The sequence below is a fragment of the Antennarius striatus genome, chromosome 19, assembly GCF_040054535.1.
Source record: "Antennarius striatus isolate MH-2024 chromosome 19, ASM4005453v1, whole genome shotgun sequence".
NCBI classification, from domain to species: domain Eukaryota; kingdom Metazoa; phylum Chordata; class Actinopteri; order Lophiiformes; family Antennariidae; genus Antennarius; species Antennarius striatus.
In genome coordinates, this window is record NC_090794.1 from 18,251,273 (window position 1) to 18,321,571 (window position 70,299).

The 70,299-nt window shown below is 43.0% G+C and overlaps 6 protein-coding genes across 7 annotated transcripts; 3 read left to right on the plus strand and 3 right to left on the minus strand.

Annotated features, from left to right (window-relative positions):
- Positions 1-3,161: 3,161 nt before the first annotated feature.
- LOC137613887 (AN1-type zinc finger protein 3-like) lies at positions 3,162-9,309 on the minus strand. The gene is made up of 6 exons (XM_068343340.1): positions 9,131-9,309; positions 8,390-8,430; positions 4,620-4,811; positions 3,997-4,062; positions 3,736-3,909; positions 3,162-3,316 (listed from the first exon to the last, which is right to left on the minus strand). The coding sequence occupies exons 1-6, from the start codon at positions 9,307-9,309 to the stop codon at positions 3,162-3,164; spliced, it is 807 nt and encodes a 268-aa protein (XP_068199441.1).
- btbd9 (BTB (POZ) domain containing 9) lies at positions 6,988-24,958 on the minus strand. The gene is made up of 12 exons (XM_068341952.1): positions 24,337-24,958; positions 23,698-24,061; positions 22,707-22,974; positions 22,332-22,551; positions 21,161-21,280; positions 20,317-20,426; positions 19,952-20,141; positions 19,460-19,567; positions 18,854-18,932; positions 14,123-17,442; positions 8,390-8,430; positions 6,988-8,104 (listed from the first exon to the last, which is right to left on the minus strand). Exons 1-10 carry the CDS (start codon positions 24,519-24,521, stop codon positions 17,251-17,253), a joined length of 1,836 nt encoding a protein of 611 aa, XP_068198053.1. The 5' UTR covers positions 24,522-24,958; the 3' UTR covers positions 6,988-8,104; positions 8,390-8,430; positions 14,123-17,250.
- A 3,319-nt stretch (positions 24,959-28,277) lies between these two features.
- On the minus strand, positions 28,278-35,164 carry pnrc1 (proline-rich nuclear receptor coactivator 1). Of its 2 annotated transcripts, XM_068342332.1 has the most exons (3): positions 34,415-35,164; positions 31,321-31,779; positions 28,278-28,331 (listed from the first exon to the last, which is right to left on the minus strand). In XM_068342332.1, exons 1-3 carry the CDS (start codon positions 34,739-34,741, stop codon positions 28,293-28,295), a joined length of 825 nt encoding a protein of 274 aa, XP_068198433.1. In that variant the 5' UTR covers positions 34,742-35,164; the 3' UTR covers positions 28,278-28,292. The 2 variants fall into 2 exon arrangements, with proteins under 2 accessions (XP_068198433.1, XP_068198434.1); XM_068342333.1 differs by lacking the exon at positions 28,278-28,331 and having other exon boundaries at positions 29,224-31,779; positions 34,415-35,160.
- A 13,368-nt stretch (positions 35,165-48,532) lies between these two features.
- LOC137613722 (cysteine-rich protein 2-like) lies at positions 48,533-56,737 on the plus strand. The gene is made up of 8 exons (XM_068343132.1): positions 48,533-48,700; positions 51,359-51,453; positions 53,496-53,553; positions 53,644-53,775; positions 54,643-54,711; positions 54,886-54,980; positions 55,052-55,109; positions 56,200-56,737. The coding sequence occupies exons 1-8, from the start codon at positions 48,658-48,660 to the stop codon at positions 56,256-56,258; spliced, it is 609 nt and encodes a 202-aa protein (XP_068199233.1). The 5' UTR covers positions 48,533-48,657; the 3' UTR covers positions 56,259-56,737.
- A 1,638-nt stretch (positions 56,738-58,375) lies between these two features.
- LOC137613727 (fatty acid-binding protein, brain) lies at positions 58,376-60,377 on the plus strand. The gene is made up of 4 exons (XM_068343140.1): positions 58,376-59,020; positions 59,201-59,373; positions 59,633-59,734; positions 60,094-60,377. The coding sequence occupies exons 1-4, from the start codon at positions 58,948-58,950 to the stop codon at positions 60,142-60,144; spliced, it is 399 nt and encodes a 132-aa protein (XP_068199241.1). The 5' UTR covers positions 58,376-58,947; the 3' UTR covers positions 60,145-60,377.
- A 2,566-nt stretch (positions 60,378-62,943) lies between these two features.
- smpdl3a (sphingomyelin phosphodiesterase acid like 3A) lies at positions 62,944-69,617 on the plus strand. The gene is made up of 8 exons (XM_068343141.1): positions 62,944-63,064; positions 65,202-65,415; positions 66,458-66,602; positions 66,782-66,878; positions 67,576-67,739; positions 67,811-67,991; positions 68,305-68,429; positions 69,063-69,617. The coding sequence occupies exons 1-8, from the start codon at positions 62,977-62,979 to the stop codon at positions 69,366-69,368; spliced, it is 1,320 nt and encodes a 439-aa protein (XP_068199242.1). The 5' UTR covers positions 62,944-62,976; the 3' UTR covers positions 69,369-69,617.
- Positions 69,618-70,299: the final 682 nt, after the last annotated feature.

Sequence of the window (70,299 nt, forward strand, 5' to 3'; positions counted from 1 at the left end):
ACTGGTGGGGGTTACGGCTATTTCAACTCTTCTGGAGGTCTGTTAAGGTCTTCTGGGGGCTGACATGTCAGTTGTTCAGGTCACACGTTTGCAGGGGATTCAAACAGCACAAGATGTTGAAGAAAAAAGGTATTTGTCTAGTTGGGAACCATGATGGTGTGACTGGTGGTGAAATTGTCCGAGGAGAGAGGCTACAACTGAAAGCTCAGGGTTTGGATATAGTCTTCAAAATGGAATGACCTTTGACCTCACACACATGGCAGTTTTACCTCTGTCCAGGAAGACCTGTTGACCGTGACCTCTCAATCCCTCTTTGCCTTTAAAAGGCCACTCGACCAAACAATCCTCTTCAACTTATCAGTGAGTTGATGCTGGTTCTCTAGTACCAGGATGATGTACACATATAGGTAATTTAATGTAGAACTATAATTTAACAAATAAATACATTTATATATATATATATATATATATATATATATATATATAATTAATATAAAAAAAATCTAAAGGCTTCCTGTTCAGAGAATACCTGGTATTAAACATCACAATACGAGAAAGGAAACAGATTAACACACCACATCCTCTAATCCAGTTTATTTTCTCAGCAGAAAATGGAACACGATAAAATTAAAGGAGAAAATAGGACAGAATTATGTTCTCGCTTATTTTTTTATACATTTAACTAAATATATGCAACTCTATGCTAGGGTGTAAGTAACTCAAACTGATATAAGGTTAAATAATTTTTTTCTCTAAAAAGGTACAGAAGGAATCGGATTCTTCCATTTCTCATTAGCACTCAAAATAAAGGAACAAGTTTTTCAAAATATCAAAATTAGAACCAGCCAAACTCCCTTTGGCCTTTGCTGTGTTCTAACTGGAAAAGACGAGCCGGGCGGGGGTACGTGACTGACAAACAAACAACAAGTTGTGCATGAGGATTAGCATAGTGAAATGGTGTCTGCTTATAATGGATATCCACCTGAATCAACTTTTCTGCAGTTAATTCCTGATTAAAAGATGTTTTATGTTTCTTAATTCTACAATTCAATTGTAGTACGTTTTGAAGTACAATTCAACATAATTGGATTTTACTTCCTATTTCACAATAGGCACTAAATGCCAAACTTACAACAGAAGTTTAAATATGATGGGGGGAAAAAATCATTTTCTGCAATGTCATGAACAAAAGCTGATTTAGGTGGACCCCCCCACCCCCCAATGCCCCCTTAGGAGCAGGTAGAGGGAAGTGAGTGAACAACATGCAGAGCACAGAGTCCAAGCAGTCAGAATGTGAAGGCTAATGAAGAACTGGGTCAGAGACAATGGCAAAAAAGGGTAAACAGTAAATACGTGATAACGGGGAAACACCTCAGGGTCAGAGTTCACGGGACATTTCTGTCGTCACAGCTGGGCGAGGCATCAAACCATGCAGTTTGAATCTGCGATGTTAAAGATGTACGATCCCAACAGTGTCCAACAAAAAGCAAAACCACACAGAAGGACGAGGAGGAGTCTTTTGGGCACATTTGTCCTCATGTTAGTTAACAAAAACAGAACACGTGGAACTGTGGCTGATCGCTGAGTCGAGGTGTCATGAGTGCGTCGCCAAATCGATGAGCGCCTGTTGTGAGTGAATCAACCCTGTGTCGTGTGCAACACCTCCAGACTAACCAGGTTAGTCGCTCTGGAGACATTTAAACCCATTTTCACTTGCCCTGTGCATCAATGTGACATCACAGATTTCAGGCGGGATAAAACCCAACTCTCTTTAATTTAGTGAAAAGCTCACTGGGAGAAGTGAGTCCAGCCAGAATCAATGAAGGGACAGAAAACAGAAATAACATTGCAAGAATCATGTAGATCTCAGCGAACTGAAAAATTAAGTGACACCTAATCCTACCCAGGAAATAAAAAATAAGAAATAAATTATAGAACAATTATAAGGGTAGGAGGTAATTCATGAATTCACTTTAGCATTCTTTATTGTTCATCTACAACTAGAGATACTCAGTGATGAACTTGGGGGGTCATTGTTTTTTATCATCGATACAAGGCATTTTGCCGAACAACTCTTCATTTGGGAACAAATCTTCAGTTGTATTCCTCTTAATGTAAAACGACAGTACTACTCAGTATATAGAAACAGGGGAGGGAAAGAAGGAGAAGAGGATCTGCTACACAGAGGATTCATCCAAGTGACTTGCTTGTCATTAGTGTGAGTTTTTTTTTAAATTGTTCAATTTTTTTTTTTTCTCGTCAACAATCCGTGTGAGCAGAGGCAGGGATTGGCTGGATTGTCCACCATGAAACTGATAGAGCAGTAAAAACAGAGCTAATCACCATGATGGCCACAAAAAACAAAGCATCAGCATTCTTGGACTGCCTCACCTTACCACACTCCAACCTGTACAAACACACTGTTGCAGGCACCATGTACAAGAAAAACCCTTAATGATGCTGCACATGGACCTAAATGTTGGTGGAAGAAAAAACAGAAGAGGAAGGTGGGGTTACAGGTTTGATCCTCCGACCCCGTGATGACGACCTGAGGAGTGGTCGTGGGATAGACATAGACCTCACCCGTGACCAAGAACTGGAAAAAAGTCAACAAAAACCTTGTTGAATGACGATCCTACCAGGTCAGTTCAGCCAAACACTACGACAGTTTCTCTTCCAGAACTTCCTGTATTGAAAAAAGAAAAAGGAGCGTAGGAGGAGGGAACCGTGGCGAGAAACAGCGGAGCTGTGCGTGATGTACGTTTAGCTGGATTCTTTGTGGTGTCTTTCCTCTGAAGACTGGAGGTTGGGTTAAGGCTGTGTGTGTGAACATGCTGATACTGAACGTGGGCCCCGCAGAACAACTACCAAGCCATCAGCCCCCCCCCCCCCCCCCCCCCGATCAGCCTCGCTCAGAAACGAGTCCTAACAGACGCTCCACGCAGGAAATCAGGACATGAATAGGGCTACGTCACGCTCAGATCCACAACGGTCAGGTCAGATGCAGGATGTCACGATCAAGCTTCCTCTCCTCCTCCTCCTCCTCCTCTACTCCCCCCCTCCCCCCCACCCGTCACCCTCATTTGTCATTCCTCTAGCTCTCCTTCCGCAACCTCCTCCTCTTCGTAAGTGCCTTCATCTCTAACTGGATGGCCGGCCAATCAGGAGCACTCCTCTCCGATGCGCTGGCACGAGCGGCCCACCTTGCGGTCCAGCTTCACCATCTTGAGGACGGCCTCCTCGCGACCGCGGCCCAGATGGTCGAACAGACAGTCGTGTTGCTCGGGTAGACGGTGAAGCATGCAGAATACGTATCCTGGGTGGGAACAGAACAGGATCCGTTGAAGACCTGAGTCCAGTGACCTTTTCTCAGTGATTTTACCTCACCACACACCAGGGAAACACTCACTCACTTCTCAGAACCGTTTGCAATTTATGTTACACTCAACTGAAGGAGTACAGTATTTTCCGCACTATAAGGCGCACCTAAAAGCCTTTAATTTGTTCAAAAACCAACAGTGTGCCTTATATATGAAAAGTTTTTCAAACAGGCCATTCGTTGAAGGAGCGCCTTATAGTCCAGTACGGAAATTACTGTAAGCAAAAAAAAAAAAAGATAAAATGAGGCTGCATTAAACCACTGCTTGTTTCCCATCCACAGACGGAGCAGCGGTGTTGTTGGGGCACTATTTAATGATGACGCAGGACAAAGCCACACGGATGTGTCGTCCTCACCGCAGCGGCAGGAGCCCAGTTCCTGCTGCACCAGCTCCAGCTTGGTTTGGCAGCGGTAGCAGCGCCTGCGGTTCTTCTGCTTGGGCATCCCACGGGCCTCTTCGCTGCCGCCCCCCTCCTTGTCGTCTGTTCGTGGCCGTTTCTCTGGCGTCGCCTCGCTCTCAGATCCCGAAGCTGAAAATAAACAGGAGTTAAAAGTTAGCACTTGAAGTGGGGCAGAACATAAAGCTACTGGCTACTGGAGGATGAGAATGAGTGTACCCGATTCTCGGGGACGTTTTGTGGGTGTGCAGAGTGTGCCTTGGGCTGTTTCTGTGGACGACATGCCTGCAGATGGAGAACAAGGAGATACGAGACCGGATGTGAGAAGAAGAGTCCTGCTGAACACGGAACACGACTTCCTTGTTAAACGTCACAGTGAAAACGGGTTGGCTTCACACACACGAGGAGCCGGACACTTTTACCGTGACTGAACGGGATCAGAGGATCACGTCCTTTATAGCTCTACAAACAACGGAGAACAAGCCAAACAAACAAACTGAGGACCTCATTCAACTGGAACCATTATTAGATGTTTGTTAAACGACTGACTTCCCCTGGACTCTTCAGGCGGTATCTTTTACTTACTTTAACACAAAGCAAAATCTGTTGTATTCAAAAACAGACTCAGTAATGCTTCCAAACCCATTCTCTAATCAACAAACTGGACTCTCATTAGCTGGTTTCTACTGAGGCACAGGTTCCTGGATCCTGTAATGGTTCCCTGGTGGTATAGTTGAAGAGACTGACTCCCGTTGGGGCACCTGGGTCTCCACCCCCGTCTGTATTCCACCACGACGTTTAAAGACAAGGAACATTCAACACTCTTCCCGTTTCTTTCTTACCTTCCCTGGTGTTGGGAAACATGGGCGAGGGCTCTTCGGCTAACGGCTGCTCGGAGCTCGAGGGTGGCGATGACGATATTGATTGGCTACTGCTACTGCTTGTCTCGCTACTGAATACTGGTGATTGGCTACTCCCAGTGCTTTGGATTGGTGTGGAGGTGCAGTCCTCCTCCGGCTGCTTCTTTTGGATGTCTGTGGTCAACGACAACAAATAATGAAGAAGAAATGCATGTTCAGATAGGAATGGAGTGATACAACATGAAAGACACAGATGAACAGAGGTGACACTGAAACCGTCCTTAAAGTACGAACACATGTTAAGCCAAGTTGAATTCTTGTTAACTTTGGTTTGAAAAACCAAGATAAGAGTTTTCCAAACAGAATGTCATGTTCCTGAAGATGTCCATGTTCAGTCCCCTTGGAAACCACACGCAATCCACATCTGATGTGATGAACCCTAAAACTTCCTGTTTGTAGTTTATCCTCATTGCTGTGAACAGAAACCCAAATCTTTGCGCTGGATTGGATTGTCTGCTCGAGTCTCTTGAAATTATGATGACAAGATTTCTTGTCTGTCAAGTCTTTCAGGTAATGAATGCATCAAACTGATGAATTTTCACACGATCCCTGCTCTCAATAACCACGATTACATTAGTTTACATTTAGATTAGCTGGAAAATGATTTGGTAGAAGACCTGAAGGTGTCAGACCAGTGTGCTGCACTGGAGCCTCTCTATAGAATGATAATGCTGGACGGTATTGATCCATGAGTGTACAGTTTTATACCCTCCAGGCGACGTAAAGGAGGGCAACCTAGATTTGAGCTTTTCCTCGACATGCGACTAACCCACTTGTGCTCAGCCTCTATACTCATGTGTATTGAGTCTATTCTGAGCAGTAAAGCCGTCTGTGAGGCTGGGCCCTTCGGTCCTCACGGTCTGCCATACTCAGTGGTTGCCATGCTCACCGACAGGGCCGCGGTGCCCCCTCAACGCATCCTTCTAGACTAGACGGAAACATTTTCTGTCTGAAATTAAACAGTTTTATTTGTTAGACATGTTACGGCCCGTTGCAGGGGAAAACGATAAAGGACAAATAGGGAAAAGAAGCACACGAGTGAGACATGTTCGCTTTCCTTCCGTGTTTTCTCTTCACTTTGCCATTGAAAACAGGTATCTACTGTGCAGGACATCCACCACAGAATCAACAAAAAAAGAAATACAATTGAGGTTTTAAACATAATTTATGCATTTTCATAACAGGTCATTAAAAAGAGGCAAACAAACTTAAAGCTAAAATTAAAATCTAACTACTGTCACTGTTTCCATACCTGCAAAGCAAAAGCAGTCAAACACAGAACTAATGATCGATCACCAGTTTTAACTCTGCAGTTAATTATCCCTTTTTAAAATCAATGTTCCAACACATCAAAAAACATGAACTCTTTTTAATCAAGTCTTTCTATCAATTCTTATTTTAAGCCGTAAGATCGTTGGACTTTATTTTATCAGGGTCAACATTCTAACTGACAGATACACGACACATCGCTTTTTTTTGTTGCCTCTAATCTATAAATGGGAGATTTCATATATATGATTCTAAATCAGTACTACCATCATTCCAAACTAACAACTTTAATTTTATAGTCCTGCATATTTCTGGTAATCAGAGCTTGTAATTTATGTACCATCTCCAGACTTAAAGTAGAGACTAAAGATGGAGCTCTGACTGATGCACATGGATGAGATCAGTGGTGCTGATTTTGCAAAGAGAAGATTTGATCTTTAGAATAGTACACAAGGAAAACTGTTGGGGTTTCTCTGAATAGAACTGTAATGTCACTCAGGTGTGAAACCTTCCAGGACTGAAAGAACCACCATTACATTTCCTTTCTTCTAGTCCCGTTAGGCGCCTCCATAGCAGGTCGTCGTTCTTCCATTTTAGTTTAACGCTCATATTTGTTGAGTCAAGTTTTTACGCTGGATTTCCTTCCTGCCTCAACCCTCTCCATTTACCCAGGCTTGGGGCCGGCCTACAGTTGACACTAATTTGGCCCCCGTAGGGCTGCAGATGCTGGGGATTGAACCCAGAGCAGCAGACATCAGAAACATGGACTCTAGCACTGACTTACACCCCCAGTGTTAATCTGTCGGTCCACAGCTGGTTGTGGTCACATTCCTTTAGTTTACTGAACACTCGGCCTCTACCCTGACAGTATGGTGCACCTCTACCCATGGGCCTTTGGGTGAGACCAATCCAGACCTGACAACAATTGCAAAATATACACGACGACCCATTAACCATGTTATAACCTATATTATCAATATATCTGATATGTTTGGGCTTGAAATAAAACAGTACAATCACATATTATTGAGAATAGCATTTTTAATAAAAAGACATGTCTTTGACACTTGGGAGTAAACAGCCATCTGTGGTCCTGATTGAACCATCTGACGTCAGGTGGATGGAGGCGGAACACTTTGGTCCTGCACTGGGCTCCATTACAAGAGATGGGAGGTCAAACTATTAAAGTCATTAAAGGTAAATATTTTCCGACGCCGGTCAGGTCTGAATTGACTTAGCTGAACTTCATTCACGATCGCAAACTGAACTTTCCCATCTGGGGATGTTCACCTTTGTGAAGAAGTCAAAAGCAGAGCGCTCCCTGGAGGATCAGTCCAACTAGAAGCGAGGAGACGTCACAAGAGGAGATTCAATGTGTCGTTTTCATCGCTTGAAATAATAACTTTAACCTCGATTTCTGCTCAACCGCCCAGCACTAGTCTTATACAAAATAATACCGACTACAGTAGATCAACGTTCAGTCGCCTGTTTTTCCAATTAGAAAATGAATCCTAAAATACTCGAATGCAGCAAAATTCAACAGAATCACACAAGCAATTACTGTTTAACTCAATGTTCTCTTCTCAATGGTGCAAATATTATTCCGAAATGAGAGTCTTCTGCTTGTCCTTCCACTTCCTAGAATTACCTCCTAGCATTGTTAGCATTCCTGACCAGAATCAGCTGGCAAACCGAACAGTTTGGGCGAGAATGGCTCTACACGCCAAGCAGGAGCTTACAAGAAAACATGTGGAACTGTTTCCCATATTTCTGTGTGATCAGTAACTGAAAGTAACCCTCAAAGATCAGGATCAGTGATGCAATGTATGACATCATCAGCACGCACAAATGTGGGCCTTTATGTCAACCAGCACACACGTGTACCTATTACTGGTCACCCATTTAAGGCAGTGAACACGTGTTCCACTAACTAGCTGCCAGTATGCTCCCATCTTCTTAAGGGGTAGTTGCTATGGTAGGAAGCTAAGGCTAACAGTTATTTTCATGATTAATTAATTGATCACTTAGACCATAAAATGTCTGAAATTGTTAAAAAAAAAAAAAGTTTGTCTAAGCCCAACGTGATATCTTCAGTTTGCTCCTTGTGTCCAGTCAACAGTCCAAAGTTTCTTCATTTACTATCATAAATGACAAGAAGAATAACAAATCCTTGCATTAAGAGAAAAAACAGGAAATATTTGGCATTTATGCTTGAAACACGACTGAAATAAGAATTGTTTGACTTATTACTGTACTGGCCCTTTTTGTTACAGAAAGAGAATTTAAAAAACACCTTCTTCCTTCTCATGATAATTATGGTCATTTAAAGAAAACCAGATTGGGGTGTAAACGTGTCAGAGGTGAGGGGTGCTGCCAACCCCTTACATTTGGACAGACTGGTGGGTGAGGATATAAAGACTTACCCGCAAAACATTTGGAGCAGAGGTTCATGGTTTTACTGGACCTGATGAGACACAAGAGAAAACCAACGTCATTCATCTCACATGTCAAAAGGCTTTTACTTTTTACAACTGCTAACAATAAGTAAACTAATTTTAAAAAACACAATTTAATGTATGGTGTATGGTAATGTCAATGGTGTGAAATATTCAACCTGCATCACACACTGTCAGTAATGAAACAATGAACACCGCATTTGTAAAACTGAACAAAAAAATGTTTCGTTTCTGGTGAAAACCTCCCACGTGAAATAAAACTCTAGCTTCAGAACAATCCCAGCACCTGGATGAGCATCAGCTTCTGTAACTCTAGCAGGACCTTTGTGTGCCACCCCGGGTGTCGGGCAGAACGTCTGTCGTAATGGTTCCTAATGGTTCCTCCCAGTGAAGCTTTTTGTTTGTCCATCCAGTAACTGGGCCTTTGTGTCAATAATTTCAGGGAGGGGGTGACAGGAACTCGTAGTACGGGGAGGTAAATGGCCATTAGAGGGACACTTTAAAGTCACTCACAAAGGGTAATTAATAAGGCTGTAATAAATCTGACCATTTTACTGTTTTACTATTAGTATTGATTATTGTCCTGTCGGGGGGGAATTGTTTCGGCACTGCCAAGCACAGCTACTAAAATGTCAAGTCCATCTATTACGACCATTAACGGCCCATTCAAGGACAAGACCTGAACAAGCAGATAACGGTCATGTGTACCTGTTCAACTCAACATTAAGCAAACCGTATCTGCCTTTCAGTCTGACGACTGCTACACAGTCAAGTCTGACAACGAGAGCAAACAGGAACAAGCAGAGCCTGAATGTCCTAAAATGGCCACTGTGCATTGGAGATATCCTCAGAAGGGCTCCGGGCTGGGACGCCCTCTCTCTGTTCATTGTGTCACCGGCTTCAGTCGCAGCTGCACACAAACCCACCCTGATAAATGTATTTTCAACAGCAATGCAATTATTTCAACTTTTTTGACTAAGAATGGCAAAACCAGAGGACACTGGGACATCAGCAGACGGGAGAGTGACTAAGGCATCCAGATTACCGTTCATACAGTGAGACTAATCCTGCAGGACTAAACTTGCACAGACATGACACCATGAGATATCTTCACCTAGAAATGTTTGAATTCCCTGTCACAAATACAAGGCAGAGAGAAGGATCCACACAAAAATAGAAGTCATCAGTTGTCTCTCATGCAGCCACAAGCATCTAACGCCCCTAAAGCAACGTTAGCGCTCCAACTCACCAATAAGCTGCATTCAAACGCAACGACTAGTGAGCGTCTTTTCACCACACCTAACCATCAACCAGCAGTGGTTGAGATCCCCCAGGGTTCCCTGTCACAAAGAATCACCAGATCTGTGGAAGAACCAAACTGCATGACGCCATCAAAAATGGAAACATGCCTTTTGTCCAGGACATCCAGACTTAAAATACAAATCACAGACAACAAATTCATTAAAAGATAAAGACAAAAACCCTCAGAGTTATAACACGTAACCTGAAGAAGGCTGGCAATTATTCTCTGTAAAACACACTAAAAATGCACACACACACACACACACACACACACACACACACACACACACACACACACACACACACACACACACACAACTAAACAAGAGCTGTTTTGTCATTATCTGTATGTCAGTATTCGTTCCCACAATTTCACCCAAAGACAAAACCCTTCTGGTGTAATTTGACCAGAGGAATGAAGACAAAGTGCAGCACAGACAGGAGAGACAAGAGGAATGAGACTATGATAGAAACAGTGGACACCTATCCAGATATTCTGGTCATGGGACACATGTTCAGCGCTTTGCTTCCTGTTCCAGGACTGGGCCTGGTTTGACAGATCTGTAGCCGATTCCCTCTGGACAGGGGGGGGGCCACAATCCTTACATTTTTACCTGGTAAAAAGAATGATTACAGGTCTTAAAGCTAAAACAATCTGACCTTTTCAGTTCTAACACAACTTTCTGTCTTAGAACTGTGTGTTCCATAACAATACTCAAATACGATCATGTTCCATGTCTGCTGTGTCCTCAGAATGACATCATAGACCAGACACTTTCAGCAAAGCTGTTGTCTTGATTATTCAACCTGTTTTTCATCAGATGGTGATTGGATCAATCCGGTGCACAACAAGAAGAAAGAGACAAGCCCTGTGGGCTTTAATCAACTAGATTGAATTAAAAGTTTTTAAAAACCCCTCATGATTTAAAAAAGGCTAAAATATCAACATTTTTTATTGGCTAAAATTAAACCTAATGTTATAGTTTTCAGGTGAAGATCTAAATTAAACATTCTTATGGTCAAATAAAGATGGACTGAAAATGTCGACTAAATAAGGACATTTAACACAGCAGAAAGACCGCATTTAAAAAAGCTGACAAAGTAAAGTTACACTAGGAGACAACATTAGAATATCAGATCAGGCTTGGCAGGGAGGTATTATAATCTACAGCAGGTTGTGTGATCAAATACTGCTTCAAATAATGCTCTATTGTACAGCTAGGAATGTGAAGAACAAGTCTGTCTGACTTTGTATATACGTACAACACTCGGCCTGTGAGTCACTGTCGGCGTAAGGAAGTGTGGAATTCAGCACAACATGCACCTAACGTGGAACAATGAGACAAACGGCTGTCTGTGGACACGTGGAGGGGCTCTGGTGATCAAGTGCAACGTGAACTCACCTACGTCCACGGCCAGTTTAAAAAAAAAAGACCATTCTAAGCAGGCATGTTCCTCTGGTAGAAATGTAAAAAAGAATCTACATGTAACTGAAGAAAGCTAGTGTGGGATGCACACATTGAATAATGTGAAGTAGCTTTTGAGTGGATGTGGGCAGTCCTTACCAGTTACATACACTATGAACGTGACTCAAGGGGACAATGGTAACCCTCTACACTCCCTTAGGCAAAGCTAAAAATGTTCCTCTTTTATTACTACGACAAAACGTGCTGAAAAACATCCCAGGTATGCAAAAAAACATCTGAACAATTTATAGTCCCTGACCACATGCCAACATATTTGTGATGATTCTTCAGCAAAACTTTCATCAATATTCATGTTTTGATAACTTAATGTGATCATTTTAAACATACGGTATCAAAACTAACGTTTTTGATGACCTTAACCTATCAAATGATTTACTGAGTTCCAAATCACACTCTTTTGGATCAATACTGTGTTTTTCCACACAGCACGAATGCAGGCAGGGGATCCGCATGAGGACCACACAAATAAACATGGAGGAGTCAACTGAACACATACCAAGGTGATTTCTAACAGGACAAGGACTCCGGGCAGCCAAGACCAGTCAAGAGCTCTTCCTTCAGGAGCTACTTGTGTCATATGGATGTGGCTTCAGTTTGACCTGAGCTGTGGTGCCACGCATTCATTTCACCGCAGTAAAACAGAAACTTCAGGATGCAGCTCAGTGGTTAACTTCATCATACCGCAAATCAGTCCCCTCAACAGAATCAACTCGGCACATTTACCACCTATGGAAAAAAAATCATGGAAAACAGTACAGACAACCTGCCAATAACTAAAACAGAAGCATCAAGTGTTGGAAACAAGCTGCAGTCTCACACCTTTGGATATTTTCCATGCAAATAGAGAATAAAGGAATAACAAAAGCGCTGAATAAAATTAGAAATGAGGATGGACTAGGATGAGTCACTTTTAGTTTGTCAATCAATTCCAAACAACAAGCACAACCTTTGTACGCAGTCATTTTATATAATGTAAAACATCCTATATTCTGGTATCATTCCTATCTGGATTTGAAATGACCCTGATCATATCATGTAGTTCTGGTCGTAGTGCATCGCCCAGGAAACGGGCACCACAGTCAAATCAGACGTATTACAGTACTTAGAATCCACCTGGTTAATCATAGCAGCATGCAAAGCAGAAAACACTCAGATAAGACAACAAGAACCCTTGAACCCTGGATGAGACAAGCCTTGAATATTTCTCTATTTCATACTTTCATACATGTGCTAACGCATCACAGGAACTTCAAATATTTTTCTCACAAAAAGTTAAAACAGCATCATCATTCATATTGTTTGGACCAGTGTCCCGACAAAATGTATTTTACAATGATAAGCATGAACTGCTGAACCCGTTGCTTTTGGTTTCCTTTTAAAAATAAATATGTGCTTCATAGAAGACTTTTAACATTGTAAAATAAATGTTTTCAGTGCTCGGGTCCAAACAGCACGACTGATTTCTCTGGTAAAAAGAAATGTGAAGTGTGTCATTTTAGACATTTTCATTCAACAAAACCATCAAGTATCAGACTACAGACCAAACCCACCTTAAACAAATGTCTGTAATACAGCACTGACCAACAACCAGTCCAGTGATTCATTGACAAACACCAACTCACCCAGGAAGAACAGACAGTCAGCGGTATTCTAACACCTTCTGTACACCTTGTAAAAACAGAGAAGATCTTTGTGGGACAGTTAAATATTTGTAACAAGTCTGGATTAACGGTTAACAACGGGCCCTAGGGGCTCCAGGTGTGGGGGCTACGCCCCAGCTGCTCAGTGGGTGCTACACCCCAGCTGCTCAGTGGGTGCTACACCCCAGCTGCTCAGGGTGAACACGCCGGCCCAGGACGAGCTCCAGGACCGGACTCAGTCCTACCAAAGGTTCCACGCGGCTACAGATTCAGGATGTTGGTGGGGGGCCTTGACATTCAGCGACATGTGTGAGAAGGCTGTGAGGGACAGGACCATCAGCAGGGGGGGGGCCCTGTTATTATGAGCCCAAACACACATTCGTGGTGCCATTTGTGTCACCTGACATTGACAGGTGGGTCACTGGTTGCAGTTTAGCTTACTGGACACTTCAAAATGAAGGCAACTGTGGGATGGGGCTGGGGGGGGGGTCAGTGACAAAATGACAAGTCATATGACAGCGTTCATAATGATAATACCTCTGAACAGACAGAACATGCCTGGGTGGTTCGGTTCACACCAAAGCAGAGCCACAGACACTGCCCCCCCCAGCCGGTGTCCCTGGACCTGATGACACCGGATCACCTCCTGCGGTCCTGGAGCAGCTCAGACCGCTTTGAGAGGCGCAAAGGGACATTTTAACGTCGACTAACATGTTCGGTGTGCCGTTTCTCCTGCGGGGGGGGCAGACCAGTGGATCACATCCGGTATGCAACACACATCCATCACTTGACAGGACCGACAGAAAGAAGGTCCAAACCGGGTCAAAACGGGCTAACCGGAGCTGGGGGGTTGGAGGTCGGGCTAAAGTAACGCAGTCAGTCTTATGGGTGATTATCTTCAGGGGGGGGTCACAAACAATTCAGGTTTTAAAAGGAACCTGCTGGCGATAAACCGTGTCCCAGCTCGGGGACTCGGGGACCCACCTCCCGGGTTACACATGTCCCCCAAACACGACGCAGCCCGACCACCAGCCGACCCCCGCCTCCAGGTCGACCGGCGGGGCTTCAGAACCGTGAAAAACAGCAGAAACGGAGGTGGTTTTCTGCCAGGAGGTGCATCCATCAGCCACCTCCCCACCCCCCACCCTCGGCCTGCCCGACTGAACAACAACAATGGCCCCGGACCCGGCCGGGCTCCTCCGGGCTCCTCCGGGCTCCTCCGGTCACAACGAGACAACGGGCTCCGTGTGGTGCGTGTGTTCGGCTCTTACCCCCAGAATCCACAGGGACACCGCGGGGGGAGGCTCGGAGGCTTGCTGCGCTCACTCGTGTCTCCCATGACTTCCGACACAAAAACAGCCGAGATGGAAACGCGAGGCCGGGGATGAGTCCGGGGCCTGCTGGTTCAGGAGCACCGCGGTCCCTCCCGGACAGATGGGCTCCAAGCTCGCCTCCTCCCGGGGGGAAACGTCCGGATTAGGTCAGTACGTGCTCCAACCGAGCCGTCTGGTCCACAAAACCCCCCCAAAAAACAAAATAAAAGCCCAGTTTGAGCGGAGACGGTCGGGCAGCCCTCAGAGCGATCAGCTGGACGTTCGGACGTAACGACCGACGAACAAAAAGAGGGCCGTCCGGTGGTCCCGGTGGTCCTCCGCCCCCCGGGCTCACAAACACCCCGGCTGTCGACGAGCGGCGAGCAGGAACAATTCTACCGAGGTTTGGTGCGTGAGGAGCGGCGAGGAGAGAGGAACTGAGGCAGAGGAGGCCTGGCCTTCTCCCCGGATAACGACCACCCCCACCCCCACCCCACCCCCACCTCGCTGCTCAGACGCACGTCGGGCCGGAAACGCGTCCATCAGCGAGACCTGTCAGGAGCCGGGGGGGGGGACACGGACACGGTCTCATTTACCTGAAACCAGTCAAGACTGTTGGCTGGACCGGTGTCGGTCACCGGCTCCAGCCTCTGGGATCCGGTTCACCCGGAGACCGACTACCAGAACCTGGACCGGGGTCAGCGCCTTGAACCCTCGTCTCTGCCGTCGGTCCTGAGACAGTCTTCACTAAGATGATGGTAGGATCAGAAGCTGAGGACAGCAGCGTCTCTACCAGAGGATCCAGTCTGTGGGGATGGACTCGTTACTGCAGCTGTTAATCAAACCACTGGCTTTAATAAACAGGAGAAAACATGACATTAATGTCAAGTTTTACTCAAGTTAGTCCTTTAGATCTAAACACAAGTACAGTAGTGACTTCCTTCACAGAAGCGTTTCAGGCCAATATTTAAATGTTTTATTTTAAGTTGTTTCCATCACCTTCTATCAGAGGTGATGATTCTGGTGATGCTTCAGCATGTCTCCCTTCTCCTGTTTGTTTGGTGTTTTTATGGTGAATCATTAGAGCAAAACACAATAATAAATAATCAAACTCACCACAAGGTGAGGGTGGAATCATTCTGATCAGTGACCATCAGTAAAACCTGAAACAAAATTCATTCACTACAACAATTGATTTAAACTGAGTATTTCCACACAGTTTGTTTCCATCACCTCTTCCAAATCTGTCTTTATTACTCTTCTGGTTGAAAACTGTTGGATCGTGTTCCTTCGAGTTGGGATCAAACAAATATATTTGTAATACATAAACAAGACAAAAAGCTATGTGAGGTTCAAAATTACATGTTTTTAAGTGTTTCACAACAATAAAACAGCTCTTTAGGCAGCATTTACTCATCAGTGTTTTACAAAGAGCTACCAGAGCAACGCATGTTGATCGATCAACCACCACCGCTGGTATGCAGACTGGAGCTTAAAGACAAGAAGAGATCCATGTATTGCTCGTATCAATGAACTCCACTGTTTGCAACAGCGATTAAAGCAAGATGATGGATGTGACCCTCATAGCAATGAACACATTAATAGACAATGTCAGTTGTAATCACATTTTCAAGGGTTGATGTTTTGAACAATAGGCAGTGAAATGCAGTCACTCAACAAAGGTCAAAACCCATATATTGTATTTACGGTATATATTAACTAAAACTATAGCCATCAGTTAAGGTAGATTGGGTGGGGAGTGTGTTCTCTATCACAGAACCTGAACAAAGCCCTGTCTCAGCTGTGTGATGATTTTCCAAGGAAGACTTAATCCAACTACAAGTAATCTAAAATCTACATAGGGATGACACAAAGAATGTTTCCAGCATCATCAGTGGGTCACCTGGATAGTTAGGTATTTCAGGTTATTTAACATCAAATAAAAGGTCAGAACACAGGAGTTTTTCAAGACAACTCAAAAGTGCAACATCAGGACACAAAAGAAACCAACAGGAACAAAAGTACTGGTAGCTTAATTCTGAAACAAACTTCCAAAAACACGCAAAATACAGATAAAATCTGACAGGTATAAGAGTGAGGAAGCATTCAATCAATTTAACACACGGAAAGTTGCCAAACCCAGCACTGTACTTCAGTAAGAATACCTAAGCTGCAAACTTTAATTCTATTTACTTGAATAAAATAAAGTGCCAACAGCAGCTGCTCATTGATCTACTGGATATAAACTTTCTTCCCTGCGACACAAGCGCATGTATAATTTGGTCCAAGCCCCTCAGCATCAATCCGTACTCTCTAATCGATGACTCAAATCATTTGTGCTAAGATATTGAAAGTGCTTAAAATATTAAGACACTAAGTTTGATCAAAATGCATTTATAGTGATCTTTTTCTTAAGGTATGAATTTTAACTATTAAAAACTCACACCGGATAAAAACCACAGAGATGGTTTTTGGGTGTGCACGCCTGTTACCAAATGCTCAACAGCTATCACAGAATACGCAAGTGCATAAATAGATTAAATGGAAATTGCATACAAATGCTACAGAATTTGTCATCTCCCAGCTCTCGTTGTTTCAAGAAGTGAATTCCAAACTGTGAAAACTGTTTGACCCTTACTCTAGTTGCTTGATGGTATGAAAAGTGATCAGAGAAACATTTTCTTAAAAAATAGCTTGTTTTAGGAGAAAATCGACCTTTTGGTAAATACTGACTTTAAAGTTTTGATAGTTATCAGTGTCCGCCTCGTCTGTGGAGAAGGAAAGATTCCACTCTGATGTCTTGGAACAAAAAAACTTGATTCTTAGTTGATATAAAATACTTTCACAAAATGAGCCAGGGGATGTTATACCCAACTTTCAGTTTCAAACCTGGGAAGACTGGAGCCCTAAATACTGCTGCTACAGATAAACCAGTCTCTAATGTTGCACTTATGACCGACTGTGGGTTATGACAATGAGACGATAACTTAAAGCAGTGTTGAAGTCTGCATTTCGAAGACTGTGCAAAATGGCATTCTGAGGTCTACCTTCCTCACAACATCTTCCAAATAAGGGAGAGAGGACTATTAATGATGAGACTGTGAGGAAGATGAAGATGAGGAGGGCTGGGAGGGCAGCAGGCTGTGTGTGCGTGAAGGTCGCTGGGGTCGTGGTTGCTGGGTGGCGGACCCAGAATCCGACGAGTCGAGGCCCGGGGTGCCTTCATTAACCTCTGTGTCCAGCTGGGCCGGACACTCAAAGTGAACGCAGTGGAACACCTGAGAAGAAACGGCCAATCACAAAGCTTGAACAGGAATATACAAACATACATGTTCATGAGTATACGATGTATTTTATAAAGTTCCTTCCCATCAGTCCATTCTCATTACATTGCTGCTGTCTCTTTAGTTGTGCAGCTTTCAGTGCTGCTCATAAAAATCCCCTCAGGTTTGCCACCTGTGCTGCCACTCAAATCTGCCCTGAGGCTTTCAGAACTGCCCCTCTGTCGCTGAATGAAACATGGACAACGGTGCTGACTGTCATCATTTTTAACTAAGCAGACTGAGATTACTGTGATGAGTGACGAACCTTTCGCTTGTCCGTTCTAGATGATCATTTTCCCCATTTTTTTTTTATTATGGAATGATGGAAGTGTGGGTCATTTAGCCACCTGAGCTAAACTAAGCTAGCAAACAGTGTACAATGGCGAGACGAGAACAGAGGATCTGTGGCTGGAACTGAAATGCACGGATGTTTATTATAACCATGACACTGAACACTTAATGAAGATTAAAAAAAGGGGAATGAGCTCTTTCTTCAAATGATCAGCAGCTCTCATAAGTTCGAGGGTTTTCTGAGCACCTTTCCAATCACGCTCACGCCATGAGGGGGTCTTGTCATGTTTTTGTATTTCAATACATTTTTCTGCTGTATTAAAGCATAATTCTGAGTTGTGATTTATTCTAGGATGGTGAAACAAGTTGGTGATGGAGCGGAGGCTGATGGCAACCGTTAGCAATTTGTTTGGGTAGCATCATTTTTAGCCAAATTGTGATTGCGGAGGTTAGCGTTGGGCGCAGGGCTAACATGTGGCAGGCCAATAGCTAGATGTTATTACTGCTTGCTTTACATTGTGGCTGACTGTGAAGAACGTTCAGATTGAACAGCCTGGCTCTGTGTTGAAGAGTGTTCAGCGTCTAGGGGAGTCTGAGGGGCAGCATGTTGTATCCTGACTGCATCACTACTCGCTGGTTGGGCAAGCAAAGGGGAAGTTGGCTCTTGTTTCTTTGCTAATGACATTGATTTGTGCTTTGCAATATTTGTAACGCAGCACCCTGTCATACTGTACGGATACGACATTCCAGTGCAGTTTAATTATGGGAGAAGAGCACTAAGGCCTGGGTATAAAATGCATAACCTACCACTGTTATACATTTATCACAGGTAAAAGAGCAAAACTCTGAGCTTTCTTCCTGCAGGTCAACGGACCGGATCCAACCTTTTGATGCTCTACCACAGAGCTTTCTGGATTCAACAGCTGGTTCTGAGGCGTCTCTCAAGTCAGCCCTTCCCACCAAGCGATCTGTGCTGTTTGCCTTTTAAATCACTTTTACTGTACTCTTGTGTTACATATGGCATTAAAAAGAAAACCCACAGAGGCCTAACAGTCCTAACAAACAGTGTTTTCACCTCATTAGCAGTGTTGTGAGTTCCAACAATACGGATGAAAGAGGCAGGCTGCTTATCAAAAACCAACGTCTGCCATGATCTGGAAGAGAAAACCATAAATAGCATCACAAATATGACTTGATTCTATTAGATTTCTATTTATTATGGTCGTGCTGATCTGGGAAGGCCGTGGTTCTTGTTCATTGGCTAATAAAGTTTATTCTCAGTTTGACATTAAACCTAGCATGTTCTTTTCTCACAGGAGATTATTTCAGTTATTCTTTGGTGTGAAACATGTGTCTCAATGTTCCTTTACACATAGACATGCTTTCAACATTGTGCACTGAAGCTCCTGTCGGTAACGTAAGTGTTGTAATATGATCTACCGGTGACATTATTAACTGTTGACATGTTACTGTTGTTCCAGACACGCTTTCTTTCTAAATGATGTACTTTGGGGAGATGTCTTCATGTTATTTATATAAACAAATACATTACCAATATAAATTCATCATGGTATCAGTGTGTTGTTCAGGATGTCCCAGTTTTGTTATCAATCTGACCACCATTACAAGCATTCAGATATACGTGGAAATAGTCCTATTTCTTGAGAAACGGACGCCTCACCGACATGCCACTCTGGTGCGATCAACCACCTTGGTCCATTGCTGCTGGTTGGTGGAAACTTCAATGTAGTAACTGTAGGAGCGCTCGTCGCAGTCCCACAGCAGCAGCCTGAACAGGAAGGACAACAATCAACACATTATTCTGGATTTCACTGGATATATTGACAGAATGGAACATTCATGAATACATTTTGTATCACCTTAAATTAGAATCAGTGCCTTTTTTTGACTGGTATGAGCATTACATATCAAAAGTGTGACATTGTTCTCTTTACGGAGTTAGTCATGTGCACTTTGTTGCTACGGTGGCCCAAAATGGTCACCAAATGCTGACTCTAGAAATGTGAATTAGAGGCATTCAGTTCTTTAGACAGTTGATATTAGTTTCATTAACTGTGGGAAAATGTAATTTGTTCATTCATGCGCTGACTAAATGGTTATTTCAGCAGATGTAGATGCGTGGCAGTTGTGTTCCTGTTGTCTCCACATGTACCTCAAGGAGCTGATGGAGTAAGGCTGAGCCAACTGGATCACAATGGCTCCGGAGCCGAGCTGATGGCAGGTGTAGCCAGAGTCCCAGTCATAGTTCCGCGTGTCACCGTTAAGCAAGGCGTTCCTGCTACGGCTCACCCCCTCAATGACACTGGCACACGACGCTACGGTCGCAACATTCTCAGCAGGAACTGATAACATAAGATGAAGGGTTAATGAGTTGTTCAGCTATGATCTGCACTCGTCTGCATGGGGGGCTCTGACCGCATCTAACTTAAATATACAAGGTGATTCATCAGAAAGGTTTCAGATACATGTGAAGTGGCACAGTACTGGTGTTGTCTAGAGTTTCTTTCTGCAACTTACCCAGCAGTCCATTCTCCAAGGTGAAGGAGCGGTTGGTGAACATACATTCAAAAGCCACGAGGTGGAAAACCTTGTTGACGGTGTTGTGCGTACCCACAATGCGAACATACCTGAGATATGAGCGAATGGGGCAAATCAAACATCCGTACTGGAGAAGAGTGAAGACTAACATTCACTCTCGTGCAAAGCATTAACAAAAGGCTGCATGATAAACAAAGGTGGATTCCTGTTCTATAGCTTCAAGATATGAATGAATTAAATTATGAATAAGTAAAGAGACATGGTTGTGTGCCACAACCTAAAGCAAGCTAAACAAATGTTAACCTCACCTTTTGTCTACAGGAATGACTTTGTTACAAAAGAAAGCTATTTTAGAGAGTGATGTCCTGCTATTTGGTCCGTACAAAGCACACTCTAAAAAATCAGTTCTTAATGTCGTAACTCCAGTGTCTGCAACTCAGAAGGAACCAGAAAACTGTTCCAAAAGGATTTTTTCTGTCCCAAAGCAAAGCAAACGTCAGCATGAGTGAGAGATTAGGCCAAAACAACTAAAACACCAATTGAAAACCACAATGCAATGTGTTTCTAAGTTGAAGCAAAAAAAGTCAAAGGGCACAGACAAGCTCTCGTGCTTGGAAAAAGAACAATAGAGAAAGGTTTTTTTCCCTTTAAAAAAAACCCGATTTGCTTTGGTCCAGTCTGCTGAGATGATGAAACGCTTGGCAAAACAGGCGAGTCCTAAATACAAGCACCGTCTAACAGCGTGAACATGCACAAAATGCTTCAAAGTCACCTCATTGACAAAAACTTGAGCCAAATGGGAACAAAATCCAGTGTACCTTACCTGCAAACTCGCGGTATGAAGTACAGATTCTGCCAAGAGCGGCACAGATACTTGGAATGATCCACAACACGTACCCAGTCCAGTTCATCCATAGATACCTCAATATAGTAGGAATAGGACCTAAAAGAATGAAAGACATGGATGATCATTACATTAACTCTACATTAGTCAGTATAATGAGCTTCATTAAAAAGCAAAAAAATTAAGAAAATTTAAAAATAAAGAAAAAGTCACATTAAAAAAAATCTTAAAAGACGGGATTTCTGTCCAACCAAGGCAGCTGTCATCTTTATACCCCGTTTCCATGTCATTTAAGGAGCAAATGTTCCAGCGCCATCCAGGTGCTCACAGGGTATTATCAAAGAAAAACAGCATTGTTCATTGACAAAAAAAACAGGTCTCAAGTCAATGGTAGAATACTTTCCCTCATTTTTGAAAAGCATGTAAATTAGAAAGGAAATAAAATTTGTGGTGACTCCAAGATCTCAATCTGCGTTTTACATTTTCATCCAGCCACACCGACCTGATCAAGTTATTTAGTCCAATTCAAAGACTAAAATCAACATGAACATTTCTCTTCACCTCTGCTGGTGAAGCTGGGCTGTGTGGGACACCTTTTGGACGTGCACAGAAACACACTACATTAGTCCACATTAGATCACATTGGTGTGTTGTGAACGAGTTAATGGAATTAAGCTGCTGTCCCTTGTGCTTAAATGGCAGAGGGTGGAGATAGACTTATTGTTTCTGCTGCGAGGGATCACTGCAGGTATTGTATGAATAGAATCTCCATTTCAGATGGGTTATTTCCATCACAATAAATCTAAATAAATGCCCATTACATTCTGCAGACTCAGACACCATGTGTAGTACATTCAGTGTTCCTATTCATGACTACAATAATATAATACAGTATATAAATATAACATAATTACAATATTATATAAATAAAAATAATATCATATAGATTTTTTAAACAATAATATTATATAAATATAATAACTAAATTTTCCTTCAGGGATCATAATAAGTATAAAAAAAATGGAAATGCCATGTGCATATGTATTACAGTTTAAGGAAATTGAGACATGCTCCAATAAGTTTAAAACCTGTGATGCATTGTGAATTTGTCTACAGTGTTTTGGAACTGGATGAGATGAACCCGTCTTACCGGCTGTCTCTATCCCACAGCAGCAGGCGGATGTGGTTGATGATGGACGCCTGGCCGAGTTTAACCTGAATCCCGGCTCGGCCATCCTCCTCAATAGGATGTCTGGAGAAGCCGTGGTCCAGGTCATAGTTCTGCGTGTCTCCATCCAGCAGCGCAGATTTAAGCTCGCCTTTCACCACCTGAGCGCCGTACTTCATGGTGGCAATGTTTTCCTCTGGGACTGAAAGACAAGAAGTAATATACGCACAACTGAGAGTGAAATGTACAGATAATATACAGAAAACAGAAACTAAACTGTCATACTTCAGAATTTATGTTTGATGCATGTGAATAGCTTTGACAGCAGTGAGCAGACAAGAGAGAAAGACAACTGACTGAGCATGCCCCGGTAGTTAAGGTCCATGTTGCGGCTCTCGGAGCGGGTCTTGATGGCGTCCAGCAGGTCGTCTGGGCTCAGTAATCCAGATGGTCGCACCACGTTCAGCATCTCCGTCAGAGTCATGAGAGGCAGCCGCACTGCCGACATCACCTCGTGGGTGTCGGTCCCGTCCACATGCTGCCGGCACCATCGACACAAGGCCTGGAAAATTTCCTTCTCGCTGGCGGCGAACGAGTCCCGTCTGACGACAGTCAGCAGAGCAGTCTGCAAAAACAAATATTGGATTCAACAGAAAATACTAATTTTGTCACATTTAAAGTCTCTTAGATATTAGGATAGACCTGTTTTCATACTACTGTTTAGCAAATATGTTTTATCAAAGTTTTTGTTAAAGATTTATCGAAGTTTGTCCAGGAGTTTATGAAGAAATACATTGAATCCTTGTCATTATTGCTGCTGTTATTGTTAAGGCTTTTATTGTTCCAGGTGTGACCAGGAAGTGGTATGATATATGTGATGTGATTTATTACAGTAGCTCTATACATTGTAATATTTGTTTAGATTTATTGCTACATGTAAAACATATCTCAATATCACATACTGTACGTGGTATAACTGCTGTGTGACATGCTGATTTGGCTTCACAATTGTTTTTTTCTTTTTTCTACATGGAATCTCATCAAGAAGAATTTATATTCAACTGGAGTTTTACAATTTTAAAGTCATGAGCACTCAGTGAACCTCAGTTATTTTTGCACATTAACCGAGAGGCTGGGAGTTCAGTCAAAACTCTGTTATTCTCTGAAATAATCTATCTGTGTCTAAAGGCCACTGTATCTGTATCTTTTGTGTTACACCAAAGTCACAAAATCAATATCAGGGTGTAGCGTATCAAAAATGATGCATATGTGAAGTCAAGTATAAGAAAGAACTGCAATCGTGATGACAAGCCTGCATACATCACTGTGTAACCATGTAAACATTTACCTTGGAAAGCATGAGAAAGCCGTCAGAGTTTAACACTTCAGGGCCGTGTCGATCCATAAAGGCACAGCAGGCTGCACTGAGTGCACTCAGACAGTACAGACTGGCCACATCAAAAACCAGGCAAACGTTGTTGGTGTGCAGGATGGTGCGGAGGAAGTCAGAAGTAGAGTCCTCGAGTGGCTGCAGGCCGTAGCGGTGAGCCAGTCCCAGAAAGTCTAGCAGCACCTCTTCGCGGGCTGAGCTGAGGCTGGCCCGGCCCGTGTACAGGTAGTGTAGCAGCATGGAGAAGGCCTCAGCCCTCGTCTCCTCCAGGCACACCTCCGCCTGGGGAAGAGACTCTTTCATTCCACCATATAGCAGCGCCCTGAGGAGCAAAGGAAGAAACACTGATTTTAGTTGTCTTAACTTCTCTAACTTCCTCCACATCAATCCAATAATTCCCGCTCTTTGTTTGTTAGTGTTGACCTAAACACTACAACATGTGAGTCACTGGATGGAGGAGAAACAACAGGAGTAGCCAAACCAAACCATGGACTCCAAGGGGTCAGAAGGTTCTGTCCACAGATGGGTTTACAACATGAATTTTGGGGTGAACACTGACTGATGGGGTGTCTGGCTGAACCATTGAGGTGTTTTCACCTGAAGTAGTGACAGCGAGCCGCCAGGATGACCCGGTGGGCCGGGAAACGCTTCCCCTCCACGATGAAGGTGACATCGCTGTACTCCTCGCCGAGCACCAAGGCTCCCAGCTGCTCCGACAGCAGGTGGATGTGGTCGATCTCCGACACGGACGCCAGCGGACGCAGCGGGTGGCTGTTACTCATGATCGCCGGCAGCCAGAGTCACATCTGCCGCAAGAGCAGCGCCTAGAGACCGGGCAGCTAGCTTAACGCCAGCAGCTAGCTGGTGTGCAGTACAGACTTCAGCAAGCTGACGGGGCTTTTATTAAAGCCGGTAAAAGCTCCGCTCCGTGTGCCTCAGCAGCAGACATTCACCAGGTTAGCGGCAGCAGGAGGGAGCCGCCGGGAGCGGAAGCTGGCGGAGCTGGTTGTTCAGAGCCGCTGCAGCGGACATCTGACCCCCGAACGACTGGCGGCTAGCCGCTCGCTAACGGTCGCCTTACGTCTTCATTCTGCATTCTAAACGTACCGAACGGCTCGCATTCGCTTATATGTTTAAATAAAGACGACTTCACGAAATACAGCAGTTCTTATTTCCACTGTGAGGAACGTTCAGCACCACATTCCGAATTCTTCCAACATCTCAGCACCGGAAACAGATTCTGGGTCAAGGGAAAGGCACTTCCGGTTGGAGTTTTAAAAAATTATTATTATTATTATTATTATTATTATTATTATTATTATTTTCAATTTAAAAGCGTTAAAAAACCATGACGAGCACATTTTAAAAGAGATATTCTTCCTTCAGCTAGGTGGATGTTTTCCCGATGTCACGTCACGGAATGACTGAAAATAGTCTCAATGAGAATCTTGACTTCGCTTCTGTCTGTCAGCAGGAAGGTGTCACTGTCCTCACCTGACTGGAATCACTGAAGCTTCTAGTTCACAATGAACTGATTGGAGGTATTTTGGATGTCCACGATGTTTACTCAGTTTACTTAATCCAGCTACCTTTGATGGTTTCATATTTTTTTTTACACTGTAATGATCCCCTAGGGGAAATTAATAGCACACTCTAGTGTTAGTTGGCATGCATATATATATATATATGTGTGTGTGTGTGTGTATATATATATATATATATATATTTATATTTATATATTTATATATACACACACACACACACACACACACGCAACTTGTAATGGGGACCGCGCCTTGCTCAAGGGCGCTTCGGCAGTGCTGCAAAGGTGAGCAGACTCCTCCCACTGACAGCTCACACTGCGGGTGTTTTTCTGGGCGGGAGCGGGAACCGAACCGCCGATCTCAGAACAATGGACGACCTGCTCGACTGCCCATTCTACCACTGAGCCACTGCCGCCCCCAGGAAATTCACATGACAGTAGGAAGAATTGCACAATCAAGTTATTGCACATCAAGCAAAAACAGAAATAACAATGGAAAAAGTATAAAATGAGAAAAATCAAAACTTATGAAATCAGTTTAAAAAAAGAAAGAATAGTTTACATTCAATTAACGTATCCATCACTGAAAATATGACTTCCCCTTTTTTACTTTTTTCTGCTTGTTAAATTATTACACCTCAACTAAAAGGAGTTCTTTACAATAATAACTTCTGAAAAAGAACATGTCAGCATAGAGGTTGTTGGCGTCATTGGAGGACACCTTCACTACCAAGTAGATCACCGCATTATATTCAGCATTTTTACTCTGAACCTGTCAGGAAACAGCACAACATGAGCAAAAAGGACACGACACAGATGAAACCCTATGAGTATATGAAAGAAAATGGTGCAAAGAACCACTGATAAGACCCAACAGTAAAACACAAGTAAATATGACATGAAGCAACACAAAAATACAAAAACAAAAATAACAAAAATAAAAATGATATTATATAACTTGTTAGTGTGAGAGAAACAATTATTTTGTTTTTATTTCCTGGAATTAATTGTTGTTTTTCATATTGCTGAGGCGTAGAAAATATAATCTTCTGGAACAACCTTAACAGTAATGGCGTCATGGCTGATGTCTCGTGCTGAGAACTTCATGTTCCTCGTCTCTCAAAAATGTTTTAAAATACTCGACCGTAGTTTAATTGCGGTCGCTGACCTCTGACTGTATTCCAGATTCATCATCTAATTTTTCTTTTTATTGCACATTCCCCTACCCTTAGGACAAGTTGTAAAGAACATCAAACATAAAGTAGTTTCTGAAGAACAGTGACTGGACAATCAGTCCCTTGACAAATACAGAAGGTTGCATTTGTCTGCAAATGCAACCTTCTTAAAATGTTTGCTTTTCTTTCTCTGGGAACTCTTCCAAACAGTGCTGTACTGTGTCAGTGCTTCACTTTAACTTTAAGGCATAATTTAGGGTCATTATTCATGTCAGTCTGAGATAAGAGCTCAACATATTTTTCTCAGCTGATGGCTGCAGATTGAAGGGAAACGGCTCGACTTGGTTCGCTGCACGCTTCAGAAACAAAAACCTTGACTGGTGGATTTTATCAGAAGTCAGAAAGTGCAGAGAGGCAGAGCACGACTTATCATTACGTCCTGTGAGTGTGTGTGTTGTCCAGATGGTGACACGGAACGGTTTCATTTGACCTCATTAGTATCCACATCTTCAGCCACTGGAGAAGATGGAAACTTTGAGAGTTAATTTCACAAATGTCGTCAGAACTAATACAGTGATGTGCTGAGGAACCATCTGACCTGAAAACTGACGTGAACAATCACTGGTAATGACAATCACATGAGCATCTTGACCTTGTCTGTGGTCAGATCTGTCCTGCTGACAGATGTAATGACCAGCATCCTTAGCTCTGACCTTCTTTAGAACCAGAGAACAGTCTGCTGGATTTGTCTTTGACATTTTCAGTCTGTGTGAGTGTAATCAGCTCCATCAAGTTGTTTCCTGACGCACTGAACACCCATGCTGTACTGTCAGTTATTCAGACCATCAATCGCATTTCTACAAGGCAATCTGTCTGCATCTCTATGTCTGATAAGTAAAAAGTCTGGTAGCTGCTGCAGAGAAGATGAGAGAGAAACTGAGAGTGAAATGAAAGTGCAATGAAAATGACCACTGGTGTCAGCGTGAGCACAAGAGAAAGGATTCAGAGTGCATTGCTTCCCTACTCTGTTTGGAATCGTGTTCATCATCAGTCCTTCATCGGTATTCAGTAACTATCTGATTAAAATGGCAAAGCATGGTCAGTTTACCAGTTAGATTTAACTTCTTACAGAAACATGAACTAGGGTCCCTTCTTTCTACATTAAAGAGAGTGAAAAATCCGGTCTGCTTCCATAACTGGGTCCGCCTGAGAATTTTATCATCTTCCATCAAACTCACACAAATGCCATCTTGACTTCTTGTTGAGATTTCTTGTAGAAAAACCCCTCCATGGTAATAGAAGGTAATGGAAGTCTGCATGACCGCCTCACAAGGACGAAGTTAGGTCATAAAATGAAATTAACATATTAATGACATCACGTTTGTAATGTTTCTGTTGATCAAGCACATTATGTTTCCTTCTCCACAAACTAAGTCAAATGAGACGCCAGCATCACAATGAAAGCCCACTTCTAAATCCATCTTAATTCAACCATCGCGTCTCTTCTCTCCTCTTCCTGCTTGTTCCTGATTAAGTGCTGCATGTCCTTCCTTTACGAAGAAGCCACTTCCTGATTCTCACTCTTGAGCTGTAGACAGATCACATCGGGTTTCATCATCTTTCATCAAGATAATAATCATAGATATAGGTGTTAAAATGACAACTAAATCTTTTTTTTCATCCACATTTTAAAGCAAATGTGGATGAAAATATTTGATGCATTAACTTATATACATTTTTGATTGCAGAGTGTGATATTAACCCCTCTACTTAACTCGTTTGAATACGTCCTCCTTCAATGATGATGATTACTTCTTTCTACATCGTCCCACTATTTAAACTCTGGCATCCCGTTCTGGACAAAAATGATGAATCTTTAAAAAAGTAAACACACAAAACAACAGCATAAATCATCTATTAATACTACATCTATCAATACTTATTAGCTGTATTAACAACAACTGATAGCTGTGGGTTCTCTGGTCGGTTTGGTGGGATGTATGTTGCAACAACAGAGACAAATTGATGTTAACATTATTCTCATCTCCACTAAGAGCTTGGAACACAGCTAAAACAGCCTGACACACAAATGACACATTAAAAAAAGGAACGCATAATATCCTGCACCCCCTAAACACAACATAACTTTGACAGGTGAGATAACGTCAGAAAGAGCACCACAACTCCCTCATTACCGGAGCTGACGCTGAGAAAATGCTCCAGACACATTTACTCCTGGACATTTATCAGGTGTGAATGTGTGACGATGATTTGGGATAGAAGTTAAGAAGTGGCTTAACGCAATTAATTTATCTGTTCCATCACATTGGAAACGACAGCAGAGTCCAGTTTTCACGTCCATCTCCATCAAGATGTAGCTATTCTGTCCAGTAAAAATGAAGAGGAATTAATAACAATACAAGCTAAAATATTTCTCATTTAAAACCGAAAAGATCTCCACCTGACATGCGGACAAGTCCCAGTGCCTCATAAAGGTGTTTATATAAATCAATGATTGAACGGTTGATACACGAGAACTCTGGGAGAAGACTACATAACTTCACATTAAAATGTTCTGTAATTATATCCATGTATAAATATCAGGCCAAATATATTCTTCAGTTAGTTTTGTAAACTCTTTTCCTCACTTGGGAGAGAAAACTGACCACTTATCTCTGTATGATACTCAACTGTTTTGTTTCAACACCTTTAATAACAGACATAAACCAACTTGTCTTCTCATGTAATGAACAAAGAAGCAGAATGTAATAGGGGTCACCAATACTTTAATATCAATTTTAATTTAGATATGAAACGCTTCATAAAATAAACATCGTGCTTCAAATTGTGACATGGGGATGTCATTTCTAAACACTTCCTAACAGGTGGAATGACATATTTGGAGAACACTACAATAAAACGGGCAGTTTTTGCTACAGTGGTACAATTTCCTTTTCGTGTGACGTCACAGAAGTCAAGCAGCTGCCTGCATCCCAACAAACCATTCTGATAAAATGAAACCAAACATCCATACTGTAATCACAAGGTTGTCTGTGCCAAACTCTGCACATATATTCTTTGTGAACATGAACATGCAATAAAGTATCCTGGATAAATGACAACGTAAAGAGGAAGTACTCTGAAATGAAGCTGTGTGAAAACGAGTCGTATTTAAAACACATGACACACAGTGAGACTACAGCCACATGAAGCCATCCAACATTAAAACACGTGTTCTGTGTAAAACCAGAGTGCGTCTACACCAACACGTTCACACTGTTTTGGTCATGATGCCCACCCTCACTGGGACCCCTGAATGCTTCATCTCTCTTCAGTCTAGAAGCTCAGCTCCTCAAACAGGAGCTCGATGGTAAAAAAACCCCACAGCGTTGGTCTGAGCTGCTTTAACACCTCACTACTGCCTGATAACGGAGTCATCACATCAGGACTAATAAATACGACATAATTATATGCGCTGGTACTGATTTATCTGATAAGGAATAAAGCTACAAAAGAAAGTGAAATCTTTAAATGACATTCTGATCAACTTTCAGCTTTACAAAACATGAACTTACATTTAAAATCACTGATCACAAAAAAAGTTAGAAGCGAAAGAAGATTGTCTTCTTAATTTTACTACACCATGTGCTGCCGAACCGAGGCTGGGCAGGATTCTGGCAACGTTCTGGGCAAGATTCTCCTGGTCGATAATAAAACACGAAGCATGATCTCAGATTTACCCACTGTAGGTGCCGTTCTGGACAAGTGTGCTTCGTGACACCTGGTTAGCTTGTACAGACGACCAAAACAGAGATGAAGATGCCGTTATAAAATGAACTGGCTTCATGTGAATGTGCTCCATATCAGTGCAATACAGTCAAAACAGAAAATGCACTCAGTCTCGATACAATACACTGGCTTTCTGCAGCAGCTGCTTGTGAGACCTTTCACATTGTCATCTTCAGTTTGCTGAGACTTCAACGACCTCACAGTCCCTGATTCAACCCTCGGTTCTCCACCGGCTTTGTTCCCGGAAGGGAAAGGAAAGCACTTTGGTCGCCAGCTGGTGAGATCTGACCTCGGCTCGACTCTTGTCTGCTATACAAGCCATTTTGAAGGGAAACCAACCAGGATCCGTAAGTTCTCTCCTGAGCTTTAAGCTGGCTGGTGAATTCATCAAAGTGGCTGGTCAAGCTTTGGAACAAAGTTAGTTAGTCTCCCCTTCCTGATTTTGACTTTTCAGTGCAGATCAGTGAGGAAAGTCTTTCATTTGTCCTCGGTGCCTCACACTGAAGGGGCTGGAACAAAGTGCTTCAGTTAGCAGTGGACTTAAAAAACCTCAGTAACAAAACTAGAATCTCAGTTAAAACAACGCGGAAAAATATACACAAATATATGTTCACAATATACTATGTACATTTACACAAACTCTTTAAAAAGTCATTTAACACAAGACTGCCTTTTCAAAAGTGAAAAAAGTACCATAATAACTGACACACTGAACACCAGACTCTGATTGTGCTGCTGCTGGAGTTCGGAGCTGAGCTCATCCTCCCACTAAAACCGTTTCTCACAATCACAAAAGGTAGAATTTCCTCTGCCGACAAAAGGCAGAACATCTGAGCACACAGTCTTCCAGCAACAACACAACACCTCAAAATGTTCACAAAGGCAAGCAGCACATTGGATTATGGGAAATTATACAACAGATAATAAAAATGCCCTAAATTGTATTGCAGTGTGGAAGGCCAAATTCTGTTCAAATTTATAGTAATTTAACAACTGCTGGCATTGGTTGTTAGTGACACGTGGGCCAGATGAGCCCCCACTGAAACTCCAGACTGGTCAGGAGTTTTCCTGCACCTTCAGCAGCAACTTCAAGTGGCAGGTCATTTCCTCTCGGCTTTGGTGGCTGGGCTGAGGCTCGTTCTCTCCCATCCAGTGGCTGGGCGGTTTAGGTAAGACACTGGGTGACGGCGGCTCACTGAATTTAGCGCCAGCATACACTTTGTCACCATCGTTGAGGTATTCAGTCGCAGCGTCAGTGGGCAGGGGGCTGGCCGTCTTCACACTGTTGGAGGCATGGAGTGGTTTCTTCTTCCTTCGCAGTGGTGGTTGGTGCTGGGACGTGCCGTTGTTTGGGTTGGCGTTGCCCTTCTTCTTTGTGGAGTGAGTGGCACCCGGGGTCTGGACCTGCTTGACCTTGCGGCCCGGCGAGTTTGTGTTGTGGGCCATCTGGTTGTGTTTGAGCAAGTTGCGAGTAGATTGGCCGCCTGTCTGCATGGTCCCTCTATCCAATCTGCCACTTTTAGATGTCAGCAGCTAAGAAACAGAAACATACTGTCATCAGTCCATTTAGCATCATCTGGAATCTATTTATCCATAAGTTTATTTGTCAGGGACAATGCAGAACATTATAACACTTGTAATTATTTTTTTACTGGACAAGTCAATTTTTGTTATTAAAAAACATTCATTTAAAAAATATTAATTATTTTTCTTAAATAATAATTACTATAATTTTTTATTATTATTATTATTATTGAATAGTTTTAAATAATAATAAGTAATTTTTTAAAAATAATTATAATACACATAATTATTTTTTCACTGGACAAGTCACCGTCTTCATGCTGATCAAACAAGCTCATGACTTTTCAAAGAGTCACACAAACTGTTAACCCAAACCTTTATCACCAGATGAAAACTGATGAGACTTCATCCACTGATGAAGACCATGAGGTGTGTTGGAAAGCTCCAGAGATTATTTAATGAGGTAAGAATTTTTGCAACACCCCCATGATTTTCAATAAGACTGACCAACCAATCGGACTTTCAAATGGATGGTGAAATGTTCTTAGTTCTACCAGACAGGAATAAGCAGCAATTACCAGGCACGAATCACTCTAGACATGCTTTTCTTAGAGTACTTCTACACAACAGACTACACATCCAACAACAGTTGTCAAAGGTCACTGATCAATGATTAGGACATTGAAATAAAAACAATTCCTGCAAAATAAAGTATGTTTCAGAGTAATGAAAGCTACACTGGTTACATCAGCTTCCTTGTTTGCCCTGATTACTTTTGATTCTTCATAACAAGGATTAGTAAATGCGTCAGTTCTAAAGCCTCCGGTACAAGAGGAAATGTAAATAAACTTTGTCACGAACACACATATGCAAACAAATAAGACATAACATTATAAATACCCGTCACCATCACTTTAATTTTCCGTCAGCGGTGCTGCAGTAGTACTTCTGTAGTATCTGACAGAGGTTAACCTTTATTTCATTTTTCATCAAAGAGCCCTGTGAAACTAGGTTCTGTCCAGTTGTCCTGCTCAGACCACGTCTGATGGGAGCGAACTACTGCAGACCAGGAACACCTACAGGAGATCTGACCCAGATGACAAAAGTCCACTACTCACTCCTGCCTACAGCTGTCAAGGTAACAAGATAATCAATGAATCACATCACCCATCAATGGTGACATGGTTATAGCAAACACACAATGGCACAATGCCTGTTAGAAAGGATTTCCATTGGACTTTCACAGAGACGACGTTGATGCTGAAAAATAAAACCAGCAAACATATGAGAGGTGCAGCAAAATGGTTTACTATAAAAAAAAAAAAAAAGTTATATACTGATTTGATCCCCGAAGGGAAATTAAGAAAGCACACCCTAGATAGTGTGCTTTCTTAGGGCTTTCTTAGTTAGTGCTTTAGCTATAATAGTAATAATATCCCACCAAAAACACACGCCTTTAGCGTTGGATTGTTGTTGATACTTTAGTTTCCTACCAGTCTAATAACATCAGATACTGAATGATAACTTGTGGGAAGCAATTTGTTGATATCCTAGCAAAACGCTTAAAACCAGAAGACTAGTAAATATGTTTGTGCCTCATCACCCACTGCACCGAGCTAATAACCTGCCTCAGTCCATACAGCTGGATGGTCTAAACACAAATACATGGTATAGTAATGTACACGGCTATCATTCTTTATTATATTAGTACAAATAAACGGTGATTATATTTTAGCTGATAAAAACCAAAGAGAGGACAGATAGTAATTACCTGTATGGCAGTTATCTGCAAACACAGATAATTGCCATACACACACACACATATATATATATATATATATATATATATATATATATATACATACATACACACATTATATGTAAATATATATATAAACTGTTTTATTGGTTTTGATCATTTAAAATGATTTAAGTTTTAAACAGCCATTTTGTCTCAATATTACTACCACCTGCAGTACCTTTAATATTTTATACATATTTCCATTTTTGTGTTTTGGCTTCATATCTGATGGTATTAAGACATCAATGGTGAAGACAACATTATATCAATTTTTAAAAATTGTTCGTCAGAACAAAAACTTTTTTGTTCACCTAATGAGAAGTAATCAAAACCAGTGCGTGAAGCAGCCATAGCTCTCTAAAGGTGAAGACGCGCTGAGACAATCTCACATCCATTAATAATGAAGTTGGTTGGATTGTTAAACTTTAAGGTATGTGAATTCGTTTTAAAAAGTCTCTTTATGTCACCAGACGTCACTACCTGGTCAATTAAAAACCTTTTACCTGGTTAATTAAAAACCTTTTACCTGGTTAATTAAAAACCTTTTACCTGGTCAATTAAAAACCTTTTACCTGGTTAATTAAAAACCTTTTACCTGGTTGATTAAAAACCTTTTACCTGTTTAATTAAAAACCTTTTACCTGGTTGATTAAAAACCTTTTACCTGTTTAATTAAAAACCTTTTACCTGGTTAATAAAAACCCTTTTACCTGGTTGATTAAAACCCTTTTACCTGGTTAATTAAAACCCTTTTACCTGGTTAATTAAAACCCTTTTACCTGGTTGATTAAAACCCTTTTCCCAAGCGGATCGCGGTACACGTTGCCCCGGAAGTGAACGCACCTCTATCTTGGCCCCTGGCCTGGGGCGGAGGGTCAGCGGGGCCTGCGTCCCGGGATGGCGGTCAGCCCCGGCCTGAGCTGCGGGTCTGTTCGCAGGAGGAGCCGCTGTGTTGTTGTTGTGGTCGAGCGGCCGGCCGGTGGGGGTGTTCCGGGGGTGTTTCTGCTGATGCAGCGCCGCCGCCGGCCGCAGCTTCTTCCCTCCCTTCTTGAGCGGTTGCTGCCCCGCGGCGTTCACCCCATCACGGCTAATTACTGACGAGGTGAGGCTGTCGTTCACCGCCTTACCGGGGCCGGTGTCATCGGTCTGAGGCACCGGTCCGTGCAGCATCGCTCTGGGCCGTTAACGACATGAACGAACCCCCGGTCCTCTCGATGACGTGAGGCTAACAGCTAGCTGAGCTTCTCCTGCAGCTCCAGCGCTAACAGCAGACGTTTCCCCGTGTTCTGGACTCACACTCCGGAGGAAACGTGCGGTATCTCATCCACGGCTAGCAGTAGCTGCTAACAGCGGATGTCCCAATTATGGCGTCGGCTGTTGTAAAACACAAGAATTGTACTTGTGACAAAGAAAGAGGCCACTTCCGGTATTTCAAAATAAAACTCCTGAGCGTCGATGACCGATCCGGTCTGTAGAATAATCGGTTCATTTAAAATATTTAGTCCAAGGAAAGGAATAAAAAAAAGTTATTTTCTTTATATTCCAGTTTTACAAATGCAAATACTGTCATTCAAAAATCAAGGATGAAATGGGTCATGGAAATGATAATAAATGTCTTCATCCTGCAAAAATATAAACTTCAGGTGAGTTGTCCTGTCACAAATTGCCCACAGGTGTGAGTGTGTGTGCTCTTTTGTCTGTTTGTGGCTCCACGTGCACTGGCGTCCAGTGAGGTGCGGTGAGGTTCATGGCTGGGGGGGGGGCACTGACTTCATCATAATCAGATTTACAAACACATGAACCTACAGTGTATCTTATTCACCATTTAATTAGCAACAGTGAGTGGGTTATTTTAAGGTCTCATGGCAGAATTATTTACACATACAAAGTAACACAAATTAGCACATTTGATTAAAAAGACATTATGTTGTACCTACATCTTTGTTTAAATGAAGTCCATGTGCAGCTTCTGAACAAAAGCACCAAAAAAAAATTGAGTTTAGATATGTAATCCTCCATTTTTATAGTAAGACAAGGCGAGCGGAAAACAAATGAATGGCTGCACTTAACTGGCTGACTGTAGATTGGAGCTTGCTGTCACTTATTTTGCGGGTGAGGAGACCCAAGAAGAATCCCTGGGATTACCAGCGCCCCCTACCATGAGGCAGGAGAACTGCGTGTCTCACTTAGTGCCTTTTGTGATTGAACATTTTATTAGCGACATATAGAGAGTTAGCATAATGGTCTCACTGTATCGCTACCAGCACAGCTAGTTGAGTCATTGATCAATCCATGGTGAAGCACGGCAGGCTGGTGTCTCACCACAGGTCTCTGACCAGGATTTGAAAATTTGACGATTTTGGTTAAAAATAATCTCAAATTGGTGACGTTAAACGGAAAATATCTTTATAATACACTTCACTGGATAAATATAACCATTTATTTCTTTCATTATTTCTTTCATTATTTCTTTCTGCTGGCGTTGCGCCTAGAGTATACCCTGCGTCATGCCTCCGGTCGGCTGGAATAGGCTACAGCGACCCCATTACCCGCAACAGTTGAAGAGGGTATAGAAAAAGAATAAATTTAACTTGAATGAATGAATGTAACTTGATAACTAGAATTAGGATTGAAATGGTGAAGCTTGTGCCGTGAGGTAATACAATGACATTATTCTCATTTAATAACTGATCAAATATTTATAATGTATGAATAAACAAAGAAACGATAATGAGGGTATATTTTTGTTCACACTGATCGTGAACGTTATTAATCTCAATCATTAGATTTAAAGTGCACTGAAGCTGTTCGAGGCTGAACTGTTGACTGTTATTTTGTAGATTAGTTTAGAATCTTTCGACTGTATTGCGTTTGCCTTGACTAAGTCCAGCCTCCAGAAGCTTCGTTTCCCGTAAAGGGAAACGAGGGAGTGTCTGTGGGGGTGGCGAGCTTGTCCTCTCAGTGACACCTTACAGTTTTATATGATTGCAAATAAAACAGGACACAAAACACATTAGATATGTCAAATATGTAAAAAGAAAAAGTCGTACTGGACTTTCTGGTTTATTCACTTTCTCAGGATGACCTCTGTTCTTACTGCAATGACAACTCCTTCTCCAAAAGGTCCAAAAGTTAAAACATTAAATTATCGCATATGATAATCTACAATATCGACTAATGACCAGATAAACAGAAAGACAAAAACACACCTTGTCACACCCGTAGAGAGAGGGGGTATCTCTACCCAGCTCACACAGCTTCATCCAGATCTACTTTACAATTCAAATCTTAATTTTTTTTAGCACCGACTCCACTTTTCCACATTTTTTCATCCATCAATACATCAAGAAGTAATTTTTGCATAATTGATTAGAATAGTAGAGAATGAGACTAGAGATGAACAGGCAGCCAGAATATCAGTGTAGCACGTTGATGTGTTCTGTGTGTTGGACAAGAATGGAGTTCTGGAGTTCAGAAGAACAACATGTATCAGCCTTAAATTCAGAAAAACTCGTTTGTTGCTGGCTGATAACCCCGATGACTTCTGGATTCAGTGTTCATGACAATATGCTGACAGAGAAAGGCAGAAAAGTCTCTGAGGTAAATGTAGGGCAGAAGCTGTTTGGGAGGAGACCCTAGACCTCCAGTCGTGGTTGATGTCTGAGCCAAAAACTTCACTGAGACGCAGTCTGGATGTGTTTATTTTAAAGTTAGTACATTTCTTGTCCCTCCCCTAAAAAATGGCACAAGTCCACTTACTGTGGAAAAATACCGCTGTTTCCATTTTTGCTGAAGCTGTTTATGTGTGTTTATCACGTTAGAAATACAGCGTGCACTTATTGGCCTAGAGAGGCTTAACAGACAGGAGAGTCTTACTGGCACAAAGACGCCGCTCAGCAGCTCCTTCGCACGCATATCCATCATGAAGTCCTCTGCTGTCTGGTCCTTCTTCTTAGTGGCAGAGTGGGAGAAAACAGTGACCTGGAACATGATAACTATCATGGTGTGAAGCGACACTACCAAACACTTTATCTGAAGAGTTGGGGCCTTTTTTACAGGAAAACCACTTCAATTACTTCAACTTGAATGCATGTTTATAAAGAATAGAGCCGGGTCCTCCAACAGAAGCTCTGAGAATATTTCACTCACTCTCTTTTATTCAGAAATGACCAAAAAAATCAGGTAGGTTGGTATTGAAGGCAGCATTCATTACAAATACATCACCATACATTGAACGTATACATTTCTTTAAACCTGTGGAAACATGCCCCACATTACTTCATCAAAAGTTACACAAAAAGTCCTTTTGGAGTCATTACCAGAGGGAGGAGAATCTCTTATATTGTGCATGCACAATAAAAGCAAAACATGAAGTTTAAAAATGTTACAGTAGATTTGATTTTGACAAAGAATTCATGTACGAGCGTGGCTGCTTTGACCCACGGGCAACGAGAGCTGCTGGACAGAGCATGGAGAGTCCAGACCTGTGTCCCTCCTGTCCTCACAGCCCTCTGTCCCCCCCACGGACAGTCACTGCACACGGGGTGACTTCTACTTTCTGGAGAATCATCCATTCATTCATTGTCTACCGCTTCATCCGCTGTCGCGGGGAGCTGGAGCCTGTGCCCGCTGACTGAGGGCGTGAGGCGGGGGACACTCCGGACACGACGCCAGTGCACCGCGGTCTGGAGAATCATTTCACAACTAAATGTCTGAATTCTGCCTGGCAGGTCTGGGTTTGGACTGGGTTCATTTTAGTGTTTCAGTTGCTGCTGAATCACAGCCTTTGACTGAGGTGTCTGGTTTATGTCCTCTTTTTCTAAACCTTCACAATATTGTCAATGCTCTTAATTTTTAATTCGGGATTCGGCATAGCATCCACTTTTTAAAACATGTATTTTGATTGACATCCCACCTCCCTTCATGGAGCTTTTTCTGCTTTTCAAACTAGGGCTTTACGGTCCAGTATTTATTATTTCTACAACCACATCTCCAAATATTGTCTGTTAGCTTCTCATTCATCTAGCCCATACTTATCCAAAGTTGTTTAAATCAAAGCACTGGACTTTTAGAAAGTTCTTTGGAGATGATTCACCTCTCATCAAAATGTATGTGACACAATTTATTTAGTTCACCAGAGCTGAACTAAAGAACCCTCTTCCATGAGTGGTGAATCATCTCCAAGTAACTTTCTAAAAGTCCAGGGGATTTTTTTTAAACAACTTTGGATCCACATCTCCAAACACTAAACAGAGCTGTGCAGCACATTTATGGAAAAAAAAGTAATTTATTTAATGCATCTAGTACGTTCCATTTTTGAATTCATCATCTTCGTTATCCTGTGTAATGATTTTAATGTCAGCAGTGTAACCGACCCTGACCGGCCAGTTATATTTATAATGATGGTGAACACTTTATGACTGTGGATGGCCGAAGAATTGAAGGAGACGTGGAGCAGATCCGTTGTGTTTTTATTTTTCTGAAGCACAAAAGGTGGGGCACGTCATGTGAGAGCTGGGGTAACACTGACATGCCCCTCTCTCCAGACCTCCAGCATGAGGATGCCTGGGCGTGTGCACCCCCAATAATTGCCCCACCGAAACACAACCAAATCATGGAACCAAAAACAAAGTAAATGTAAAATTTGGGGAAGTTCATTGAAAAAATATGTATATAAAAATTTATTTATAACACTGGTACATACTCCTCTCTGAACTTCACCAAATCAGCATAGCAGGTGAACCATTTAAAAAAAAACTGACACAGTACAACACTATGGGACAAAGTATACTCAAAAGCATACTGCAACGCACCTGTCACCCAAATAAAGGGAAAGCGACCATAGAGGGCTGCGCAAGCCCCCTACAATCCACTCTCTACAGGAGTGCCTTATACACTACCCGTATAGGTCCGGAATAATACTGTCACAGAGAAGAAAGGAAACGTCATCACTAAATGACTCACCAATGTAACATGGGTGCGTGTGGGGCGTTCATGACATCAACGCTCTAATGAAACGACGAACCGAACTGTCCGTGTGGTGAACATAGTGTTGTGTCATGTTCTGAATCAGTCTGTTCACTGGCTTAACCACTCTGCCCACACGCGTGGTAACAACACCGACCCTACTACTCGAGAAACCAGTAGTGCTACAGGGCTGCACAGAGGCCACAGACCTCTGATCGACACTTGAACAACCAGACATCCTGGGTTCAGATTGTACCTTGCTAACTTCACCAGTCGCTCCGGAGGTCAACTGCCCAACCAAACTAGTGTCCTGTGTGCGTGAGCCCTCAAGTGAGTCAGTGGAGGCAGAAGCCTCAGCCACCCAACTGGCAGTCCAAACTGACCTATCAATTTCTGACTCTGCAAAGTGTGACTCATCCAAAGGTAAGCCGTCCTGGTCATCCACGGACTGGCATGACTCGCTCAAAGTAGATTCGTCAACTTCATTGACTACCTCGACTGACAGAAAATTAGCCAGCAGAAGCAAGTTGCAGTGAACAACCTTCTCCTGTTCGGTGGAGGTGTTCCTGACTCTGTAAGTGCGGCACCTGGGGTCGGCAGAGACAATGACATGTGGCGTGGAGCCCCACTTGTCCGCAATTTTCCTGTGACCTCGCTCGCCCTTATTCGCCAACAAGACACGGTCACCCTCAACAATGGTGTTGCCTTTCGTCTTGCTGTTGTACATGTCAGCTTGATGTTCTTGACTTCTTCTGTGCTGTAGCAACAGCCTCCTGAAGATCCTGCCTCGTCTTGGAAAACAAACTGATCATAGTCCACAATGTCACTGTCCCTGGTCGCACTCTGAAACATGACATCAATGGGCAGACGCGGTACCCTGCCGAACATCAAATAGAAGGGCGCATACCCAGTTGACTCATGCACCGTGCAGTTGTACGCGAACGTCAAAGTTTGCAACATCTGAGGCCAATTTAGTTTTGCTCTTGGCGGAAAGGTTCTGATCATACTGCCCAAAGTTCTGTTGAACCTCTAAGGGTTCCCGTTACCCATAGGGTGATAAGCCGTGATCCTGGATTTCTTCACTCCAGCAACTTGCAACAGCTCCTGGATCAATTCACTCTCGAAGTTCGCCCCTTGATCCGAGTGGATTCTTTCGGGGAACCCGTACACACAAAAGTACTTGTCCCAGAGCTGTCGTGCAACCTGCTTCGCTGATTGGTCGCAACAGGGATAAGCATGGGCCATTTTAGTAAAATGGTCTGTGACCACTAAAACGTCCATGCTCTTGCCCTTACAGTCTTCAGCGGACCAGAAATCCATACAAACCAGTTCGAGTGGGCTTGAGGTTCTAATGCTCTCAAGAGGGGCCCTGGCCTCTGGTTCAGGAGTCTTGCTGACCACACAGCGCTTACAAGTTTTCACATACTCCCTGACATCCTGTTCCATATCAGTCCAAAAGAACCTCTGCCTGGCAAGATACAAAGTTCTGTACTGCCCCTGATGGCCGGCATCATCATGTATGCCTTGCAGCACCTGCTTGACCAACGAGGCTGCAACAACATACTGAAACCTTTTCTTCTTAGTCAGAAGATTTTTGGTCACTCTTTGTAAAGAAGCCCATCAAACAATTTGAGTTTATCCCACTGCTTCAACATTTTCAAAACTCTGCCTGCCTCAAGAGCTTGTTCTCTTCTCGATGGACGTCTGCTGCGAGTCACATAAAACAGAACCCTGGACAGTGTACTGTCTTGTTGCTGTTTTCTCGCAGAAACTTAATAGAAAATGCGGGTAAGGGACACTGACCAGCGGGAATCAACTGCTGCACAACCTGGGGAAGGTAAGAAATGGCTCTCCCTTCCGGACCCATCTCCCACTCGACATGACCCTCCAGCAAGGCTTTCACCTCATGGGTGTCCAAGGAGTGATGTCCCAGTGTGGTGGTGTAAGTGCGGCAACCAACCCCCTGCTGATTAGCACTCAATCTGAATACCTCCTGAATGGTATTCTCTTGTATGCTTGGCCTCTTCAAGCAAAACTCCATAAGGCTCAGGCACCAGTCTCCTGCTAACATGAGTCTGAACAAAAGGCTGTCTGCTGAGTGCGTCCACGACAATGTTTTTGCTGCCAGGAATGTACTTAATGCTCAAGTTGTACGGAGCCAACTTTGCAACCCCCCTTTGCTCACACGCATCCAACTTCGGTTTGGTAAGTATGTACGTGAGTGGATTATTATCAGTCCAGACAGTAAATTCATGGCCTTTCAGCCAATGACTGAACTTCTCGCAGACCGCCCATTTAAGAGCCGAGAACACGAGCCTATGTGTAGGGTACTTTGTTTGAGCACAGGAAAGAGACTTGCTCACAAAGGCAATTGGACGGGCCTTGCTTTCCCCTTTCGGCACTTGAGAGATTACTGCACCCAGTCCATCAAGTGACGCATCAGTGGAAAGGACGAAGGGTTGGGAGAAATCTGGATGAGCTAAAACCACTGAATTGAGCAAGGCCGATTTCAGTTGTTGGAACGACCTCTGATGTGCCCTCGTCCAGTCACTTGGCTTGAGCTTCCTAAAGATGGCAACATTCTTTGACTGGCCCCTGTTCTTCCTAGGTGTAGCAGTCAAAGCAAAGAGATGCTTAGCAATCCCAGAACAGTTCGGAATGAAGCACTGGTAGTACATCACCATCCCTAAGAAAGACTTTAACTTCTTTGGAGAAGGTGTGACACCACCATCTGCCATCAAAGCTTTTTCAGTCACAGCAGCAATTGTCTGCACCTTGTCAGGGTCTGTGGAGACTCCTCTCTCATCCACAATATGACCCAGAAATTTTACACTCCGACGAAGTAAATAGCACTTTTCAGGCGCAAGCTTCAACCCATGAGCCCTCAGTCTGCTGAACACCATCTCAAGCCGCCTCAGAGCCTCTCCTTCATCGGGTGCAAAAACCAAGAGATCGTCCAAGTTGCAGAAAAGAGTTAAGAAATTCTGATCACCAAAGATGTTGGTCATAAGGCGCATAAAACAGGCTGGCGCATTACACAAACCCTGAGGCATACGATTAAACTCGTGGAGCCCCATGGGCATGGTAAAGGCAGTCAATTTCTTGTCCTGTTCATGCGTAGGAATGTTGTAATACCCAGACATTAAGTCCATAGTGCTGAAGAAGGCATTGCCCCCCAGAGCAGAGGACAATCAGCCTGGTGAGGTAACGGGTGAGCATCTTTGACCGTTCTGGAATTTAACCAACGGTAGTCGACACACACTCTCAAATCACCGTTCTTCTTCCACACAAGCACCAGGGGCGACGCCCACTCACTGGAATACTTCCTAATGATTTCCTTTTCCTCCATCTCTGACAGCACTTGCCTCAACTTTTGGTAATGCCCTGGCGGAACCCACCGGTATGGGAGTCTGATCGGACGTGTGTCCGTGAGGTGGATTCGATGAACAAACCCAATGTCTTCACCACATTCTAACTTGCCTCTAGAAAACACACCTTCATACTTCTGCAGCAAGTTGCATAACTGATCTTTCTAGTATTGCAATACTTCACAAGAATCAATGTCAATATCACCCAATTTCCAATTTCCCATTGCTGAACAGAGAGGTAGATGGGGGTGTGAACCGACTACCGGTGTCAATCACACTTTGGCTTTGCACCTGAATTGGTGAAGGGGTATCTGTCACGTGAGGCGGAATATGGACCCAAGTGCAGGACACCAAAAGCAAATCTTCCCTCCATGATTTATTAACAAAATTTTAAAATTCTCCAGACAGACAAGAAACTAATAATCAGGACAGACTACCAGGAACCAAACATGAGCAATGAACCAGCTCTGAGCTCTCATTGAGCCAGGCTTAAAAAGCCTTAGAGTCATTAGCTCAAAACAAGTTCAGGTGAGATTATCACCATGGTGTGTGGATGAGTCTCAGGTGTGGAGCCGTGGCTCCACCCACCAGCTTGGCCTCTCCCTGCCACACAGCAGCACTGCCACGCCGAACCGTGACAGTATCGGCCTCACATAAATCATAATCTTCCAAAGCGACGCATGGAAAAACATCAGCCACTTTGGCATTATGTCTCAAAGTAACGTGTTTGTCACTCGGATTGATAATTTTGACTGGCACCCATCTATCACCTGACATAGTTGCCACAGCTCTCCCCACCATGATATTCTTCTTGTGAGACCGAGAACGTGGAGCATCAACAAGAACTGCACTACCCCAGAAACAGGAGCGCTCGATGGCAACCTAGCCCACACAAGATGTTCATGGCGTGGCGTGGCAGCAATGTCACAGCTTGAGACAATTTGGCTGTACCAATGGCATCAGGAATCACGTTCCCCTTCCATCGGTTAACTCCTGATAACATATTCAAAAAATGTTCAATCGCAGGGTCATCTGTGGATTCAGGTTTGTTCATCACACGCCAATAACTCGGATTCCGTCTGAATTGGCTAATGAGATGTTTTATCACATTTGAGCCCAAAATCAGTTGATCGTGTTGGCCTGAAACAATCAGAGTACGTACACTAACCTCCTGTCCATAGACATTCATCTCCAATTGAAAGACACATTTTGGTGTTACTTGCACTCCACCACATCCTACAAGTACAATGTCAGTGGGCACTTCGCTGCTTTGTGAAAACAAGCTAGCGCTTCGTAATTTCTGTTCGGCCTCCTCATTCATGGTACAGGCCATGGATCCAGTGTCTATCAATGCTCGAAACGAAACTTTACTTTTCACAACAACATCAGTATAGAAGAGACTGTCAGATTTCACTAGCTTGTGTACATTCTGACATACAATCACCCTACGACTAGGGAACGACTTACAACTTTCTTCATATACTGATGACATATCATCTTCAACGTTGAGGGACTGACTAAATGAACCCGCATTGTTCCCTCCCACATGTGGGTGATTCAGTTTTCCTGAACAGATGCAGTATTGGACCTAATGGCCCCATTCGGCATGCATTCACGCTTCTGATGTCCAACAGCAAAGCATGCAAAGCACCTCCTCTCCCTCATACAGTGCGATCGTGTAGAGTGAGCTTTGTCCCCGCAGACGCGGCAAGTAGCATTATGTACCCTAAGACCAGGTGGCATAGCTGCAGGTGAATTGACCTGATTGGTTTTCTCCAACACTCTTTCTAACATACACAAAACACGCTCAAGTGCACCACCCTCTGCAGCTGAGGACTCACTAGGCCTGATTGGGCCACTGGAACTGGTTACGTTTCTACTGGGCATGTTTGAACTAACCTCCTCCTTAGCATCTGCCATAGTGTGGGCAGCAGCCACAGCCACTTGGACTGGCTTAACTCTCCCTGCCTTTCTCACGAACACATGCTCTCTTTGGTACTCGTCAATTGCTTCCTGGACTTCCATGATAGTCCATCTACCTAAAGGCTTGCCTTTTAAGACACTAGCTAGTTCAGGATCATTGCAGTTCCTAATGAACATCATAGAAATCTCAGCATCCATGTTTTCCAGTTTTCTGCCCTGCATTTTCAGGTGACGGTCTGCCTGCTCTGCAGCTGTATTCAACGGTACCCAATCCCTCACCCAAACCGGGTTGGGTGGCATAAAAATCAGCTAACGGCAAGCTTGATACAGGTTTCTCACTGAAGTACCGCCTGAGAATTTCATAAATCATTTCTGGATCTGCAGTATTAGGTGTTGAGCAACTCTTTAACCCCACCTGTATGATTTTCTTGGCCTTGGCCATTAAATGACTCAAAATCTCCTCAGGTTGATCTGAAAGAAGACACTTCTTTTTCTTCATATACACCTCCATCAGCTCTATCCAGTCCTGCACTGTACACTTATCAGATGCTCCTCCCCTGAATACAGCAGGTTCACGGACGTCAGACTTGATGACCACATTCACTTTGGAGAGATCCAGAGTGGTAGTGCTATGGTTGTCACTAGTCACTGGTGAGACTGGGATGGGCGATGGATTAGGAGCAAATATCCGGCTGGCTATTGAATCGCCTATTTGATTCCCTAATGTAGTGATCAAGTCACGAAGCTCAGCTCTAGCTTCATTGTTACCAACAGACACAATAGGCGGGGATGATTCAGGGCCTGCAGGGGATGTAACTACATTGCCTGCATCAACCTGTGCATGATCTTCACTATCGCTGACATGGGGGGGTGGAACTTCTGAGGGTGGAGTGAATTCTACAGGTCGTGTAGCACTGAGCCCACCTACCCGAGTGTCGTCTGTGAAGGTTAATTTCCTACCCTCCCCCACTGAGCATCCCATAAGGCCCCTGCCCCTACCTCTTACAACATAAGGGGTCACATGGTCAGAAAATAAAATCCACGTCCACTGGCCATAATGGAAATTGAAAATTCTTAATGCAAAATCAAAATCACAGGGAGATTTTCCCTCATTAAACCCTTTTTAAAAAAAAACAAAACTTGACACGGTCAATTTAAAGTTCACCAGATAATTTTCAACCAAAATAGTGAAACACGGGTACTGATGATGAGGATTCGCTGGTCTTCCACCACAATACCTCCACGTGGGAAGCTTGACCCCGGTGGTCGGCGACAGAGGCTGATCAGTTGAATCTTTGAAAGGTCACGGCACCAGGTTATGTAACCGACCCTAACCGGCCAGTTATATTTATAATGATGGTGAACACTTTATGACTGTGGATGGTCGAAGAATTGAAGGAGACGTGGAGCAGATCCGTTGTGTTTTTATTTTTCTGAAACACAAAAGGTGGGGCATGTCATGTGAGAGCTGGGGTAACACTGACATGCCCCTCTCTCCAGACCTCCAGCACGAAGATGCCTGGGCGTGTGCACCCCCAATAATTGCCCCACCGAAACACAACCAAATCATGGAACCAAAAACAAAGTAAATGTAAAATTTGGGGAAGTTCATTAAAAAATATATATATATAAAAAATAAATTTATTTATAACACTGGTACAGCAGCACATTCCAGACATTTTGCAGGTAAACAGGCTCACTGGTAACAGGTGAGTGTGTCAAGGCAGGTAACCTTTAAAAGCTCACACGTCACGCGTGTATGGGACACATGTTTTAATGCAGCTTTCATGTATTCAGTCATTACCATTTATATAACTGCTTTCCAAAGTGTTCTGGTTTATTCACATGTTAAAATTTCTTACTCTGGTTGCAAGTGTATCTATATTTTGTGAGATGTGGAGCATGTCAAGAAATACATACTCAATATTTTTTTTGGAAACACATGACCTACAGTTTACTATTACATTTACAGTGGATGAGTAGTAGCTGATTCTGTGCTGGTGTCGGTGGAATGGTTTTGGTAGCTTTATGTTTTAAATTGCAGTAAATCTACTTTGCATATGTTATAGTTGGTGAATTAATAAATTGTCCTCAAAAATAAAAAAAATATCATCATGTTAAAATTTTAATGCGTGTTTGGTCTGCATGTCTACACAAAAGGCCCCCGTATGTCAGCTCCTCCTGTATCTCAGTACCAGGAATGTACAGCGTCTTCCTGGGAGCTGCAGAGCATCACTTAACATTCCCTGTGAAGAGCCATGCTGTCAGGCTGAGTAACCTAACAACCATCAGGGGAAACAAACACAGCCAGGGCTGCAGAGGGGTGACGGCATTTTAAAATGAGTCCTTCTCCAAAAAAAGAGGCAGCCACACGTGTCGGAGGATGGGAGGAAACTCACGCACATGAATGTGTGCAGGCCTACTGTTCTACAGGAAGTGTCTGTGATTGATGAAGTAACTCTGTGGACTAGAAGCTTGAAGGGAACGCCCTTTTAATAACTGCATTGTTTGTTTCTAGACCTCACCATCTGGACACCAGGTCTAGTTTTTATTTTTCATCCATCACCTGATTATCCAATACATACAGATTATGTGACTGTCCAGATTTTTTTTTCTTATCTCATTAAGCTGTCAACAGATGGTGATGAATGTTGTGCAGGAATGGATCTCAGACAAGGGCTGAGCTGATTGGATTCTGAGGCCTGTCCAGATTTAGATCCAGTTTTTGGGTCGCTTTTCCACTTTCTTCATTTTAACATTTGAAATTTTTTTTTTCAATCTGGAAAAATAACAAAAGCTCTTTCAATTTAAAATTCAGTGTTGACCAATATCTCGCCACAATGTGCAACTGAATCCAGATGTGAATTACAATCCATTAAAAGATGTATTTGGTCAGAGAGGTGAGGCTTGGCTCTGCCAACACTGAATTACTGAGATCATGAAGATTCACTTTCATTCAAAGGGATTTCATGTCAGCTGTATAGAAGGAGGTAAAGCTGCCTCCACCTTTATAGAAAGCGTTTTTTGTCACTGAAGGTGAGGAAGATCTGAACGGAAGTGACGATAGTCATGACGTCACCGTTGTGCAGGTGATTTTCTAAAATAAGGTGTGAAACTCGTCACGTACAGTCAGGAGCCTAGGAGCCTACCAAGTTGTTGTTTGCATTTATTGAACAAGAAATTTTGGGTTCAGTACGTCGAACAAAGATCCTTCAGTTAGAGTCGATCATAAAACAACTAGCAGAGGATGGTTTCGATCCATCGACCTCTGGGTTATGGGCCCAGCACGCTTCCGCTGCGCCACTCTGCTGCACGGCGTCACCGATGACAATAGGACTATATGATATGTATATCAGATATGATAATAATAATAATAATAATAATAATAATAATAATAATAATAATAATAATAATAATTAATAATAATAAAAATAATTATTAATAATAATACAAATAATAATGACAATAATAATAATAATAAATGTAGTTAGGCTGGACTCTATTTCCCGTCTGTTGGTGTTCTATTGTCTTCAGAGATAGGACTTGTGTCTCCAGCCGTACCTGTCTCCTATCATCACGTCGTCTTTCCACCATCTTTACCTTTTACAGTCTTCGCGCCACCGACAGCGGGTCAGGGTAAGAGTGTGACGTAGGGACGAGGGGGCGGAAATTATGCAAATGAGGCAGAGGACGAGCCTGGAGATGATGTGAGGGTCGTTCTCTCCATCTCCACCGCCACCATCCTCCAAGGTGTGTCTCTCAGCTGCCGCTGGACGCAGACCGACCGAGCCCCCCCCGGATCGACCGAACGCCCGTCTCTTCGTTCTCATGGCGTCAAAATGTCCTAAATGCGATAAGACGGTGTATTTCGGTAAGTGAGTGTGTCTGGGCGTGGGGATTGTCCACTCCGGGGATTCTTCATGGATGAACTGCGTGTTTTTACAGCAGGTTTGTTTCACAGCTCATATCTGATCCCGACTCGGTGCATCCGTTGACAAAACAACCACAAAAATAAGATTTATCAATGGAAAATAACTCATATGTATTTTTTTTCCATTAATAAAACTCCTTAAAAATTTAAACGTGGTGGAATGTTGCACAGAATCTTCTCTGAACGTGGTTCTTAATTCATTACTGTCATCTAATTTCTATAAAAAGCAATATTTTTGACATGAAGGTCTTCAATAGTTAACCTGATCATGAGAGATCATTCATCAATAGTACGTGACTGATCGAGCAGAGAGTTCAAAGTGAGCTGGTGAGACGTTAAACCTTCACCCCATGGGTCTGATCTACAACAATATTCAGGAAAATCCTACTGTGATTTAAAGGACTTGGATTTTATTGAATTTAAAGGTGGATGTAACATTTAGAAATGAATTAAATGTTTGGTGCATCACTGTCACCTCATAGCGAGAAGGTTGTGGGTTTGAATCCAGACCTGCAGCCTTTTTATGTGAAGGTTGTGTGTTCTCCTTGTATGTCTGTGTCCTCATGGGAACAAAAAGAGAATCCCTTCATCGATTCTCTTCAGTCCAGATATTCAAACAGCTCATTTTGTCCGTCAGTCAAAAATCCAAAATAATATTATTTGGTTCAGTTTAGAATTTAAAGATAGGAACCAGGTGAGTTTCTGAATTTAAGAAAATGATTTCCACAATTATTTGTTCATTTGAAAATGATTTCCACTGAACTTTGTGTTTGTCATCTGATTGATTCATCATAGACAAAAACAACAATGTTGTCATCCAACACCAGGAGATGAAGGCTTTGTGGATTCACGCTAATATAAAATGTAATTAATTAACATAATTGTGGCCACAGTAAACTGATATTCACGAATCTTTCCTATGATAATTCTGTAAATATAAATTGTGCTGTAAACTGCTGTTTGGTGTTATCGACTAGACTTATCGATGCTCTCTGTGACTGATTGAGGTGATTCAGTTGGACGTGAACGTAGCAACCCCAGGCACGTTTGACAGAACAGCAACTTGTTTATTTTAAAGGAGGGTCTGTTGAGGATCGTAGGCTTACAGTAGGACCCTGAATACCATCTTGATTGAATTACCGTCCGACTAAAAGCTGAAGTGTGCTCTGTGCTGCATCAGCCGCTCATCTTGGCACCAGATAAACTTCACCAGTTTGTTTGGGAAATGGCTGCTTTTAGGAAGATGTCAGTGAGCACCTGAGACGGTGAGTCCCACATCCAAACTGGTGACCGTAGGCCAAACTGGGCTATTGTTGGTTTGCTATCCATGGATAAGATTACAGAGACCTACTGACAGGCCTGCCTGCTGGGGGGCGTCAGCCTGAACTTATCTGACAGCCAATGGCTGAGCACCATCTTCACCTTTGGGTCACCCTGTGCATTCAGGAGGGCCGTGTGTTGGTCCCTGGTCTCCGGACACGTGTGCTGTTCTTCAGTACGCTCTGAATGCAGCCTTTCATCGTCTGTGTTCGCTCACCTTCATTTGCTGACAGAAAAGCAGCAGAACTCCAACCGATGGTTCCGTTCCCGGTGCTCCACAAATGATCATTTTCTGAGAAAATACCAATGAGTTTTTGTTTTGTAGCTGCACAGATGACTGACTGTGAAAGAAACGCGTTGAAATGTTTATTTTTTATGAAGATATAACAAGTGGATCCAACAAATATCAGCCAATGAAATAAGAACAGAAACCTGCAGAGATGTACCTACGGTAGATTCCAAGCTAAAGGGTTATTATACCACTAGACTACTGTACACACACACACACACACACACACACACACACACACACACACACACACACACACACACACACACACACACACACACACACACACACACACACACACACACACACACACACACACACACACACACACACACACACACTTGCTTTCACCTATCAGATATCTCAGTGACAGGCTGGCCTGTGAGGCCGAACAGGAAGTGCTTCATCGTATCTGCTGGGATATTCTGGGGCAGAACAATCTCCCCCTGTGCCGTCGCGTCCGCTAATGTGTTCCAACCGAAGCTATTGAGTATCCTGGACAAAGGAGCCTGTATGGAGATCCTGTTCACGAAAAGGAGTATAACTTTAGCAGGATGGCGAGGGGGGATCTTATGGTCCTACTACTTTAGACTGGTATTTTATGGTGAATAGATCCTTGGTTACAGTAAAAATGTAGCTTTGCACGCACCACTGGTTCAACACATACAGTACTCCGAGCTTAATGTGAAGTAGTTATGACACAGTTCATGTGTTCATTTTGTAGGTGTAAGGATTTTTTTCCTCTGTTTTTACTGAAGGCATCACAATTATGCTGATTGAAATGTCACGAGACATTGGATTACATATTGTATTCACGTATATTAGACTACTGGATTGTAATCATTGAAGACCTCAGTACAACACGTTAGTCAGGAATCAGTGCCTGGTCCATCCGTCGGCGGATGGGTTAGGGTTCTCCACACACCATCCTTTAACGCTGAGGTTTTCCTGTGCCGGCTGTTCTAATCCCGCTTTGTGTCCTCCTGCAGCGGAGAAGGTGTCGTCTCTGGGGAAAGACTGGCACAAATTCTGTCTGAAATGCGAGCGCTGCAACAAGACACTGAATCCTGGAGGCCACGCCGAGGTAGGATCGTCTCACCTACATCCTAACAGTTCAAAGTATTTGAAGTCCACACATTAATGTCACGTCTGATAAAAGATGTGAAGACGGGTGAGTGTGAAACGATTTGCAGCCACAGCAGATCTGAAGTCTGATTGTCCTGGAACAAGTAGAGAATCAATACTTCTGTTGTCCTCTGGTTGAAGAGACCACACCTCAAATGGGTTCCTCTTGGACACGACCTAACAGACAGTCACGCCAATTAATGCAGCGGTTTAATTATCCACACGGTCACTGCGTGTACTTCCTGTCAGGTCACATTCTGCTCTGCCAAACACAGAAAATATATTTTTAATCTGCCTGAATTTTTAAAGAATATTTGAAGCACATTATCATTAATTAATTCTTTCCGATGAGACGATGTTCCAGCATTCATCAGCCCATGAGAGATGAGAAAACATTAAGTTCTGAAACAAACTACTTGTAGGTTATTGTGTTACTGCTGTTCTCTGAGAGCGGAGCCTCGCTCTCCACTTCAGACTGTAAGAAACATGGAACTTGGTGGAGAAAGTCTGGAGATGATCCAGAATAAATGGTTCAGAGCTGTTCATCTGTCAGAAGAACTCTGAACACGTAACTTCTCACAAGTTTCACAATCCTTGTTGATCAAAACTGCATGTTAGCAGAGCAGACCCAGCCTCCATCGCGTTCTCTGTGAGATGTGTTCAGGGTCAGCCTGGAGTCCGGGTGCTTCATCAGCATGGAGACGAACGGACTCGCTGGTTTGGCTCTACAGTAGAAATAATGAGGGCAGAAGATAGACGTTGGGTCGTGGCCCAGCCAGTGTACAGGGTTAGAGCTGAAACGACAGAAACATGAACCCTAATCACGTCCTTCAGGTTAAATTACGATGTAGCTGAAACATTGGAGGTCATGTGACGTGTGTACACCTCTGTTCTACAGTACTGACTGCTTTAACCTAGACAGAAAAATAATCTATAAGCTGTGCAAATGAGTTTAACCCAAAAGAAGATGACGAAGACCTCTTCTGTCAGTGGACACGTGGGTCACGACCGTCGTCACCATGTCTTTACATTTGCAGTGTAGTCAGAGTTCAGACTGAGTGTGTTGTAGCCTGGATCTGAACTGTCTCTGACTGTCAGTTGGGTTTTTTTACAAAGACATGGAACAAGGATATATCTGTCTTTTGTCCTTTTCATCTGAAAAGCACAAAATATTAAGTAGAAAGAAGAAAAAACACAACACTCCTCTCTGTGCTTTTCTTTTGAATGGTATTGTCATGGAAGGCATTACCATCAAGGGTACTTCAGTTTGTTCTGAAAGAAATGAATCCATCACTATTGATGAGACATTCAGCACTGATTCTGTCTTTGAACCTTCAGTCTATTTCTTATCTAAGATGTCACGTTTGATTCAGAAGAACAATAATACGTTTTAACATGGTTATACAAGTTTCAATCAGCTTGAATAGAAATATATCATGCCAGGACTTATCAGATTGCTGTGCCTCTGAGAGTATCACCAGAGGACTCACTGGACTGTCAGTCAATAGTGAGCTGATCGATCAGCATAATTGGTCCAGTCTTCAGATAAGTTGTTGGAAATGCATCCATGTTGCCCCAGACTGTTATCCAGCCTGTGTGTCTGCAGGCAGCTGGGCTGATGGAAACAGAAGCTGAGTGTTCAGTCATAAATGAACACGATGGAAGACTAACGCCTCCGCTGTGAATACGCTGTGAGGGTGCAGACATTCAGAATAACACATTATGAAACATGCACATAAAAGGACCCCGGTGTGTGTGACAGAGGGCGATCGCTTCACACAAAGCTGGCAGTGCTCACCAAATAATCTCACTGTCATCTCACACAGGCATGATAGAATGTGAATAAGCAGAACACAAGGTATTTAGCGTTATTCTCATGCGTTATGAGTGGTGTGAGAGGAATGATGTGATTTAACGCAGACTGAGAACGAGAGGTGGGTCTTTAATCCCACTGTTCAGGAGAGGGTAATTGTGCTTTGCCCCCCTGATGTGTATCTGCAGCATGATGGGAAGCCGTACTGCCACAAACCCTGCTACGCTGCCCTCTACGGGCCAAAAGGTGACACTTGTTCTTGATCACAGGTATACAGTACGTTACTCCATATTTGTCGTCTCATCTGTGTTAAAGCAAAATGAATGTGAGTTTTAGGTGTGAACATCGGAGGAGCTGGTTCTTATGTGTACGACAGTCCTGTCAATGAAGCCCCTGCTGCCGTTTCCATGGAAACACTCGGAAAACCAGAAGAGGAGAAGAGAGCCCCCACACGGGGACCAGTGAAGGGTGAGAAACACGTCGAGTGGAAATAGAAATAGTGTGATAAGTTGGTAGGAGTGTCTTCTGTGAGGGAGAACACCGGAGAGCCAACACACACACACACACACACACACACACACACACACACACACACACACACACACACACACACACACACACACACACACACACACACACACCGACTAACCTGAAGCACATGTTTCTGGTGTGAGGAAGCGGAGAACCCAGACAGAACCCAGGAGAACGAGAACATAGAAACTCCACACAGCGTGGGACCGACTAGCCTTCCACTACTCACGGCGCCACCGTGCAGCCCTAACTGCTTATTGTCAAATACATTGGTGCCCCCCAACCCCTGGGCTGGGGACCGGTTCTGGTCGGGGTCCATCTGTACTGGTCCACACAGAACGAATCCAGAACTGACATTAATTCTGTTTTATTTCTGATCTGATTCTGAACCATGTTTTGTTTAGTTGTAAATGAGTGGGTCCGGTCCTCCACATCTGTCTGTGGGTCCCCGTTGATGCCTGTCAAGGTGCTTGCCTCGGTCACATGACTGTTCTTAAAGGGGCCATAAATTAATAGAATAAGTTACTGCTAACTTGAGCGCTGAAGCTAGCAAAAACAAAACTTGGTGTGATGTTATGAGGACACTGCTAATAAAGTTGATACAAATTGATTCACATTTATATTATATTTAGAAGAAAAACCCCGGTTTTGGTATCAATTTATTTTCTTGTATTTATCCGTCGGTCTGTGAAAATATTGCCTGATGTTAAACCGGTCGATAAAGATTGGGGACACTGAATGAAACAACTGTAAAGCACACGTTACCTTTTAATACATTATTTAAATGGAATGTGACTGTTTCAGCTGCAAGCTTCTCATCTTTCTCTGGAGGACCCAACATCTGCCCCAGGTGCAACAAGACGGTATATTTTGGTAAGCAGATCTCACACTTTGCCCCGCTGAGCGTTGGAATGTATTGCAAGTGAATAAAATGGCTTGGAATGACACCGTGTGTGTGTGTGTGTGTGTGTGTGTGTGTGTGTGTGTGTGTGTGTGTGTGTGTGTGTGTGTGTGTGTGTGTGTGTGTGTGTGTGTGTGTGTGTGCAGCTGAGAAGGTGTCATCCCTCGGTAAGAACTGGCATCGGCCCTGTCTGCGCTGTGAGCGCTGTGGGAAGACACTGGCTGCTGGCAGCCATGCAGAGGTGAGACCCGTCTGGTCTCCTTTGGTTCAGTCCCCCATGAATCACACATAAACGTCTCTGTTCTCCTGCAGCATGACGGACAGCCCTACTGCCACAAACCCTGCTACGCTGTGCTGTTTGGGCCCAAAGGTATGAGAGACTTGGACTATTATGACTGATCAGACCTTTGGTGATTACTCCAGTAAAAAGAGAGCTGTCCTAAGGTCATAGTTCTTGTTGATCCCTCTTAATGATGTCACACATTCATGCGTCCTCCAGCAGGACGTCTGGTGAAAAGCTAAATGTGTGGAGCGAAGGAGGAAAAAGTCTCTACTTGTTGTAAAACATTCAGTCGATCTCAACCAACGCAAACAAGAGGAGTGGACGCCAAAAGTCCCCCTACACGATGTTCATTTACTCTTTTCACAGTCAATACGTTGAAGAACTATTCTGGTCACACCTCATTAACAAATACATTCATGATCAATGAGGACAAACCTGTGTCCACCAGAGAGGACAGGACTCCAGGAACAAAAGACGGATGAGCGTGTAGACGTGTTTGAGCAGCAGTGGCGTCAGATTCATTCATATCGACTGTCCTCTGTCCTCTGTGTTCTGTCCTCTGTGTTCTGTCCTCTGTGTTCTGTCCTCTGTGTTCTGTGTTCTGTCCTCTGTGTTCTGTCCTCTGTGTTCTGTCCTCTGTGTTCTGTCCTCTGTGTTCTGTCCTCTGTCCTCTGTCCTCTGTCCTCTGTGTTCTGTCCTCTGTGTTCTGTCCTCTGTCCTCTGTCCTCTGTGTTCTGTGTTCTGTCCTCTGTGTTCTGTCCTCTGTCCTCTGTGTTCTGTCCTCTGTCCTCTGTGTTCTGTCCTCTGTCCTCTGTGTTCTGTCCTCTGTGTTCTGTCCTCTGTGTTCGGTCCTCTGTGTTCTGTCCTCTGTGTTCTGTCCTCTGTCCTCTGTGTTCTGTCCTAACTAACTTTGTAGGAGTCTTTATCAAGTTCTGCTGATTATTGGGATTTGGACTGAAAAGGTTCTTCCACCACCAGTGAAGCCTTGTATAGATCAGTCTGACGTCTCGTCTGCAGGCAGCAACGTGTTTAGTTCTGTGTTTTAAAGCACAATGAGAATCAGAATAATGGGAAAAGATTAGAAGCTTAGTTTCATCTTCAGCCTGTATTTGGACACAACATGCAGACCTGCAGTTCGTCCAGCTGGTGAACTGACCCCTCTTCTGCCCTCTTTCAGGCGTAAACACTGGAGGTGTTGGCAGCTACATCTATGATGATCCTGAGGTGGAGGCTTAGCCCTGAAGCCCCTCCAGGACCCTCCACGTCTCGTCCATCTGCCTTCAGTCGTAGTGACCAACAGACTTAGTGCATTCACAGGACGGATATTTAGACGTTTGTGTTGTTGTTTGTCTACGATTTGTACCAAACCATCTTTAACGTGAGACTGTCCTATTCACACGAAGGTTTCTTGGTTCTCTTTACCAAATATCTATCAGCATCATTTGTAGTAGATTAACTTGTGATTTTCCAAGTACGAATCAGTTTTTTCAGAATTTTGTGCACTTAGGATGTGAATGTAAAACGTTTCCTCGGGACTCTCATTTCTGATCAATCTGTGAGCATCCAGCCGGAAAGAAAGACGAAATGTGGACAAAATACAAAGAAGTAAATGTTTTACTGGATGTTTTCAAAGTGCGTCTTGGACAAACATCGTACAAGTGTGTGTCTCCAATGGAACTATCGTGAAACTACAGTAAAACTCTGGCACCAGTGTGTTCGTGTGTCTGCTGATGTGTGTTCAAAGGAGTTCTTTATTACTGATTCATCTGCTGATCGAGTTTCTCTTTTTGTTTTATTACAATAGCTAATTAAGAATTTAAAAACGACCAAAACGAACAACCACTCATGATATTTCAACAAAATTGTAACTTGTTCACAACAATTTTGGAATGTATGACTTGATTTCGTTCAACTAAGAAAACAGCAAAGATAAAACAGAAATAGTTGACGAGGAGCAGGAATGCAGCACACCGATGAGAGAAGGGCAGTGTGTACCTGTAGGATGGGACTGAACTGATGAATGATGACAACATGAAGTCCGCTCAGACACGGATGTCTTTGTATTTCCCACCAGCAGGTGGCACCAAAGAACCTTCAACACCTTCATTCATTTTCTCTACTGCTTGTCATGTGTAGGATGATGGTGGGCCTGGAGCGATCCCAGCTGACGTTTGGCGGGAGGCGAGGTTCCCCCTGGACACGTTAGTCACGGGGCCACAGGACAGACGGGCGTCCATGCTGCCACGCTTATGGGTGGCTTGGAGTCCCTGACGCTGATAAGTTCCAGGTCCTTAGGTGGCTTTGAACCCAGGACCTTTCTGTCTTCCATTCCCATCGACTGGTAGGGTTTACAGATATTTAACTCTTCTGAGGTCATGCAAACAAATCCAAGCTCAGCTCTCTCAATCTGAAGAGGATTATCAAATCAAAATGCAAGTGTAGGTCGGACTGACTTATCCGCCTTGCGGGTCATGGTTCTGTTAGAACCTATCCCAGCCAGCTATGGGTGAAAGGCGTGGTACACCCCGGACGAGATGCAGGGCTCCCCGAAATACAAACAGCCGTACATGTGGACCCTTCTCGCTGTGAGGCTACAGCTCCACCCTCTGCGCCATCACGCTGCCAAGAACAGAAAGGAGTCCGTTGATTACAGTTATACAAATGTTCTTCCCTGAACAGAAAGCAGTGAGCAATGAGAAATCAAAACCCCAGAAAAGGAAATGTCCACGTCTGTTTGTGCCGACCCCTAATGTGGGAGATTACTGCATGTATGTAGAACAGCACAGATTTACTATTACAGAATGTTAATTAATGTTTATTATGAAGATACTGGCTTGTGGGACAAAAAAAAGCGTACAAATGAGTGAAAGCAGAAACACGAGTTCCACCAATAACTGTTTGTTTGTTGGGGACATCAGACACTGATGGACTCGGCTGACAGCCGTGTTCATCCCTTCTTACCGTCCCCTGGCTGTGAATGCGTCTCAATGCGTGTACTTTGACCTACTGTGTGTGAATCTTTGAGCCGTGAGTACAAGCACAAAAACTAATATGTATTTTTAAAAACGTATTAATAAATTATTTCGACATCGCTAAAGGAATTCACCAAACTGAAGTCACACTTTTGTGTCGATGAAAAAGCATAACCTGGAAGTTTTACTTTGACAGTCACCGTCTGTCTGTGTCACATGCAGACACATTAAGAGTTAATTACAGTGTTTTTTTGTGCATGAAGAAATTTCAGTTGGGGTGGGGGTTGGGGTTGGGGGTGGGGGTGGGGGCGTTAAGGCAGTTCAGGACAAAGGCTTGTCAAACAAACTGATTCTGCTTCACTGACGCTTCTCTCCAGGACACATTCCAGACACAAGAACAGAAGCCCAACAGGATCAAGATGAGCAAATTGATTCTAACATAACATGAATTAATTAGTCCTAATTCTAAATCCTCACCAACTGATTGCTCACTTCCATCTTTTTAATTCATCTCCAACTCTTTTTGGTTTATTTCTCACTGATTGTGTTTCCAGAGGACCTCAGATTTGAGTGTTGAACGTCCTCGTCTGAGGGTTTATTCCAGTTTCTTCTCATTAACTCTCCTCTACTGTTAGTCATGGATTTTGGTGACAAACGCTACCTCAACACATCCAACATGCATCCATGAACACGAGTAATTACATCATGAGGCTTACAAATGGGCTACTTTATTTTAATCTCTCCCGTGTCTGTGAGTCTATACGACTTTGACCCAATTTAGATATCCAATAAAAACATGGAGAAAATATCCTGAGCCAATGGGAGTCATGTCACCACCCACCTGCATGCATAATAATAAGGAGTAGAATAATATCTCAGTGGGGGCAACTCTTGCAAAAGCTGCAGCTTCTCAGTGCTCTGGAGATTCCTCTGCCTGTCTGAAAGCCCCCACCATGGTCGACGCATTCTGTGCCACTTGGAAACTGGTTGACAGTGAGAATTTTGATGATTATATGAAAGCCCTCGGTGAGTATCGGCCTCCTTTTCTGTTTCATTCATTTCTCTCGACCATAAATCAGAGTAGTGACTGGTGTGCGTCGTGCCGGAGCCTTTGTCTCATCCCTGTCAATATAACAGATGAAAGGTGCACAGGTTGCTGTGCAGCAGGTTTCTAACAGACACTTTTAATCCCCTTTGTATGGTCAGGGGTCGGCTTCGCCACCCGGCAGGTCGGTAATGTTACCAAGCCGACCGTAATCATCAGCCAGGAGGGCGACAAGGTGGTGATTCGCACTCAGAGCACCTTTAAGAACACAGAGATCTCCTTCAAGCTGGGAGAGGAGTTTGACGAAACCACCGCCGATGACAGGAACTGCAAAGTAAGTTTACGCTCACACACACTGTCCAGTTAGTTATTGGTAGTCAGAATCAATCATGTTCAGGCTGGACCTATTCAGTCTGGAGACACACGGGATGTCCCAAAAAGAGTGTTCACTAGGCTTTATTTAATTCATCAAGTTAGTTATTACCATTATTATCACAGCGTATGTAGAGATGTTGGTTTGGGATAATCCTTTGTTTCTGGTCCAGTCCACCTTTTGACAGCATCTCTAAGAATTTATGTCTTTTATCTGTCAGTCCACAGTGAGTATGGACGGAGACAAGCTGGTCCACGTCCAGAAGTGGGACGGCAAGGAGACCCAGTTTGTCAGAGAAATCAAGGATGGAAAGATGGTCATGGTGAGCTCAGTGGTGCTGTGGGAGGTTACACTGTGAGAACGTAAAGAGGGTGACATCATAAAGTAATACATGGTTTTATATATGTTCATGTTTCAGGAGTTCCATCAAGTCCAAAAACAAACCAGTAGACAATAATATTATCAGACACCAAAACTTTTCCGTTCACATCTCACGCATTAATCGGACTTCTGTGAGCTGTCTAAAAAAATATGTCAAAACTCCTGGAGAAAGCTGACCGTACCACAGCACAGCTCTCCTCGTGTTGAAAGGAAAACGGTCCAGTTTCAGGGATCATTAATGAAAGTAAACGAGGTTGCCCCTGTGACGAGCCCCCATGGTAACTGTTGTCTCTGTTGCAGAATTTGACATTTGAAGACATCCATGCGGTCCGTACCTACGAGAAAGCATGAGCGTCCTGACTGACGACATCCCAAGCCAGCCAAGAAGAGTTGATTTTCTAATTATTGACTGTATTCTACTCTTTGCACTTCATCTTCCTCAACATGTACAAGGCCTGCAGGCTGCACATGTTTTGTAAAAAACATTTTTTTTATATGGAAACATTTCGTGATGGATGGATTGTCTCTGCAGCCCTGTGTGAAACCTGAAATAAAAAACAAAAACCCACAGAGTAAATGTGTCTGCCTTCTCTGCTTCCATCTTCTCTATTTTGTTGTATTTCTCGCGCTCAAGATGATTTATGCAACAATACTTCCTCAGCTAAAAGAAGTTAGTTGACCTGTGGATCCCCATTGTGTCATGACCTTTGACCTGGCAGAGAAGGACCCAGCTTAATAAATGCATGCCTCCCACAAAGCCTGGTGACCTGGTGGGACCAAGATGAAAAAAAAATCTCTCAATTTCTGCCTTGATGGAATTAACTGTGTGACTGTAAGGTATTGATCGTCTATAAAGGGTCATTTCAGTCAAGTTATCGAGGCACAGACATAGAAAAGCAATAATCCTGTCATTAGATGATTCTTTGTTTTGACATTTCATTGATTTTCCTCAGGATGTGAAGTAACTTCTGAAGATGTGTCAAATTTGACACTTAATTAAATCAAAAGAGTTTCAGATAAAAAGACATTGTTGTCCAGAGTTTTACCTTAATTGTGTTCTATCTGTGTTCTATCTGTGTTTTATCTGTGTTCTGGATCACCACCAGAGTATTACCAGGATCTAGATGTGTGTCCGATCAGTTGAGGATGCTCTTTTGTCATTTTTGTGTTACAAATTGAAGATATGACTGATGGAAAGATTGGAGCACCTGAACATAAAAACACAACTCTTCTAAATTGTAGAACAAACCCAACAAGCTCCGCGTCAGACTTCAGTCACCAGAACCTCTGACTGAGAACCCTTCATGACCTGACATGACACGGTGAACCTCCAGTTTAAAGTTTAAAGTTTAAACCTCCAGTTTAAACCTGTTCAGTTTAAACCTTTAGTTTAAACCTGTTCAGTTTAAACCTGTTCAGTTTAAACCTTTAGTTTAAACCTGTTCAGTTTAAACCTGTTCAGTTTAAACCTTTAGTTTAAACCTGTCCAGTTTAAACCTTCAGTTTAAACCTGTTCAGTTTAAACCTTTAGTTTAAACCTGTTCAGTTTAAACCTTTAGTTTAAACCTGTTCAGTTTAAACCTTCAGTTTAAACCTGTTCAGTTTAAACCTGTTCAGTTTAAACCTGTTCAGTTTAAACCTGTCCAGTTTAAACCTTTAGTTTAAACCTTTAGTTTAAACCTGCTCTGTTTAAACCTGTTCAGTTTAAACCTGTCCAGTTTAAACCTTTAGTTTAAACCTGTCCAGTTTAAACCTTCAGTTTAAACCTGTTCAGTTTAAACCTGTCCAGTTTAAACCTTCAGTTTAAACCTGTTCAGTTTAAACCTGTCCAGTTTAAACCTTTAGTTTAAACCTGTTCAGTTTAAACCTTTAGTTTAAACCTGTTCAGTTTAAACCTGTTCAGTTTAAACCTGTTCAGTTTAAACCTGTTCAGTTTAAACGTGCTCTGTTTAAACCTGTTCAGTTTAAACCTTTAGTTTAAACCTGTCCAGTTTAAACCTTCAGTTTAAACCTGTTCAGTTTAAACCTTTAGTTTAAACCTGTTCAGTTTAAACCTTTAGTTTAAACCTGTTCAGTTTAAACCTTCAGTTTAAACCTGTTCAGTTTAAACCTGTTCAGTTTAAACCTGTTCAGTTTAAACCTGTCCAGTTTAAACCTTTAGTTTAAACCTTTAGTTTAAACCTGTCCAGTTTAAACCTTTAGTTTAAACCTGTCCAGTTTAAACCTTTAGTTTAAACCTGCTCAGTTTAAACCTTTAGTTTAAACCTTTAGTTTAAACCTGCTCTGTTTAAACCTGTTCAGTTTAAACCTGTCCAGTTTAAACCTTTAGTTTAAACCTGTCCAGTTTAAACCTTCAGTTTAAACCTGTTCAGTTTAAACCTGTCCAGTTTAAACCTTTAGTTTAAACCTGTTCAGTTTAAACCTTCAGTTTAAACCTGTCCAGTTTAAACCTTTAGTTTAAACCTGTTCAGTTTAAACCTTCAGTTTAAACCTGTCCAGTTTAAACCTTTAGTTTAAACCTGTCCAGTTTAAACCTTCAGTTTAAACCTGTTCAGTTTAAACCTTCAGTTTAAACCTTTCCAGTTTAAACCTTTAGTTTAAACCTGTTCAGTTTAAACCTGTTCAGTTTAAACATGTTCAGTTTAAACCTGTTCAGTTTAAACCTGTTCAGTTTAAACCTTTAGTTTAAACCTGTTCAGTTTAAACCTGTTCAGTTTAAACCTTTAGTTTAAACCTTTAGTTTAAACCTGCTCTGTTTAAACCTGTTCAGTTTAAACCTGTCCAGTTTAAACCTTCAGTTTAAACCTGTTCAGTTTAAACCTGTTCAGTTTAAACCTTTAGTTTAAACCTTCAGTTTAAACCTGTTCAGTTTAAACCTGTTCAGTTTAAACCTTTAGTTTAAACCTTTAGTTTAAACCTTTAGTTTAAACCTGCTCTGTTTAAACCTGCTCTGTTTAAACCTGTCCAGTTTAAACCTTCAGTTTAAACCTTTAGTTTAAACCTTCAGTCTAAACCTTTAGTTTAAACCTTTAGTTTAAACCTTTAGTTTAACCCTTTAGTTTAAACCTGCTCTGTTCTCTGCGGTCGTCCGGTAGCTGTTTGTCACGTGACTCCTCGTCCAGCGGAGTCACGTGACCCCAGAGGCTGCCACTTCCTGTTTACGTTGGGGAGCGGTGTTCGGTCATGTCGTGGGTCTGGTGCTCCGTGGTCCTGCTGCTCTGCGGCTCCGCTCCGGGGGGGGCAGCCCCGTCCGGGAGAACGACGGGCTCAGGTGAGTGTGTGTCTGTGTGTGTGTGTGTGTGTGTGTGTGTGGGGGGGGGGCTCTGACGTCATCCGTTTTCTACATATTCGAAGTGAAGGAACAGAGATTAGTCCTGTGGAAACCAGCTCCAGGACGAGATCTTCAGCCCCCCACCAGGAACACAACCCAACAAGTTCACACCTGGGGTGTGACAGTGTTCACGTGAACACTGTCACACCTGGGGTGTGACAGTGTTCACGTGAACACCACAGCCTGAGGAGGAAGTGAACACACGTCACATGATGTTTGTGACGCTCACACTGACAGCAGTAGGACCTGACCTCTCAGGTCTCTGGCTGGTCCTACACCAGGAGCTGGTGGGGCTAACCCCCCCGGGGGCTCAGCGCAGACGGGTTCAGACACTAAAGACACTCTGTGTCCGAGACAGCAGCTCGTTATGTCACAGTGACTAGGAGACACTCGTTATGTCACACTGACTAGGAGACACTCGTTATGTCACAGTGACTAGGAGACACTCGTTATGTCACAGTGACTAGGAGACACTCGTTATGTCACAGTGACTAGGAGACACTCGTTATGTCACAGTGACTAGGAGACACTCGTTATGTCACACTGACTAGGAGACACTCGTTATGTCACAGTGACTAGGAGACACTCGTTATGTCACAGTGACTAGGAGACACTCGTTATGTCACAGTGACTAGGAGACACTCGTTATGTCACACTGACTAGGAGACACTCAGTCAGGGCTGGGGTGTCTTGTGGCCCGGGGGGGACTTGTCATTGGACATTGAGTGATGTTTTGAACTGACTGTTTTCACATGGTCAATGCTAGTTTTCAATTGTTGGGGGGTGTTGGGGCCCCCCCACAGGAAATGTTTTAGAAAGTGGGGTTGTTTTCCTGCTTTCAGTTTCCCTCCAAAAACCCCCTAAAGCCAGCAGCTGGAGCTGAACTCTCTTTATTTCTGTCCTACTTGATGCAGGAATGAATGTGAGATTCAACCATTGAAAACTTCATTCACTCTGAAGATACAGTCAGACTAAATATTACTCAGTGTTTACTGGTAGTTTACTGAGACTAGAAGAGCTTTTAACTTTGACTTAGACAACATTGGTATGTCAGAGTTTAGTTTAGTTTTTTTCTTAACCCAATAACATGATTTTTCATTTAAATTTACAAAGACATGAAAAACATCAAGTGAGGTGAAAACACATTTACATCATCGCTGGTTATTCCTGCTGGTCAGAGGGAACAAAAGTCTAAGACTACAAACAAGTATTGATAATATCTTTCATTGACCTTCTGATCGGTCTGTCTCCACCCCCCCCCCCCTCTCAGCATTCACCATTTGTTTATTAATGAGGACTTTAACACAAACTCTACTAGAAAACACTGGATTCTTTTGATCGATGGTCCTCTCCTTGTCTTACACCAATTCACTAGTTCAGCTTGTAAAGGAAGAATCATTTTGTTTTTCATTGGACGAGAGGAGGTCATGACCCCAGTGCATATTTAATGATCGGGAGCGTTCGGGTCACTTCGACTGTTTCCGTCAGCGTGCAGAAATAGCAGCCTGCTATTGTTTTCTTATGTTATCACTCGGGGATTTTCAAAAGTCCAAATTAGTTGTAAATTTTAGCCTTTTTTCCTAAAAATAAGACCACCACTGTGGCTACACAGGCTAAAAACCTTGTAGCCATGTGGAGTTGGCTAGCACAAGCCCAGTCTGGTAGAACATGACAATCACAGAACCTCATGTCGCCGACCAGACACTGTCAAAGGAACAAACAGGACGTGTTCACCCAGTTAAAAAAAAAAAAAAGACCGTAAATCAAACCTGAAACTGAACCATTGTACCCAGATTGCATTTTCTTTGATCTATTTCTTATTTGTATTGCATTTCTGCCTGTTTTTATGTTCATCTTCTGTCTTTCTTTTCTCATCCTGTCCTACGTTGAGTTTTAAAACGAGCCTCCGTAGGACCAGTGTTGTAAATGGTTGTCAGGTGCGTCACCGGATCTATCGTCCCATGTCAGTGTCTACCAGCCGGGTCCTGGGGAACGCTACTGTTGACGGATGCGTTCAGGTCCCTCTTTGTCCCTGAACCTTCCAGACCTTTCTTCTTAACTCTCCTCCGTCATGCAGGCCGCTTCTGGCACATCACCGACCTCCACCTGGACCCCACCTACCGCCTGTCCCCAGACCCCAGCAAGGTTTGCTTCTCCTCCAAAGGAGCCCCCGTCACCCACGCCGGCGTGTTCGGGGACTACCTGTGTGACTCCCCCTACCAGCTCATCCAATCAGCTTTCACCCACATGGCGTCTCTCACTCAGCCGCAGGACTTCATCATATGGACCGGGTCAGTGGGAGGAAGACCCCGACGGCTCCTCCGTCTTCCTCTGTGATAGTTTGACTTTAAATGTTCTGAACGTGTGGGTCTACCATAGAACCTCTTCAGACTGTTGTTCGGTTCTCGCTGTCCTTGGAGGGGGGGGTTATGGGAGGAACCTTGACGATGCTCAACACTTCAAACACATTTATTTTTCCTTTCAAATGATCCACTGATAAATATTCAGATCAATCAAAGCTCTGTGACGGGTCGTAGTTTCACTTCCTGTTCTCACGGCGTGTAGTACCTCGTAAACTGTGTGCTCTTCGCTGCGAGAGGCGTGTAGACGTGATGAAGGAGGACGTTCCCACTTCCTTCTCATTACTGCTTGTTTTAAGCCCAGAATAGAAAAGGTTACGTAATGAAAGAAAGGCTTGTAAATTTGACCAGTCCTTTTATTTGGTTTGAACCCTGAGAATAGAATTCTCTAATTTAAGTAACTTTATACAGTATCGTATAAAATAAATTGTATAAAGAACTTCATACAGTCATCTGTCGATCAGCAGCCAATCAGCTGAGCTGGGAATTGATCGTCTTATTAAACCGGATCAACATGAAATCCTCCACCACTGGAAGTCTTTCCAAGTTTAAAGTTACTGTGTAAGAACATCTGAGCTTTATTCCAGTGTGAAGGGGCTTTTGTTGCATAAGTATACTTCTAAGGGTAAATCCATTGTGTAATGGAACTCACCTTACTGTATTTAAACTGGGAAGAATGAGTTGGGTAGCTGGACAGGGTGGAGGGATGTGAGTGAGAATCACTGAACAGTTGAGTGTAAAGCCTGTCGCTAACACTGATGATCGTTGGGGTTCGTCCAGTAACTGCCACACGTTTTGGTGTATTTTCTTAGTCCTGTCTGGATTGTCTCTGGAACGGTTCTACTGGGAGTGTGTGTAAATGTTAAGCGTTAGAAGCACATGGATGATGTGGTATGATATCGATACGTACAACAGTCATGCTATTGGTGGAGCTGGGCTAGTGATGCTGGACCTTGTTCTTGCTCCCCACCAGTGACAGCCCCCCTCACGTCCCCGTGGACGAGCTGTCCACAGACTTAGTGATCGACATCATCAGTAACATGACCCAGACCATCAGAGACCACTTCCCCAAGCTGATGGTTTATCCTGCCCTGGGAAACCATGACTACTGGCCTCAGGTAACTGTTGTCAGAGAATGAGGATGAATAATTCCAGTGGGGGGGGGTCGTGGCATTGACAGTGGGATTTATAAATCAGCTTTAGGGACGTTTGCACTCTGAGTTCCATCAAGTTAAGATTTCTGAATTTATTTTTGCATTTTAGAAAGAGAATAAAGATTAACGGTTGTTCTTTTCAGGACCAGATGACGACCGCCAGTAACGCCGTCTACAGGGCCGCTGCCAGGCTGTGGGCACACTGGTTACAGCCCGACGCGCTGTTCACTCTCTCACAAGGTGACACCTTGGTGCTTCAGGAGTCCGTTGCATTGTCAGGAATCAGGGATTATTGTATTTAGAATTATTAATTACCAGTAGAAACAGTGTTTTCCATTTTCACGTGACAGTATTTTATTCATCTTGTAACCCAACCACTTAAAACAGGATTGACCTTTGCAACTTTAAAGCCACATGAAGGAATGCCATTCTGCAGTTTATGAAGTTCCTGCATTAAAAAATGAGGAAGCATGAAATGTCTGCAGAACTAGACTCTTCATCCTGAGTTCTGTTGAAGTCAGATGGTTTACTTTACCAGTAGGAATACTGGAATATTATAGAATATGTAAGTCTTTGAATCTGTTTTAAGATTAGGTTTGATCCACGGTGTGCTGGCGTCAGGTGCAGGGTGTACCCTGCCTCTCGTCTGCGGTCAGCTGAGACAGACTCTAGCAGACCTGTGAGGTGGAGAAGTGGCTGAAGACAGTGGATTGTGATAAATGACTAGAATAATTAACCCTTTCTTAGAGTTGTAATCCCTACTAATTGGCAAATTTAAATTCTGGACCATTTAATGAATGTTAATTCCCTGTTAATACTCTAACATCTGTTATGTAATGCTAATGATAGCATGTGTGATATCCTGATATGACTCAGATGGAGCTTTGGCGTGCTAAGCTAACATTCTATTCATTTGTGCTGTGTCCGGCTCCTGCAGGCGGGTTCTACTCCCAGCTGATCAAGCCTGGTTTACGGGTGATCAGTCTCAACACCATCCTCTACTACGGTCCCAATAACGCCTCCAGCAACAGGACGGATCCTGCTGGACAGTTCGTTTGGTTCGAGAAAACTCTGGAGAAAGCTGCTCAGAACCTGGAGAAGGTCTCAACAGTTCATCAGGACATGTTTGTTAGACTACCTACGGCTCCTTAATGGTGTATTTATCACTACAGGTGTATATTATCGGTCATGTACCGGTGGGGTACCTGCCCTTTGTGAAGAACACCACTGCTGTAAGAGAGAACCACAATGAGAGGCTGGTCGCCATCTGCAGGAAATACAGCCAAGTCATCGCCGGACATTTTTATGGCCACACCCACCGCGACAGCGTCATGGTCCTGTTGGATCACCAACGTGAGCAGAGAGCGACACAAAGATCAGCCTCAGCAGTCAACATGCTGTTTGAACTTGATTTCACCAGCCCAAATCCAGTAGTTTGGTTTAGTGAAGTAAAAAAATGAATTAAGAGTGTTTATGAGCTCCAGCGGTGCAGCAGAATTATTAGTAGTTGGACCTCCTCCAGAAAGATGTTGGTGAAAGTCTCACTGGGAGTAATGATGCAGACAAACCTAAAAAATGGAATGACCAAGCTAAAGGACCTTAAACACACAGTCATGTCTTCAGCTCTGTGTGCCCCTCACACGTGTTTGTCTTTCCTGCTCTGCAGAAAACCCAGTGAACTCTATTTTTGTGTCACCGGCTGTTACACCAATCAGGAACTTTGTGGAAACGTACTCCAACAACCCAGCCTTCCGTATGTACCTGTTCAACAGCGAGGACTTCGGTCTGTTGGTAAGACGCTCTGTTTCTCAATCACTCACTTTAACACACAGATTTCCTTTGGTTGGATTGGACGCCCATTTCTGGCAATGTGATAAAAAATCCCAAAAGTCTTAATAAACTTTACCAATTTGACAAATGTGTTTGTTAGTTTCCAGCTGAACAGATGGTTCAGATGTAGATTGTTAACCATGTAAACCTTGACCTCTTGCTCCTGCTCAATGTCAACGCATTGCTTTTTCTTGTCAAATGGAGTTTCTGGCAGAGGTTCCACTGGAAAGAACCCCCTTAAAGTATAAGTAAATGAGCACAGGTTCTGTGTATGGTGGAGTTTTAATGTTTTTAACCTTACTTTGGTGAAGCCTCCAGAGAGAGCCCTGCTTCTTAAATCACAGCGAAGCTGAAGACTGTTTTTAAGAATCTAGAAAGCACTGAGCAGAGAGCTGAGGTCCATTTAACCAACATATTGACAAATTCAAGGCAGACCAAAAACCTCAACGCCATGCTGACTTTAAACAGGAGAAGAAATGCCTCCTGATGATCAATCACGCTGTCAGTCAGCAAACAGAACTGTTTCTGCCTTTCCAAAAGACTTCTCTTTCAGCCGTTTTTCTCTCCATTTGGTGCTTTTCTCCATCTCTGAAGGATATCTGGCAGTACTATTTGAATCTGACGGAAGCCAATGAGAAGGAAAGATCTGACTGGAGGCTTGAATACGTCATGACAGAGGCTTTTGGACTGAGTGACCTGCGGCCACACAGCCTCCTCCAACTGGGCCGGAGCTTCATCCCCCCCGAGACCAAAACCTTCCACAAGTACTTCAGTCACTACATGGTCGATTATGACAACAGAATTGTATGTGAGGGAGACTGTAAGGTCAAGCAGGTGTGTGCTGTGCTGTTCCTGGACCAGCCATCCTATTCTAAATGTGTAGCAGATGAGAACAGGTGATCCAAAAGATGGTCTGTTTGTCCATCAGTTTCTTCACTGCTGAAGAGGAACCTGAGCTGCTGAGGACAGGAATACCAAAAGCTGGTGTCGATGTACTGGAACCATCTGAAGCTGTGTCGCATCATGGTTTTAGCTTTTCTTTTTCGAGCAAAATGTCATCCAATAAATCACTTTTAAAACAACAAAATACACTAATATGAAGAAAACCAATGGACTCAGTAAACAAACAAACAAACAAACAAACAAACACTAATCTCTTTCTGTAACTCCTCTGCTGCGTCATTTTGGAGGTGATTTCTTTTCAAATCAATCATGACATGTATTTTTTTCTGTGTATAGCTTCTGCTAAATAATATTCATCAAACTCTTCTACTCTTTTTTCAAGCTGGTCGTTGGTCAGATATTATCTGAAGAATGCATAATGAGCAATAAATGTTGAATCAAGTAGATAGATAGATAGATAGATAGATACTTTATTAATCCCGGATATTGATATAATGTAAAATATATGTTTTAAGCATTGTGTTTGTTTTAACCACCAAAACACAAAATGCTTAACTGTCAATTGTTGAGGATTTGTCTCAGCAGTGATCAGTCGTTTATTTTCTAATGATATACTGTATATTAAAAAGGGAATAATGAAAACGGTGCATTTATTACCAAGACATGAAAAGGAAAAGTAATACAGCACTTTATTTTTATGAGCTTGGTTTCTATTTGATTTTCTAAAGATGCTGTTTTATAATCCACAATACAAATTGCAACAAAAAAGTGTTTGATAAAAGAGAAAATTCACTCATAAATTGTCTTAATAAACTGGAAGTCTGTCCATCTCTGTTGTCTCAACTGTTCTGCTATAAATCATCTTCTAAATCAGAGGGATGTGTTCTGTGCATTGGGTTCCACTGAAGGTTGTTCCCCATAACCCTCG

Bases quoted from the DNA above. Each gene is read 5' to 3' on its own strand.
- pnrc1 (XM_068342332.1), bottom strand. From the start codon at position 34,741: ATGCTGCACGGACCGGTGCCTCAGACCGATGACACCGGCCCCGGTAAG. The intron at 31,780-34,414 runs GTGCGTTCACTT...TCTGTTTCTTAG, and splicing joins GGCCAGGGGCCAAGATAGAG to CTGCTGACATCTAAAAGTGG. The intron at 28,332-31,320 runs GTGCAGGAAAAC...ACTTTTTTAAAG, and splicing joins ACTTGAAGTTGCTGCTGAAG to ATTCATCATTTTTGTCCAGA.
- LOC137613722 (XM_068343132.1), top strand. From the start codon at position 48,658: ATGGCGTCAAAATGTCCTAAATGCGATAAGACGGTGTATTTCG. The intron at 53,554-53,643 runs GTGACACTTGTT...TGTGAGTTTTAG, and splicing joins TGCCCTCTACGGGCCAAAAG to GTGTGAACATCGGAGGAGCT. The intron at 53,776-54,642 runs GTGAGAAACACG...TGACTGTTTCAG, and splicing joins CACACGGGGACCAGTGAAGG to CTGCAAGCTTCTCATCTTTC.
- LOC137613887 (XM_068343340.1), bottom strand. From the start codon at position 9,309: ATGAACAGAGAGAGGGCGTCCCAGCCCGGAGCCCTTCTGAGGATATCT. The intron at 3,910-3,996 runs GTACACTCATTC...GTTTATTTTCAG, and splicing joins AAAACGTCCCCGAGAATCGG to CTTCGGGATCTGAGAGCGAG. The intron at 3,317-3,735 runs GTGAGGACGACA...GTTCCCACCCAG, and splicing joins ACTGGGCTCCTGCCGCTGCG to GATACGTATTCTGCATGCTT.
- smpdl3a (XM_068343141.1), top strand. From the start codon at position 62,977: ATGTCGTGGGTCTGGTGCTCCGTGGTCCTGCTGCTCTGCGGCTCCGCT. The intron at 66,603-66,781 runs GTAACTGTTGTC...TGTTCTTTTCAG, and splicing joins ACCATGACTACTGGCCTCAG to GACCAGATGACGACCGCCAG. The intron at 68,430-69,062 runs GTAAGACGCTCT...CCATCTCTGAAG, and splicing joins GCGAGGACTTCGGTCTGTTG to GATATCTGGCAGTACTATTT.
- btbd9 (XM_068341952.1), bottom strand. From the start codon at position 24,521: ATGAGTAACAGCCACCCGCTGCGTCCGCTGGCGTCCGTGTCGGAGATC. The intron at 20,142-20,316 runs GTAAGTTGCAGA...TTATGTTATCAG, and splicing joins CTTGGAGAATGGACTGCTGG to TTCCTGCTGAGAATGTTGCG. The intron at 17,443-18,853 runs GTGAAAACACTG...GTTTCTTCTCAG, and splicing joins CTCACAACACTGCTAATGAG to GTGTTCCACTGCGTTCACTT.
- LOC137613727 (XM_068343140.1), top strand. From the start codon at position 58,948: ATGGTCGACGCATTCTGTGCCACTTGGAAACTGGTTGACAGTGAGAAT. The intron at 59,374-59,632 runs GTAAGTTTACGC...TTTATCTGTCAG, and splicing joins CCGATGACAGGAACTGCAAA to TCCACAGTGAGTATGGACGG. The intron at 59,735-60,093 runs GTGAGCTCAGTG...TCTCTGTTGCAG, and splicing joins AGGATGGAAAGATGGTCATG to AATTTGACATTTGAAGACAT.